Source organism: Carcharhinus amblyrhynchos, chromosome 12 (genome assembly GCF_965287045.1).
Source record: "Carcharhinus amblyrhynchos chromosome 12, sCarAmb.v2.hapA, whole genome shotgun sequence".
Taxonomy (NCBI): domain Eukaryota; kingdom Metazoa; phylum Chordata; class Chondrichthyes; order Carcharhiniformes; family Carcharhinidae; genus Carcharhinus; species Carcharhinus amblyrhynchos.
Genome location: NC_137335.1, coordinates 82,859,910 through 82,920,857, shown reverse-complemented (window position 1 = coordinate 82,920,857; position 60,948 = coordinate 82,859,910). Strand labels below are relative to the sequence as shown.

Genomic DNA, 60,948 nt, shown 5'->3' with positions numbered 1-60,948 from the left:
TTGCCACTTGGGACAAGCGATTCCCCTAAAATTGGGATCTGAGTTTTAGACACTTTAGTCGCACATATCTCGCAGTCAAATCAGAGCCTCCTTCCCTTCCAACCCTCGGTACACAACAGGGATTGAACGGTTGGAGGTATTGAAGAGTTAAACCTCCTTTGGAAGAAAAGAGAAACAAAAGGTTGGATCTCAGCAGATTGGAGGGGAGATGGGGGCTGTGTTGAATGCTGTGTGATAGCGCGCTGCCTATTGTTGTAGAGGTACAGGCTTTACCTTCAGGTTATTCTTATTGGCAATGACTTTCGTCATTACACATGAGCCCAGTGACTAAAACGGCCCGTTGATAAAATAATCACTTCGTCACGGCAGAAGTGTCACCCTTTAAGATCTCATCAACAGGACCGAGAGAGACAGACAGCAAAATCTCGGGAAGGATCTTTAATAGAGGAATCAAAAGTGGGCGAGGGAGCATAAAAGGAGCATCGGAGAGACCGAAAGAAAGGTAAAGAAGAGAAAGAGAGAGAGTGAAGGAAGAACATGTGTGAGTGAAAGAGTAAAGATAGAGAACCCCCGACGTAGAGAGAGAGTCTAAATAAAAGACAAGGGACAGAAAGAAGCGGTGAATAAGAGCTGGGGAAAGGGAGGGTCAGAATTTTAAAAAATGAATAAGGAGGTGAGAAGAAACGAAGAGGAAAACCCATAAAGATTGTGAAACCCGTCAGATCGACAAAGTCAAATGAAATCGCAGTGCCGATTGAGAGAGAGGTTTCAGCACCGTGGCTCGGGGACAGCTCCCTGTACAGTGCGGCTGGACAGAGGGAACCTTCCAGCTCGGTCTCTCCCCAACACCAAGACTCCTTGGGATTTAAACCCCAGGTATTCCCAGAACCACGTGACACCTACTCCTAACTTCAGTGAAAATGCTATTGAGAACATTTCGGATATTGAAAACTAATGAATACTCATGAAGGAGTATTCTTGCGAACATGTTGCCGAGATATTGACCGGTTTGTGTCTTGTGTTCTCTTTCTTTCAGTTAATCCTGTTGTGAATTGACTGAGGGGACAGGGGGCGAATTTGGCGAACCACCCACCACCTTGAGTGAGTGCTGGAGAGCGGAACGCCCCTTGGTCGGCGGTCAGGTTTGCCTTGGAAAGTTGAGGGGTGCTTTCCCAAGATGGAGAATGGACTTTTCTACAACGGCACCTTCCCCTCGCCGGAGCAGGCAACTTTGAATAACTTCACTGAGGAGATCGTCTACCTTGACACTGTGTTCTTCGCCATCAGATGCATCGTTCCACCCATTTACCTCCTCATCATCACCGTCGGTTTGTTGGGGAACATTACTCTGGTCAAGATCTTTGTGGCCAACAGTGCCATGAGGAGTGTACCTAACATTTTCATCTCCAGCTTAGCCGCCGGGGACTTGCTGCTTCTGGTGACCTGCGTCCCCGTGGATGCTGCCAGGTATTTCTTTGAGGAATGGATCTTTGGAACAGTGGCTTGTAAACTCATCCCCCTGATTCAACTCACCTCTGTAGGAGTGTCAGTGTTCACATTAACAGCCCTCAGCGCAGACAGGTAAGAGGGAGTTTCAGAAACTCCCAATGGCATCTATCTATCCATTTATTAAATCTTCATTCTACCTCCATCTCGATTATATCTCCAGTTGTAGTTAAAATAATGAAAGTAATTGCACAAAATGCATCATTATCAGCTCCGAACAATGACAACACTGAGTACGTAAAATGGAATGAAAGGGGACTTGCAAAAGGTGCACAAAAGTCAGACAAATAACTAGCCTATTCGGAGGGATTGGGAATTTCGGTCTCTGTACTGGGGTGAAGGGATACTGCTGCTAGATGGTGCTCAAACAAATACAACAACCTCCACATTCATCACAGTGGGAGTCTCGGAGATGAAAGTGCACTCTCCCCATCTCGCTGTTTTCATATTCCCCGTTAGAAATACAAAGCTCTCGAGCCATTTGTGTGATGAAATCAGAACAAACTTGACAGACATCAAAAGACTTCAAATTCCTGCGCCATGTCGCAGCAGATTTGCCACAATTAACCTTTTTCAGGAGTGCATATGTTCAATGTCTTCCAATATATGTCCCTGAGCTTCAGCTGTCAATAAATACAATAGTAGGCAAAAGCATCCACTTCACTCATTTGGTGTAATCTGGAAACGAACTCAAGAAAAATCCAATTATAACACCTACTGACTGCATTGACTATCTGTGCAGCGCCTATTGGACCTGAATGTTTCTTTCTATAGCTGCCGGCTAAAGTGTTTTCACTCTTTTCTGTTTTTATTGTCAACCTTCAGATCTGTTCCAGAATCTCTTTAAAACTTACTCCTGTAGCAATGTTTTGGCTCCTAACTTCAATTTAAAAAAAATCTATACACATTTGCGCAATTCTAATCCCTGGTGCCCATTTTGGGACATTTTTATGACAATCATTGCAACATATACACGCACTTGTGTATATGTATGAGCAATATTCAGCAGTTATCAGTAGTGCGGCATCAGGTGTACTTAGTGCTAAAGTGTTACTGTGTCATTCCTCCAGCTGCTCTTCGTTACATTCAATATACATGAGGGGAAATTCCACCTTTCTCTCCTCCCATCCCTTGAGGTGTTTGCCCACCTTTCAGGGCCTCTTGTCCCATTGTCCAAAAGGAATATCTCCTCACAAGGCCTCAGGTTATTTGAATCTGAGGAGGCTTAAATCAAACTAGGCATCCAAAGGCACAGGAAGGACAATTGCCACCGAACCCAGCCTGGCCTGTAAGTGACCCCGGAGCGACACCAGTGTGGTTGACTCTTAACTGCCTTCTGAGATTGCCTAGAGGTTATCCAGATGTACTGGAGAAGGTGTCTCACCATTATCTTCAGATGGGCACTTGGGGGTGGCATAATACACGCTGCCTGATCTGCGATGCCCACCTCAAATGAATGAATTTAAAAAGTGCATTCGCTCTGTTGAACCAGAGGAGGCGCTGACGCTCTAGTTCATTGGACCATTGTTACCATTCAAAGATTAGCATCTTCATTGACCGGAACAATACTCTATTTCCACCTTAGGCTCCTAGCTTTATGGGCTCGATGTCCCTGCTGTCAATAACAGTGGACAAATCTTTAGTGCGTTTGATGCAATCTTCTTTTTATGCATCCCATGGGGAAGATAGATAAACATATGAGGGACAGGTGAAATATGGACACTGACAGGGTTAGATGGAGAAGGGCAGGAGGAGACTCGAGTGGAGCATAAACACTAGTATAGGCCAGTTGATGGCCTGTTTTTGTGCAGCAAATTCTGTGATTTAATATGATTTCAAAAGCAGCCTTAACCTGTTGTACAAGCGGACAGAAACATCACATTCGGCAGCTGTTTTGTAGTATTATTAGCAACAGCTTCCAACCACATACTCTACTTTCATTACATTCCTGATATGAGGTGTGAATGATAGATGCACATGATAACTTATCTGCTAACAGCCTGCTTTGGTCTTGCACTTGCTTTGACTTTAATAGCACAAATTATAACGCACTCACTCTTTCATTTCTCTTTTGTTGCAAGTAAATTTTTGATTCAGTTTCCAATAGATTTATCCTTAGTACGTGCCTTCACTATGCTAACACACTCCTGGGCCATCTTCCATCTTCTGTAAACTTGGCATTATCCAAAATTCTGCTGTTCACATCCTAACTTGGGGTGGTACAGTGGTTAGCACTGCTGCCTCACAGTGCCAGGGACTTGGGCTCAATTCCTGGCTTGGGTCACTGTTTGTGTGGAGTTTGCATGTTCTCCCTGTATCTCTGTGAGATTCCTCCACCAGTCCAAAGATGCGCAGGTTAGGTGGATTGGCCATGCTAATTGCCCCTTAGTATCAGGGGGACTAGCTAGGGTAAATGCACAGGGTTATGGGGATAGGGCCTGGATGGGATTATGATCGGTGCAGACTCAATAGGCTGAATGAGCCTCCTTCTGCACTGTAGGACTCTATGATTCCAATTCTCATTCATGGATAACCCAGTGCTCACCGACTTATGTTGATTGCTAGTTCATTAGTATCTCACTGTTCACATTCTCATCAGCCCCTGTCTCGTCCCTCCAGCCCCACAAACTTTGACAATATCGACGTTCCTCCAATTCTGACATCTTGAACATCCCCAACATTAATCCGTTTGTTACCATTCAAGAAAGTGTCTTTGCAGCCCAGCTAAGCTCTCCCCCTGCATCTCAACCTGTCCAAACCCCGCCACCATCCTTACCCTGTTCTATACTATTAAGACACCCCCTAGCATGGTGGCACAGTGCTTAGCACTGCTACCTCTCAGCACCAGGGACAAAGTTTCGATTCCTGGCTTGGATCACTGTCTGTGCAGAGTCTGCACGTTGCCCCTGTATCTGTATGGGTTTCCTCTGGGTGCTCCGTTTTCCTCCCACAGTCCAACAGAGGTGCTGGTTAAGTGCATTGGCCGTGCTAAATTCTCTCTCAGTGTATCCAAACAGGCGCCGGAGTCTGGTGATGAGGGGGTTTTCACAGTAACTTCATTACATGTTAATGTAAGCCTACTTGTGACACCAATAAATAAATAAACTTTAAACTAGCTCTAAAATCTACCTCTATGACCAATCTTTCAGTCACCTGTCCTGACATCTTATTCTGTGGCTTGGTGTTAAATATTATTTTGGAACTCACCTGTGAAGCACCTTGAGATGGTTTACTATATTAAGTGTATTTAATACAGGCTGTTGTTGCACTAACTGCGATAATTCATGTTTACACATTCACACTGTTGGTTGGATACATATGGTAACTTGTTGCCATCAGCTGTTGTGACAGGGATATAAATGTGATCTGTCGTTTGTGCTTTAACCCAAGTGTTTCACGTTTTGCAATGATCCCTGGGGTTGTAAAGCATTGTGAATGAACTGTTAGTTGATTGAATTTGTAGCAAGTTTATTTCAGTTTCATCCTCATCCTTAACCAACATGTGTAGAGACACAGGGTTACCTTCCTCACACACTCACATCTCAGGATGATAAAACTACCTCCACCATCGCTGGCTTATCAACTGCTTCCCATCAAGGTGTGGCAGGCATCTAAATAATAAAAGGTGTGTAGCTGATGAGGAATCAAAATTTACACATGAAGGCAGGGGGGATAACCGAGCTGGTAAATGAATACTTTTCACAGATAATTAATACATAGAAGGGTTTAGAATTGATAAGGAAGAATAGATTGTCTGAACAATAAACTTGATAAGGTACCAGGACAGGATGAGATGCATTCAAGGATACTAAGGGAAGTAGAGAGGACATCAGGGAGGCACTGTAATTTTCCAGTCTTCCTTAGACTCATGGGTAACTGTGGAGAATTAGAAATATTATACCTTTGTTCAAAAGGATAAGCCCAGCAACTACACATCAGTCAATTTAACGTTGCTGGTGGGGATATTTCCAGAAACAATAATTCTGGACAAAATGAATAGTCACATGGACAAATGTAGGCTAATTAAGGAAAGCCAGCATGGATTTGTCAAGGGAAAATCATTACTAAGCAGCTGGCTGGAGTATTTTAAAGAGATAACTGAGAGGGTTAATGAGGGCAATGCTGTTGATGCAGTGTACAGACACCACCCCTAAAGTACACAAGAAAGCCATTCAGCCCATTGAGTCTGCACTGTTTCTCTGAAACAGTATCTTATCCAGGCCCGGATTCCCACCCTATCCATGTAATACTGCGCATTTACCATGGCCAATCCACCTAACCTGCATATCTTTGGACTGTGGGGAGAAACCAGTGCACCCACTCAGACGTGGGGAGAATATGCAAATTCTACACAGACCATGACCTGTCTGTGTGATCGAATCAGTGGTCGAACCTGGATCCCTGGTACTGAGAGGCAGCAGCGCTAACCATTGTGCCGTGTGCCACTCCAAGATACTTCCAAAAGATATTTGATAGTACTGCACAACGTATACAGCTATAATTCATGGAATAAAAGAGACAGTCTCAACAGAGATGTAAAATGAGTTGAATGATAGGAAACAGTGTAGTAATTACTGAATGTTTTTCAGACTGGAGGAAGGTTTATATTGGAGTTGCCCTACTGTCAATGCTGGGAACCTTACTCTTCCTAATGCACATTAATGATCTAGACCTTGGTGTACACAGCATGATTTCAAAATTTGTGGATGATAAGAAACTTGGAAGCATTGTGAACTGTGAAGATGATTGGATAGAACTTCAAAAGGACGTGGACAATTTGGTGGAATGGGCAGACAAGTGGCAGATATAGTTCAATTCATTGTAATGTCAAATGATTCATTTTAGTAGGAAGAACATGGAGAGACAATATAAAATAAAAGATGCATCTCTGAAGCGGGTTCAAGAACTGCGGGACGTGGGTCTCTCAGTGTATAAGACATTGAAGGTGGTGGGACAGATTAATAGAGTGGTTAATAAAGCCTACACTGTCCCAGGCATTATTAATGGTAGCATCAAGTACAAGAGTAAAGATGTTACGTTGAACTTGTAAATGTTTGGCCTCAGCTGGAATATTCCATCCAGTTGTGGGTGTTGCACTTCAGGAAGGTTACCTATTTGATTACCTATTACTTACGTGGCGAAAAACTGCAGCAGGCCCCAGTGCAGAGGGACCTCGGGGTCCTTGTGCATGAGTCGCAAAAACCCAGCCTGCAGGTGCAGCAGGTGGTCAGGAAGGCGAATGGGGTGCTGGCCTTCATAGCAAGGGGGATTGAATATAAAAGTAGGGAGGTCTTGCTGCAGCTGTATAGGGCACTGGTGAGGCCGCAGCTGGAGTACTGTGTGCAGTTTTGGTCGCTGCACTTACGCAAGGATATTTTGGCCTTGGAGGGAGTGCAGAGGAGGTTTACTAGGCTGATGCCGGAGTTGAGGGGGTTGAACTATGAGGAGAGGCTGAATAAACTAGGCTTGTACTCGTTAGAGTTTAGAAGAATGAGGGGAGATCTCATTGAGACGTATAAGATGATGAATGGGATGGATAGGATAGAGGTGGAGAGACTCTTTCCACTCAGAAAGGACAGTAGGACTAGGGGGCACAGCCTCAAGATAAAGGGGGGGCGGTTTAGAACAGAGTTGAGGAGGAACTTCTTCACTCAAAGGGTGGTGAATCTCTGGAATTCTCTGCCCTTTGAAGTGGTGGAGGCTGCCTCGCTAAATATTTTTAAGACGCGGGTTGATGGGTTTTTGATAAGAGAGGGGATTAAGGGTTATGGGGAGAGGGCGGGAATGTGGAACTGAGCCACGACAGATCAGCCATGTTCTTATTGAATGGCGGGGCAGGCTCGAAGGGCTGGATGGCCTACTCCTGCTCCTATTTCTTATGTTCTTATGTTCTTATTACCTGGTATGCCTGGGAGAGCTCTGGTGGGTGGCTGCTTAGGCAGACCTGTGCCAGGAAAGTTCTGTCAGATAAAGGCTCATTGACTTTTGGGTCTCAGGATTTCTTTTTTCTTTTATTTTCTCTCTCTCTGGATATTTCACTTCCTTTGAAGGCAGTGGCACCATTTTTTATTTGGTTACGTTGGATACAGTAATCCTGAATAAACATCTCCCAGAGGGATAAGGGCCAAATGCGGACAATTGGGATCAGTTGGATTGGTTGGACTGAAGGGCCTGTTTCCAAGCTGTATTGCTCTATGCTCTATGACGTAAACTCACTATCAAAGTGAAGCCTTCTGTAACGGTTCAGCCCTTGTCATGTTTCTTCTGAGTGCCATCGGAACACACCCCACAATTACAGTTCTGCACAGAAGATCCACTTTCACAAATGAGTGTCAGGTGCATGGACACATGACCAGCCCACTTCAGTTGTGATTGTCTCAGTGACAATGTGAATACTTGACATGCCAGCTTTTTAAAAATTTATTTGTGGGACATGCTCGTCGCTGGCTGGCCAACATTTATTGCCCGTCCCTAGCCTTGAGAAGATGGTGATGAGCTGCCTTCTTGAATCGCGGTAGTCCATGTTCTGAGGGTTGACCCACAACACCATTAGGGAGAGAATTCCAGGATTTGGACCCAGCGACTGTGATGGAATGTCGATATATTTCCAAACCAGGATGGTGAGTGACTTGGTGGGGAACTTGCAGATGCTGGGTGGTGTTCCCATGTATCCATTGCTCTTGTCCTTCTAGATGGAAGTGGTCGTGGGTTTGGAAGGAGCTGTCTCAGGATCTTTGGTGAATCGCTGTAGCACATCTTGTAGATAGTACACACTGCTACTACTGAGCATCGGTGGTGGAGGGAGTTGTTTGTGGATGTGGTGCCAATCAAGCAGGCAGCTTTGTCCTGGATGGTGTCAAGCTTCTTGAGTGTTGTTGGAGCTGCACCCATCCAGACAAGTGGGGAGACTTTCTTTACACAGTACTGATTTGTGCCTTGTAGATGGTGGAAAAGCCTTGGAGTTAGGAGGTTACTTACTCGCTTTGACCTCTGACCTAGATCCTTTCAGCCCATCAAGTCTACACCGACCACAATCCCACCCAGGCCCTACCCCCATATCCCTACATATTTTTAACCCGCTAATCCCTCTAACCCGCACACCTTAGGACACTACGGGACAATTTAGCAGGGCCAATCAACCTAACCCGCACATCTTTGGACTGTGGGAGGAAACTAGAGCAGCCGGAGGAAACCCACACAGACACGAGGAGAATGTGCAAACTCCACATAGACAGTGACCTGAGCCGGGAATCGAACCCAAGTCCCTGGAGCTGTGAAGCAGCAGTGCTAACCACTGTGCTACCATGGCCTGTTCTTGTAGCCACTGTATTTATGTGGTGAGTTCAGTTGAGTTTCTAGTTGATGTCAACCCCAAGGATGTTGACAGTGGTGCTGGCGCCATTGAATCTCAAGAGGTGATAGTTAGAGTGACTCTTATTGGTAATGGTTATTGCCTGGCATTTGTAAGGCACGATTGTTACTTGCCACTTGTCAGCCCAAGCCTGGATATTGTCCAGATGCTTCAGTATCTGAGGAGTCGCAAATGATGCTGAACATTGTGCAATCATCGGTGAACATCCCCACTTCTGACCTTATGATGGAGGGAAGGTTGTTGATGAAGCAGCTGAAGATTGTTGGACTGAGGACACTACTCTGATGGACTCCTGCAGAGATGTCCCGGAGCTGAGATGACTGATCCTCCACAACCACAACCATCTGCCTATGTACCAGGTATGGCTCTTACCATCAGAGTGTCTGCCCCCGGTATCCATTGATTCCAGTTTTGCTAGGATTCCTTGATGCCACACTTGGTCGAATGGAGCCTTTATGTCAAGGACTGTCACTCTTACCTCGTCTCTGAAATTCAGCTCTTTTGTCCATGTTTGAGCCAAGGCTGTAATGAGGATATAAGCTGAGTGACCTTGGCAAAACCCAAATTGGGTGTCACTGAGCAGGTTATTACTGAGCAGGTGCTGCTTGATAGCGCTGTCGATGATCCCTTCCATCACTTTACTGATGACCGAGAATAGGCTGATTGGGCAGTAATTGGCTGGGTTGGATTTGTCCTGTTTTTTGTGTCCAGGACACACCTGGGCAATATTCCACAGTGTTGGGTAGATGCCAGTGAGCACTTCAGTAACTGGAAGCTCATCCAGCAGGAGAAGCCAGCAAGAGAGATTTTAATACCATGTTAATTTCCCCCGAGCTCATTCTCTCTTGCTTTCAAACCAGTGAATTTTTACTTTAGTCAGGTCAAGGCTTTGGAGCATTCTGCCTGTGCCAATGAATAGACTGGAGCTTGTTCCTTCTCCCTGCCTACACCCCACCCCCCATCCACCGTGACACACACACGCCCCCATGTAATTTTTGTAAAAAGTAAATCCAATGTCGAGAAAGTCATTAGCTGCCGGTTCACAAATCTTTCTGGATAACTGATGAAGCTTTGATTCCCCGTGGAGTATGGAATGTGGACTGCAGCTGTGAGTACCTGCTGGTCTCCTAGAGACTGCTAAAGTAATGTTATTCTGCCAGATGTCAGGGCTTGTCATTCTTTCATGTTTGTATTTTGATAATTTGCTGGAGCAAATGACTGAACTCTTTATTTTATAATCAATATGCAAGTGTGTGTGTGTGTGTGTGTGTGTGTGTGTGTGTGTGTGTGTGTGTGTGTGTGTGTGTGTGTGTGTGTGTGTGTGTGTGTGTGTGTGTGTGTGTGTGTGATGTGGGTTGGTGGAATGGGGAGAGGGGATATTGTCATTGAGTCATAGAAATTTGGAAACAAGCCCTTTGGCCCAACTTGTCCATGCCACCCCTTTTTTTTAAACCCTAAGTTAGTCCCAATTGCCCATGTGTGGCCCATAACCCTCCATCCCAATCTTAGTCCTGTAACTGTTCAAGTGCTTTTTGAAAGACAAAATTGTAACCACCTCTACTACTACCTCTGTGCGTGCGCAGTGTGTGCATACGTGCGTGTGTGTGTGTGTGCGCAGTATGTGCGTGCGCAGTATAAGAACATAAGAAATAGGAGCAGGAGTAGGCCATCTAGCCCTTCGAGCCTGCCCCGCCATTCAATAAGATCATGGCTGATCTGTCGTGGCTCAGTTCCACTTTCCTGCCCTCTCCCCATAACCCTTAATCCCCTCTCTTATCAAGAACCCATCAACCCGCTTCTTAAAAATATTTAGCGAGGCAGCCTCCACCACTTCAACGGGCAGAGAATTCCAGAGATTCACCACCCTTTGAGTGAAGAAGTTCCTCCTCAACTCTGTTCTAAACCGCCTCCCCTTTATCTTGAGGCTGTGCCCCCTAGTCCTACTGTCTTTTTTGAGTGGGAAGAGTCTCTCCACCTCTATCCTATCCATCCCATTCATCATCTTATACGTCTCAATGAGATCTCCCCTCATTCTTCTAAACTCTAACGAGTACAAGCCTAGTTTATTCAGCCTCTCCTCATAGCTCAATCCCCTCAACTCCGGTATCAGCCTAGTAAACCTCCTCTGCACTCCCTCCAGGGCCAAAATATCCTTGCGCAGGTGTGGCGCCCAAAACTGCACACAGTACTCCAGCTGCGGCCTCACCAATGCCCTATACAGCTGCAGCAAGACCTCCCTACTTTTATATTCAGTCCCCCTCGCTATGAAGGCCAGCATCCCATTCGCCTTCCTGACCACCTGCTGCACCTGCAAGCTGGGTTTTTGCGACTCATGCACAAGGACCCCGAGGTCCCTCTGCACCGTCGCATGCTGCAGTTGCACGTGTGTGCGTGCAGTATGCATGCGTGCAGTGTCAGTGCATACATTTTCCCACCGATCCTGAAGTTCAGTCCCAAAATACGGGATGGACATATTTGCTCACAGAAAACAAGCACAGAACATCCTAGATAAAAGCTAAATACTGCGGATGCTGGAATCTAACAAATACAGAAAATGCTGGAAAATCTCAGCGGGTCTGACAGCATCTGTGGGGAGAGAATCGAGCCAGCGTTTGGAGTCTGGATGACCCTTCGTCAGAACTTGAAAAATCGAGAATCAGAAAATCAAAACCATTCTTCCATCTCCCTCTTGGATCACAAGGAAATCTGAGAATCTACTCTCCAAAAGGGAAATATGGATGCAACCTTCCCCCCAGTGGATCGTCACATAATATGAACTGTCTCACTCTCTCTGGTCCCCTAACCTAACCTCATGAAAGCCCCGACACGCAGGTCCAACGGGTGAACTAACTACCCGTTAAATTTAATCCATTGTGCGCCCCTGGTGCTGTGACAACACTTTCAGGTTTACATGGCTATATGAGTTATGAGAAACTGGGCCACTTGGATCCTCTGATTTATTGACTGTTCATTTTAATTACCATCTAGCAGAAAATATAAACTGCTTGTAAAGCCAGAGGGCACTGGGGATGCACAGTAAGTCTGTCAGTGGGCCGGGTGCAGAGCCAATTCTGATGAAAGGCTCAGGCTAGAGATAATAATTTAGCCATTCCGATGCTCACTGACTGGCTGCATAACTCTAACATTTTCTCTGGGCATTTCGGATGCCCCAGCACCCAGCTTTTTATTTTAAGATGCTCATTGATCCGAATATCAATAATTCCCACCTCTCTTAATTGTTACCTTTATTTTTGAGATAAATCGAATCTTATCTCATAGTTTCTGCAGCATCTATTGCATAGTAACAGTTGATTTATTGTTGTCACATGTATTAGTATACAGTGAAAAGTGTTTTTTTTTTGCACGCTATACTGACAAAGCATACCGTTCATATAGAAGGAAAAGGAGAGGGTGCAGAATGTAGTGTTACAGTCATAGCTACAATCATAGAACCATAGAACATTACCGCACAGAAACAGGCCTTTTGGCCCTTCTTGTCTGTGCCAAAGCATTTTTCTGCCTTGTCCCACTGACCTGCACCTGGACCATATCCCTCCACACCCCTCTCATCCATGTACCTGTCCAAGTTTTTCTTAAATGTTAAAAGTGAGCCCGCATTCACCACTTCATCTGGCAGTTCATTCCATACTCCCACCACTTTCTGTGTGAAGAAGCCCCCCCAATATTCCTATATAATTGGACATAAAAGATAAGTTCATTCAAAAGTCTGATGGCAGCAGGGAAGAAGCTGTTCTTGAGTCAGTTGGTACATGACCTCAGACTTTTGTAACAGGGCAATTGGTTCAACTTGTTCAAGTCAGTAATATGTTTCACGCAGAATGTGTGTGTTATTATACGCCCATGCTCGATGTGTGTTTTATGGAAACAGGCATGCCTTTTCTTATCCTCTCTGAGTGGGTATCCCAATTAAATAATTCAGCAGCAAGCTTTTGTAAGTTTAAAAATAAGAAAAGATAATTTATCTTCAGACACTTACCTCAAATGAAACACCAACCCACATTCTCACACATGCTTTCACATGCATGAAGATTAGATACATTTAAAGGGCATTCACTTTTCCCAGTTACAGTTATCGCAGGCCTTGCAAGCCTGTCATTTATTGGATGGTTTTGATGCTATAAAGATGAAGGGAGGGTCTTGTAAAGCAAAGAGTTCACGGCAGATCATGAGGTTTCTAGGTTGATTCTCAGGTGAACGTTAACTGGAACAGATAGCCTGGCTGCCTAATGTGTCTCAGATCTTTTCGTTAATCTGGTTATAGACTGGCTGAACTGATGCTTCCGGTGGCTTTGGTGGAACTGCCTACATACAGCTCTTGGCTGACAAAAGACAAAAGCTGACAAAACATGGCTGCCCCACCATGTCACTTTCCACAAGTTTAAGTCCTTTTCCAAATAAGGACTGGAATTTATGTTGGTTATCCATGCTGGTTGCGAGTTAACAGCTCTAAGGGTTGGAGAAGGTTAGTGCCTTTGTTTTAGAGCAACCTATTCAAAACAGATAATGCTCTTTTGATTGGTTTGAGGGAAAGGAATTGACTCACATTCCCAGACTGATTTTTAGGATTCCTTTATAGAGTGTGTGCTGGTTCACTTCAGAGGCTCATTTTCAGCACCCCTTACTGGTCAGCTCCATTGCAGGGAGCTGTCCTGCTTCTACGCAACTTTGATGGAGTTAGTCCTGGCTCTTAAAGACTTACGGTCCAGCTCCTTAAGGGAGTTGTGAATCCCCACACCTATGAGGGGACCCTTTGAAAAGATGCCCATCGTATCCCCAGCGCCAAGCTCTACACTCTTACATCCACTCCCTCAGGTGCCTCATGCCTCTGTGCTAAGCTCCACCCATTAAGTATGCATGGCTGTGAGCCCAAAAAGCTATTAGCATACTAGAACAACAGCTCCCTGGAGGAAACATAATTTGATTGACAGCTCAGGCTCTCTGATCTCGATGGCCAATTTCACAATATTTATTGACATGAGTTAAGTGGTTTCAAGGGTTTGTAGTTGGTGGGTTTTGAAACTTCAACAAGCCTGTATGATATTTTTATGAGCTTGGTCCAGACTTTTCAATCATAGGAGAAAGTTATCTATGAATGACATTTGTTCAAAGCTTTTTTTACATACGCCACAATACATGGTGGTGTTCATTGGTTTGAGAATGGAGATAGAAGTGCCAGAGCTTGGCATAAATGCATTAGGGGTTGGGGGGAATGGTAAAGTTTGGCATGGGGCCAGTAGGGGACATGGGTGGGTAAGATGACAGTACTTGGCATAGAGACATGAGGGGTCTGAGGTGGAAGGACAGATCTTGGCAATTGGCATGAATAGACGTAGGGAGTGTATGCGTCATGACATGGCTTGGATGGGGCATGGAGAGTATGTGAAGGGGGTGTAAGGGATGGAAGTCTATGTGTTTTATTTCAACTGGGACAAAGACCCACAGCACCAAGACTTTTAAACAGTCCGCTTCTGCACTCGCTGATATCTGTAGTTGCCTCTGCATTTATTCCCAGGCTGGCTGGCCTGACTCCAGCCTGTACCAGACTCTGACAGTGAAGATCCTGCCTTGGTAGGCACTTTCTCCTTAGGCCAAGCCCAGAATTTTCCTGATTTCCTCTGACCTGCCTCAAGGGGAAAAAAATCCAGGCCAATGTTGCAGGCCAGTGAACTGTCATCGGAACTGGTAAAAGTTGTTTTGGAAGCTCTTCCAGCCATCATGCAAGGTTTAATTCTAACCTTTTCGTCATCCAAGTTTCCAATTTTAACTCTGACCGACAATCAAGAAATCTGCCAGCTTCACTGGGGCAAGGATTTGGTGGATTAAGTGGGTAGAATCATAGAGTCTCTACAGTGCAGAAGGAGGCCATTCAGTCCATCAAGTCTGCACTGATTCTCCAACAGAGCATCTTCTCCACGCCCTCTCCCTATCCCCATAGCCCCACACATTTAGCACGGCCAATTCACCTAACCTGCATGTCTTTGGAGAGTGGGAGGAAACCGGGGCACCAGGAGGAAACCCACACAGACAGCGGGACAACGTGCAAACTCCACACAGACAATGATCCGAGGCCGGAATTGAGCCCGGGACGCTGGTTGTAAGGCACCAGTGCCAACCAATATGCCACCCAGTATCCACACATCCTGAAGTCTGCCTGAGAAGTGTTCATGATAGGGCACTCTATGCCGACTTTACCTCTGACTGCCCCCCCCCCTCAGTTTACTCCTCCAAAACACGAGGTCTCCAATCAGTTACTCCGCCTAACTCATCCCTCCTCTAGATGTTTCGTCAATTTTCAATTTTCCCCACCACTCTCCCCTGGAATTTCACCCCACCCGGAATTCTTGGCCCACCCAATTGAACCCCCAATGCCCCCAGCTTCAGCTCTGCTGATGCAGCCCCCCGACTTCACCGAATGTTCTGACCACTGATAAGGAGCGGGGAACCGACTAGAGACTTCAGTAACTTGGCGTGGAATTAAATCTACAAAACCTGATGAGGGAATCACAAATTGTGAACTCTCCATGACTTTCCCACTCACCCCATGGGTTGTTAAGTACTAACGTCACTCTCCCCCCTGGCCATGGCCAATCCCTGTGAACTCTGTTTCTCTTTTCACAGATACTACCTCACCTCCTCACTATTTCCACCAGCTACTGTTTTGAATTCAGATTTCCAGCACCTGCAATATTTTGCTCCTGGCCATGCTGGTGTCATGAAACTCCTCCCATTTATCTTTATCTCACCCTATCGGCATTCACTTCTATTTCCTGCTCCTTCACACTTGTTAAGACCTTTTGGATAATGACAGTAATTTTAATAGATTTCTAACTGCGGGGAAATACCTTGTCAACTGCCTGGAATATTTCCTCCAAGTTAAATCAGTGCTTTATCTGACACCCAGCCGATTAAAACTAATTTGAGCTTTCAAATCTCACGTATAGAAACACGAGATTCTCCATTGATGATGGCAGATGCAGATCTGCAGGTAGGATTCTGTTTAAATAGGTCATACAACATTTGGATCCATGTAATACCCTCGATTAGAGAAATATTGGGGAGTTTTGGAATTAGGACACGCCTTTCTATCCATCCCTTTAAACAATTGAAGGTTACCAGTTGGGCTCACAATGTGGCTTACACATGTGTGCTCGAAGCTACATACATCCATACTCAGAGACCCACCCTCTGCAGGTAGAAGGAACATGTTCAAGGAAGGCATCTTTCCTTGAATTGAAGCAAAAGTGCGAGGAACATTACTTGTACTTGTTATGTAGCATCTTGCTCAATCAGAGTTGGCTCGCCAACCAGTCAGCACACTTTTCTCACACAGTGTAAATTGTTGCTCCCTTTGAAATTGAACATTCTTGAGTCTGTCCTGATGAGTGCAAGGGAAAAAGCTTCAACAGCATGTCTCTTTTTTGGGCAACACTCAAATTCTTGACTATCAAGCGGCTATAGCTTAGAGGTCATCACAGGCTTTGCGAGGCTGTGAGATGTGATTGTCACTGGGAAGGTTAACTTCCAGTAACCTTTACCTAGCCTGATTGGGAGTGTGCTTTGAAGGATGATCAAACTGTAGCAAGGTAGGGAGGAAGACGTTATGAAAGGCAGATTGCACAAGCCAGAGAGTGATGCATTGCCTCAATATACAACTGGCTGGCGTTGAGGAAAGTGGAATTCAAGCAGCTGCTTCAGATATGGTCACAGAGGATGGGAGGCACACATGTAGGGAGGTCCATCACTCAATGTCTCACATCACCATTGTCAATAGGAAGCTAAGGCATCAACTCAACCACAAGGACAAGGTCATATCGACTCTAAGAACATTGCTAAGTAGCTGCACATTGATTCTAATCCATTAAACCAGTCTCCAATCTGAAATTAATCTCACAATTATAATAGCCTCAGTCACTGACCTCAATTATAATTTAATAACCAATTAACATAGAATTACGGTGATACACCAAACTATCCTTGTAAACTTTGCTATGCAAATTACTGGGTGACACTGACTATATTTCTGTCCACTAATTATTTATGCATCTGATGTGTTCAAAAACTGACGCTTGAGTGGCTATGTGACATCTTTGATGGTTTGCTGAGGAAGGACTGATCCATTCGCTCAGCGTCTTGTGGGTATCCCCTAGCAAGGTGATGAAGATGGTCCTAAATTGAATTTAAACTGGGTGGCATCAGACTGTGTGATGAGTCAGTTAGGCAACAATGGCTCTTGGGTTTAAACGGGGTGAATAAGCACCATGTGGAGATGCCGGCGTTGGACTGGGGTGAACACAGTAAGAAGTCTCACAACACCAGGTTAAAGTCCAACCAGTTTATTTGATAGTGAACCCACAAGCTTTCGGGGTTTGCCCCTTTGTCAGACTGTGAGAAGAAACCAGAGCACCAGGAGGAAACCCATGCAGGCACGGGGAGAATGTACAAACTCCACACACCTGAGGCCGGAATTGAACCCGAGGCCTCGGCGCTGTGAGGCAGCAGTGCTAACCACTGTGCCAACCCTTGTCCCTTTTGACAATTATTCAAATCCCTTTTCAAAGCCACAATTGAATCAACCTTTCAGGCAGTGCATTCCAGATCCTATAAGGAAAGAATGGTTATAAATAAGTATTCTCTGCTAATGAGGCACAGGTTGTTTGGGTCATATCAGTAATGAGAAGAGAAGGTGATAATGTCACTGGGTATGATCCAGAGGCCCCTGGCTAATGCTCTGAAGACATGGGTTCAAACCCCACCCCAACATTTAAATCAGATTAATAACAAATCTGGAATCGAAGGATTAAAGAACAAAGAAAATTATAGCGCAGGAACAGGCCCTCTGGCCCTCCAAGCCCGTGTCGATCATGATGCCGTAACTAAAAAACAAACCTTCTGCCCTTACTCTGTCCACATCCCTCTATTCCCTCCTTATTCATGTATACATCCAGATGTTTCTTAAATGTTGCTAATGCACCTACTTCCACCACCTCCTGTGGCAGCACGTTCCAGGCACCCACCACTCTCTGTGTGAAAACCTTCTCCCACACATCTCCCTTAGACTTTCCCCCTCTGACCTTGAACCTGTGCCCCCCTTGTAACTGACACTTCCACTCTGGGAAAAAGCCTTTGACTATCCATCCTGTCTATGCATCTCATAATCTTGTAGACCTCTATCAGGTCTCCCCTCAGCCTCCATCTTTCCAGTGAAAAGAATCCTAGTTCATTCAACCTCTCCTCAGAGCCAATATCCTTGAAACCAGGCAACGTCCTGGTGAACCTTCATTTCACTCTCGCCAAAGCTTCCACGTCCTTCTGATAATATGGTGACCAGAACTGTACGCAATACTCCAAATGTGGCCTGACCAAGGTTTTATATTGTTTCAATCATGGGAATTACATGGGGACTGTTTTAAAGTTTAAAGCTTATTTATAAGTGTCACAAATCGGCTTTCATTAACACTGCAATGAAGTTACTGTGAAAATCCTCTAGTCGCCACGCTCCGGCGCCTTTACGGGTACACTGAGGGAGAATTTACCATGGCCAGTGCTTCTAACCGGCACATCTTTGGAGTGAGAGAAGAAACCGGAGCACCCGGAGGAAACCCATGCACCACAGGGAGAATGTGCAAACTCTACACTAGCAGTGACTCAAGCCAGGAATCGAACACTCGTCCCTGGCACTGCGAGGCAGAAGTGATAATCACTGTGTCACCGTGCTGCCCTTGGCATAGTCAAATCACTGCCTCTGAACAGAAGCTTCAAGTTCAAGTCCCACTCCTGGATTCGCTGGTTATTTTTGCTGTGTTTGTAATGTGACTAAACATGTTCATTACCTTGCAAATCCTTCCAACACATCTATTCTTAGGCAGATATTAATGCTTCAATGAAGTTACTGTGATGTTACATGTTTGTAATTCCCCTAGTCGCCACACTCTGGCGCCTGTTCAGGTCAATGCACCTAACCAGCATGTCTTTCGGAGGAAACCGGAGCACCCAGAGGAAACTCATGCAGACATGGGAAGAACATGCAAACTTCACACAGACAGTGACCCAAGCCAGGAATTGAACCAGGGTCCCTGGCGCCGTGAGGCAGCAGTGCTAACCACTGTGCCACCGTGCCGCTTCTGTCCTACATATGATGCAACAACTGTGTCACATGACCTTCTATTTAAGCATTCCAAATCATAACAACTTGCTCTGTTGTAAAATCCCTCTTCATTCCTCTGATCCTATCGTCAGTTGGTTTCGATCTGTGTCCTCTGGTAACCGTCCTTTCTGCCTTTGGAAATCCTCCATCATTAGTTACTCCATTAAATCCCATTCTCAATTTAACTCTCCTCTGGGCCCAGTGGGCTCTGAGGAGAACAAATCCCACACAATCTCCACATCTTCAGCAGTACTTGAGTAAATCGCCTCCACATCTTCCACAAAGTGCTTCTTAACATAGAATCATAGAATCCCTTCAATGCCCATTCGGCCCATCGAGTTTGCACCAACTTTCTAACAGAGGGTCTTCCCCAGGCCCTATCCCTGGATATTTAACCCATTAATTCCCCTAATCTTTACATGTGTTGCCCAGAATTGGTCATGGGTCCTCCAACGGGAGCCAAAATGGTGAATATTTATTTTAAAGATTTATTCTTAGCATAATGGACAAGGGGTGAGTAATAGAATAATTGAAGAAGGAGGCCACTTAGCCCATTGAGTCTGCACCGACCACAATCCCACCCAGACCCTATCCCCCTAACTCTGCATATTTACCCGAATACTCTCCCTGACACCAACAGGCAACTTATCATGGCCAGTCAACATAACCCACACATCTTTCGACTGTGGGAGGAAACCGGAGCACCCAGAGGAAATCCGCACAGACATAGGGAGAACGTGCAAACTCCACATAGATAGTGACCTGAGGCCGGAATCGAACCCAGGTCCCTGGCACTGTCAGGCAGCAGTACTAATCACTGTGCCACCAATAGGCAGAATCGTGACATTGAATTTGATGACCAGCCATGACCAAAATAAATGGCAGAGCAGTCTCGAAGGGCCAAATAACCTGCTCCTATTTTCTGTTGATTGTGACTGTCTCAGTAACAATGTAAAATTCACGCTAGCTAATAAGCAGTGAACGCTTGAGTGGAGCTTTACCCACCATTTGATGGAAGGTGGCTGTGGGCTTATTGCAAAAGTCATGCAATTTGTTTTGTGTTGATCTTTTCATTTGCCTGATTACATGTCCCGACGACCGACGTAACTAACTGCAGGTGGTAAATTGAAATATAAATTAGTGGTAAATCAGGCCGTCATGTTTGGGCAGAATTTAATTTTAATTATCTTGCATCAACTACCTATGTGGTGCGGTTGGCTGCAACACATTTACTTTGCCCCAGGAACCACACAGAGAAAGCTCCGCTTCCTGAATATGTGCTTATTAACTGCCTCCGCACCTGGCTGTTTGACCTTTCTTTGCAATGGGAAAATTGTCAACAAAGTGAGAATCAGAGAGGAAATCTCAATAGCTCCAGAGGCTCCCATGGTCAGGAAGAGCAGGGGAGCTGATGTAAGTTAAAGGATGGGTCAGTAATTCCAATCCTGGGATCTTGAAGGATAGCGCTTGTCCAAAAAGAGGCAGAACCTTGGAATAGTTTTAAGGCAGAGGTAGATTGATCCTTGGTAAGCAAGGGGGTGATGGGTTACTGGGAGAGACAAAGTGCTGATTTGCGGTTAATATCGGATCAGCCATGGTATTTTTGAAAAATTCATTCATGGGACATGGGCGTCGTTGGCTGGCCAGCATTTATTGCCCATCCCTAGTTTGGGAGGACAATGGAGAGTCAACCATGTTGCTGTGGCTCTGGAGACACACATAGACCAGACCAGGTGAGGATGGCAGGTTTCCTTCCCTAAAGGACATTAGTAAATCAGATCGGTTTTTCCCGACAATCAGCAATGGTTTCATGGTCATCAGTAGATTACGATTCCAGACTTTTTTTTATTGAATTCAAATTCTATCATTTGCCGAGGCGGGGTTCGAACTCGTGTCCCCAGAACATTATCTGAATTTCTGAATTAATAGTCTTAGCAATAATACTATGAGGCCAACCACCTCCCCTCATGAATGGCGGAGCAGTTCGAAGGGCTGAATGGCCCACTTATTTGTATGTTCCACCATCTCGAAAAGCAACTACGGTGGGCAATAAATGGCCAATATCATTTGTCTCCCAAGAACATATAAAAGCTCATAAGGAAAGAAGAGGGTGCTCCAAGTATTTCATAGGACCATAGGATCACGCAATGGTTGTAGCACAGAAGAGGCCATACAGCCAGCTAAGCTCCTGCTAGTTTCGTGAGATCCACTCCCCTGTGTGTTCCCTATAACCCTGCAACTTTGTCATCGAATCATAGAATCCCTACAGTGCAGAAGGAGGCCATTTGGCCTATCGTGTCTATGCCAACCACTATCCCATCCAGGCCCTATTCCCACAACCCCATGTATTTACCCTGCTAACCCCCCTGACACTAAGGGTCAATTTAGTATGGCCAATCCACCTAACCCGCACATCTTTGTACTGTGAGAAGAAACCAGAGCACCAGGAGGAAACCCATGCAGACATGGGGAGAATGTACAAACTCCACACACCTGAGGCCGGAATGGAACCCAAGGCCTCGGCGCTGTGAGGCAGCAGTGCTAACCACTGTGCCAACCCTTGTCCCTTTTGACAATTATTCAAATCCTTTTTCAAAGCCACAATTGAATCAACCTTTCAGGCAGTGCATCCTAACACTCACGTTTAAAAAAAGGTCTTTCCTCCTTTGGCTCTGTAGCCAGTCACGGATGGCCTCTGGTTCAATGGGTTGCTAACTAGGCCTTTGCACTGAGAGGGAAGGGAGAGGTTAGGGACCAGCGATGCTGCGGGATATGCCAGAGGAGAGCAACCAGAGTGGTTTTCCCAATCTGTTTGGAGGAAGCGAGGCACCGGTGTGTCCAAACTGAGCGGGAATTTATTATTACCCTGCTCCTGATGACATGGAGACTCTCATCAGAATTATACTGCTAGGCTTGTTTAATCAGGTACTTTGATGCTGCATTTCTCACAGTGCCTACCCGACCAAATATTTCACAGAGCCATAGAATAGAAGATGGCCATTCAGCCTGCCAATCCTCTGTTGGCCATGTGTAAAAGCAGCATAGTTAGTCCCACTCCCCTCTGCTATCCCTGTACCCCTGCAATTCTCACTTCCTTTCAGCTAATTGTTCAAGTCTCCTTTGAAAGCCTTCAACACTCTCGGGCGGGGCATTTATATTCATTTGTGGGAGTGGATGTCACTGGTAATACTAGCATTTATTGCCCATCCCTAATTGCCCTTGAAATGATCGTTTTGCTCGGCCATTTCAGAGGCATTTAAGAGTCAACCACATTGCTGTGGTTCTGGAGTCACATGTAGGCCAGACCAGGTAAGGACAGAAAGCCCCAGCATTCATCTGACCATTTAATTCAGTTTGATCTGATTTATTATTGTCACGTGTATTGGTATACAGTGAAAAGTATTGTTTCTCGCGCGCTATATAGACAAAGCATACTGTTCATAGAGAAGAAAAGGAGAATGTAGTGTTACAGTCATCGCTAGAATGTAGAGAAAAATCAACTGAATGCGAGGTAGGTCCATTCAAAAGTCTGATGGCAGCAGGGAAGAAGCTATTCTTGAGTCGGTTGGTAAGTGACCTCAGACTTCTGTATCTTTTCCCGACAGAGGAAGGTGGAAGAGAGAACATCCAAAGTTCTCTCTTCCTTGATTATGCCAGCTGCTTTGCTGAGGCAGCGGGAAGTGTCGACAGAGTCAATGGGTAGGAGGCTGGTTTGCGTGATGGATTGGGCTATATTCATACGTTTTGTAGTTTCTTGTGGTTTTGGGCACAGCAGGAGCCATACCAAGCTGTGATACAACCAGAAAGAATACTTCCTATGGTGCGTCTATAAAAGTTGGTGAGAGTTGTAGTGATACATTATAAGTATTTGAAAAGATTAATCAAAAACTGTTGGATGTTCTTGATATCTGGACCGACAATCCTACTTGCAGTCATGGGGAAACTCCATAAGTAAAGGTTGCCAACTCTGAACGTATTTCTGGAGTTTTTCTCACGTGACCTCTTACTTCCCAGCTGCCTTGTCCAATCAAACTGCGGTTTTAACCCATAGCTAATATTTTTAGAAGTAACAAGTGGAAGAGTTTAGAGAAAATGAGAAATCACTCTTTATTTGAATGTCCCAAGTTGCTTCCGGCAATGCTAAGGAGAGGTACCTTTCATCCCTGGTAGCTCCAGGCTGCTCCAAAAGGGTTAACACTCCAGTGACACAGGGGTAAAAGTACTGAAGGGTATGCAGATTGGGTGGCATGTGGTAATTTTGGAAGAGCTTTGTGTAGAGCAATAAGTAGCAGCATGGGTCAGGTGAGTGCAGCCAATAATTTCTGTGACATAAATTCATTGGACAAGGGGTAGTGCAGCTCAGGAACAGGCCCTTCGGCCCTCCAAGCCTGCACCGATCATGATGCTTTCCTAAACTATAACCGCATGCACCTACAGAGTCCGTATCCTTCCATTCCCATCCTAGCCATGTATTCATCTAGATGCCCCCTAAATGCTGTTATCATACCAGCTCCCACTGCCTCCCCTGGCAACGGGTTCCAGACATTCACCGCCCTCTGTGCAAAAAAACTTGCCTCGCGCATCTACTCTAAACTTTTCCCCGTGCATCTTAAACCTATATCTCCTAGTAGTTGACTTTTCTACCCCAGGAAATAGTATCTGACTATCCACTCTGTCCATGCCGCTCATAATCTTGTAAACCTCAATCAGGTCACCCCTCAACCTCCGTCATTCCAGAACAAGCTGAGTTTATCCAACCTCTCCTCATAACTAATACCCTCCAGACCAGGCAACATCCTGGTAGATCTCTTCTGTACCCTCTCCAAAGCCTCGACATCCTTCTGGTAGTGTGGCAACCAGAATTGTACACAATGTTCCAAATGAGGCCTAACTAGATTCTCTACAGCCACAGCATGACCTGCAAATTTTTGTACTCAATGCCCCGACCAAAGAGTTTGAGGCATTTGTGTTCAAATTCCAGAAGGGTCTGATAGGATAGGTGAAGAAAAAATATTTCCACTTGGGGGGAGCGTGGCAACCAGAAGTGGGGGTCTTAAGTATAAGACAGTCTTAAATATAATCCAATAAGGGGGGGGGTGGGGAGAGAATTTTGTTACCCAGGGAATGGTGAGAAGGTGGCACTTGCCAGTACCATGAGTTGTTGAGTCCAAGGGTATGCAGGTTGGGTGGATTGGCCATGCTAAATTGCCCATTAATATCCCACAATATGCGGGTTAGGTGGATTGGCCATATTAAATTGCCCCTTAGTATCCCAAGATGTGCAAGTTTGCTAAATTGTCCCTTAGTATCTCAAGATGTGCAGGTTAGGTGGATTGGCCATGCTGAATTGCCCATTAATATCCCACGATATGCGGGTTAGGTGGATTGGCCATGCTAAATTGCCCCTTAGTATCCCAAGATGTGCAGGTTTGATGGATTGGCCATGCTAAATTGCCCTTTAGGATCTCATGATGTGCATGTTAGGTAGATTGGCCGTGCTATATTGCCCATTAGTATCCCAAGATGTATAGGTTAGGAGGATTAGCGGGGTAAATGTGTGGGGTTACAGGGATAGGTTTTGGATGGTCTTTTGGAGTGTTGGTGCAGGCTCAATGGGCCAAATAGCCTCCTTCTGCACTGTAGGGATCCTACGGATTCCTATGAAAATGTATTTAAGGGGAAGCGAGATGCATGAGGGAAAAAGAAACGGAAGGATATGTTGATGGAGTTAGATAAAGGATGGTGGGAGGAGATTCATGTGGAGTAATAACACTGGCAGGAGCCTAAGGGGCCGAATGGCCTGTTTCTGTTCTATAACTAATTTAAATGGAATTAAAGTTTGTGCATTTGTTGCTATTGCAGATACAAAGCGATCGTAAACCCCATGGACATCCAGGCATCCAGTGCAGTCCTTCACACGTGTCTTAAGGCGGTCACCATTTGGATGGTCTCCATGGTTCTGGCCATTCCTGAGGCCGTGTACTCACAGGTGGTGCAGCACCACAATGGGGAGAATGAAAGCTTCAGTGCCTGTGTCCCGTATCCGCTCTCGGACAAGCTGCACCCGAAAATCCACTCAGTGATGATATTCCTGGTGTATTACCTCATTCCCCTTGGCATCATAAGTGTTTACTACTTCCACATCGCCCAGAGCTTAGTCAAGAGCGCACACAACATGCCTGGAGAAAGCAGCGAGCATGTGAGGAGGCAGGTAAGTTCCCAGAGACTACGGTTATCCCTGCAGCGAGAGAGGTCTCTCCACCTGTCACTGATCTTAAACAAGCATTTCGGGAGAATGAGTTGGGAGGTGGCAGGGATAGTGGGGATTTTGGTTCAAATTTCAGCATTGTAGCTGGGGGAATTTCAATTCAATTCATCAATCTGGAATCTAAAGCTAGCCATAACCATGAAAACAATAATTGTTAGAAAAACCCATCTGTTTCGCTAATGTCCCTTTAGGGAAGGAAATCTGTTGTCCTTACCCGGTCTGGCCTACATGTGACTCCTTGTTTAAGAAGCTCTGCAGGGAAAAGCCTGGGAACTACAGGCCTGTGAGCCTAACGCCTGTAGTGGGTAAGTTGTTAGACCATAATCTGAGAGACAGGATCTACAGGCGTTTAGAGAATGCATCAGAGGGCGGTCCGGTGGCACAGTTGTTAGCACTGCTGCCTGACAGTTCCAGGAACCCGGGTTCAATCCTCGATTGGGTCACTGTCTGTGTGGGGTTTGCAAGTTCTCCTCGTGTCTGCGTGAGTTTCCTCCAGGTGCTCTGGTTTCCTCCCACAGTTGAAAGATGTATGGGTTAGGTGGATTGGCCATGCTAAATTACCCCTTAGTGTCAGAGGGACTAGCTAGGGTAAGTGCATTGGGTTATGGGAATAGGGCCTGGATGGGACTGTGGTTGATGCAGACTCAATGGGCCAAATGGCCTCCTTCTGCAGTGTAGGATTCTATGATCCACAACAATGTGGTTGACTCTTAACAGCCATCTGAAATACATAGAAACATACGTAGAAACATACATAGAAACATACATTGAAACATACATAGAAACATAAATAGAAGCTAGAAACAGGAGTAGGCCATTTGACTCTTTGAGCCTGCTCCGCCATTCATCATGATCATGGCTGATGTCAAATTTAATACCCTGACCTAGCAAGCCATTCAGTTCAAGGGCAATTAGGGATGGGCAATAAATGCGAGAATGAAGTTAACCGATATATTGCATCTAATGTAGTAAAATCTTCCAAGGCACTTTGCAGGAACGTTGGTGATAAGATTTGACAGATCACCACCTAAGGAGATATTAGGATGAATGGTCAAAATCTTAGTCAAAGGTAGGTCTTAAGGAGCATCTCAATTGTGGAGAGAGGTGAAAATATGGAGGGTTTTTTTGGAAAGAGTGACAGAGTTAAAGCTGTAGAAGCTGAGGGAATGTCTTCCGAAGGTGGAGCAATGAAACTTGAGGATATACAAGAGTAGTCATGATGTGGATGTGCCGGCGTTGGACTGGGGTAAACACAGTAAAAAGTCTGACAACACCAGGTTTTAGTCCAACCGATTTATTTGATAGTAAACGCACAAGCTTTCGAGGTTTCCCTCTTCGTCACCTGACGAAGAGGGAAACCTCGAAAGCTTCATCACCTGACGAAGAGGGAAACCTCGAAAGCTTGTGCGTTTACTAACAAATAAATCGGTTGGACTAAAACCTGGTGTTGTCAGACTTTTTACTGGATATACAAGAGGCCAGAAATGGACAAGCACAAGTACGATACACATTGTAGGATGGATGTGATTGCACTGGGGGGGATGCAGAGGAGATTCACCAGGATGCTGCCCGGGATGGAATATTTAAGTTATAAAGAGAGGTTTGGATTGTTTTCATTGGAGCAGGGAAGACTAAGGGGCAACCTGATTGGGGTGTACAAGATTATGAGGGACATGGGCAGTGTGGATGAGGAACAGTTGTTCCCCTTGTTGAAGGGTCAGTCATGAGGGGACATAGGTTCAAGGTGAGGGGCAGAAGGTCTGTGGGGGGAGATGAGGCAAAGCTATTTTACCCAGAGTGTGGTGATAGTCTGGAATGTACTGCCTGGGAGGGTGGTAGAGGTGGGTTGCCTCACATCCTTTAAAAAGTACCTGGATGAGCACTTGGCATGTTATAATATTCAGGACTATGGGCCGAGTGCTGGCAGATGGGATTAGATGGGGGTTCCGGTGTTTCCTCTGTGTTAGTGCAGACTAGATGGGCCGAAGGGCCTCTTCTACACCATATGACTCTAGGATTTTCTATATTGGAGGAGTTCCATTCCAATTCTCTTTCTGCACCTAGTAGTGCACCAAGGCTGACATTCATCTGTTTCCATAGCTAGTAACTCCCAGAGCAGATTGCTAGTCTGTCATCTGGGGGCCTATAGCTTGAGGGGTGCCACTCCACAACAAGCGCTGCTGACCAGGAGTCTCTCCTGCTCTTAACGACAACCATTGGCGTGTTTGGAAAGATTTGCAGGTTGACACTCAACCTGTTTGTCCGCGTTGCGAATGCATCTTCCTCTGCCATGAAGACCTGGGGTGGGGCTCGAACCCAGAGCTTCTGACACAGAGACAGGGATACTACCCACTGCGCCACAAGAATTGGAGGAGGTCACAGAGATAGGGAGGAGCAAGGCTGTGGGGTAGCAGCACGAAATGGAGGGAGGATTTGAAGGATAGGCTGACAGAGGTGAGGTGGAGTGAGACTTGTGTGGAACATAAAGGCTAACACACACCAGTTGGGCCGAATGGCCTGTCTTTGTGCTGTAAACTCGACCTGAGTTCAAATCAAGCCCAGGCCAAACAAAGTGAAAAAAAAAATCAAAAGCTAATACAACTCTGAGAAATGGATCTCTCGTTTGTGGTGTGAAGTTTGTGCCTTCAGTAATGTTGAGGTAGGGTGTAATGGGTCAGAGTCACCATCGAGATTAACTGGAAGCGGAGATAATTTTGGAAAAGCTCCAGCATGAAAAAGCAGCTCCGCACTGTGTAAATGTGATATAAATGGGCTTTAAAGAACAATGAACTCAGGTGTAAAAAGTCCAGATGGAATCAGAAGGCGTTTGACAAGGTACCTCACAAGAGGTTATTGCAGAAGGTCAGGGGACATGGAGTTGGGGGTAGGGTGTTAGCGTGGATAGAGGATTGGTTGTCAAATAGGAGGCAGAGAGTGGGGGTCAATGGGTGCTATTCGGATTGGCGGATGGTGACTAGTGGGGTGCCCCAGGGGTCGGTGCTGGGGCCTCAGCTATTTACCATTTATATAGATGATCTGGAGGAGGGAACCGAGTGCAGGGTGTCGAAATTTGCTGATGACACCAAGATTGGGGGAACGGCAAATTGTGCGGAGGGTGTGGAGAGTCTGCAGAAGGATCTAGATAGGCTGGGCGAATGGGCCAGGAAATGGCAAATGGAATTTAATGTTGGCAAGTGTGAGGTGGTCCACTTTGGTAGGAAGAATGGTAGGAAGGACTATTACTTACGTGGCGAAAAACTGCAGCAGGCGACGGTGCAGAGGGACCTCGGGGTCCTTGTGCATGAGTCGCAAAAACCCAGCTTGCAGGTGCAGCAGGTGGTCAGGAAGGCGAATGGGATGCTGGCCTTCATAGCGAGGGGGATTGAATATAAAAGTAGGGAGGTCTTGCTGCAGCTGTATAGGGCATTGGTGAGGCCGCAGCTGGAGTACTGTGTGCAGTTTTGGGCGCCGCACCTGCGCAAGGATATTTTGGCCCTGGAGGGAGTGCAGAGGAGGTTTACTAGGCTGATGCCGGAGTTGAGGGGATTGAGCTATGAGGAGAGGCTGAATAAACTAGGCTTGTACTCGTTAGAGTTTAGAAGAATGAGGGGAGATCTCATTGAGACGTATAAGATGATGAATGGGATGGATAGGATAGAGGTGGAGAGACTCTTCCCGCTCAAAAAAGACAGTAGGACTAGGGGGCACAGCCTCAAGATAAAGGGGAGGCGGTTTAGAACGGAGTTGAGGAGGAACTTCTTCACTCAAAGGGTGGTGAATCTCTGGAATTCTCTGCCCGTTGAAGTGGTGGAGGCTGCCTCGCTAAATATTTTTAAGAAGCGGGTTGATGGGTTTTTGATAAGAAAGGGGATTAAGGGTTATGGGGAGAGGGCGGGAAAGTGGAACTGAGCCACAACAGATCAGCCATGATCTTATTGAATGGCGGGGCAGGCTCGAAGGGCTAGATGGCCTACTCCTGCTCCTATTTCTTATGTTCTTATGTTCTTATGTTCTCATCAAGATCACTGATACTTGGTATTAGGACATTTCAAACTTGTTAGGATTATCTCACAAGGTAGAGTGAAAACCTTTGTCGCACCTTGTTTACATTTAATTTATTGCTTGTAAGCTTATGTCAAAGTTTCTAATAAACAGTGGGATTGTAATTCAGGCAGAACAGGCTGCAGATTTATTCCACTGACATGCAGAGTAGCGACGTTGAATGTTGATTCTATACCTGGCTTGGATCATTGTGTTCATTTAGTAAACTGGGAGCTCACTGCAAAATGTATGTAAATGTAATCAAAGTTTTACCGTTTTGATTCTAAATGCTGGGCAAATTTGGATCTGGGACTGTTTCAGATCTGACTTTTAGACCCGTTCTCGGGCACCCCGCAGTGGCGGGTGTGGATTACGCTACTCACACCCAACTTAACCAAGTTTTTCGACCTGAAAACAGGGGCAACCTGATGGTAAGATCAGGCCCAATTTCTCTCTGTGAGTGTCATTCCCTCCTTGAGTCAAAACGGTTTAAACCTCCCTCCAGAGGCTTGTGTACATAATCCAGGCTGTCCCTCCCATTGTAATACCAAGGGAACATTGCACCGCTGAAGGTGCCATTCTTCTGCCAAGTTGCAAAACTGTAGCTCCTGCCTGATACATGGTGGACATGATATATCCCTTGACACTATTTGTCAAAGAGCACAGGAGTCCTAATTTGCTTATATGATGCGGGTGTCACTGTCCAGCCAACATTTATTGCCTTTCCCTATTTCCCTTGAACTAATGGCTTCCTAGGTCATTTCAGAGGACATGTAAGAGTCAACCACATTGCTGTGGATTCACATGTAGGCCAGACCGGATAAGGACAGCAGATTTCCTTCCCTAAAAGGGTATTAATGAACCAAATGGGTTTTTCTTTTAACAACAACCAATGATGGTTTTATGGTCATCACTTGATTTTTAATTTCAGACGTCTGTTGAATTCAAATTTCATCATCTGCTGTGGTGGGATTCAAATCCAGGTGTCCAGAGCATCACTCTGGATCTCAGCATAACTGGCCCAGTGACAATACAATACATCACCACCTTCTTAAAAGCACATCCTAAAAGGACAGCCTAAGATTGAAAAATGTGGTATATATGGGCAGCCCGGTAGCACAGTGGTTAGCACTGCTGCTTCACAGCTCCAGGGTCCTGGGTTCGATTCTCGGCTCGGGTCACTGTCTGTGTGGACTTTGCACATTCTCCCTGTGTCTGTGCGGGTTTCCTCCGGGTGCTCTGGTTTCCTCCCACAGTCCAAAGATGTGCAGGTTAGGTTGATTGACCATGCCAAGAAATTGCCCCTTAGTGTCCAGGGTAGTGGAGGTTAGAGGGATTAGTGGGTATAGTATATGGGGATATGGGCGTAGGGCCTGGGTGGGATTGTGTTCGATGCAGACTCGATGGGCTGAAGGGCCTCGTTCTGCACTGTAGGGTTCTATAAATGCAGGTTTTTGCAAGATCTTTGTAAAATTGTCCACTCTCACCCCAACAAGAAGAGTTGGGCCGAATTCTCCAACCTAACTCGCTATGGGATTCTCCATCCCCGCTGCAATGAATGGAGATTTGGCTGGGTGCCAAACTCTCCCTCCTCACTGGCAGTAACAGTGGGGTGGGAACGGCCAGAGAATTCCATCCCTTATGCTTCTTAACCTTGGTCATAGTGTGTACACGTCTAATTCTATGGCAGTATAAACTAGTAAGATTCGGTCACTACTCCATCCACGTGGAAATAAAATACTCCAATGCTCTTAATGCTAACTTGTTAATAAGAGATGATTTTATTTGCCGTTATCAAATACGTGGGTTTATACAATAAAAGAACAAAACTAAAGCACCTGCTGCTTTTTGATTGTAAAATGCAAAATGGAAGCAATGTAGAAAATAATTCAATCACTAAACTACAGAGTATATCACTTTTCAAAAATATCTTTTCTCCTTGAATCCAATATTGTTCCCTAAAAAAAATTGAAAGTGCAAAATTAAAAGCAATTTCTCTTCAAGCATCAGAGGAGATGTTACGGAGCTAGCTATCCATCCTGGCTGCCTGTCCCTCACTAGGGACTCCTTGACATTATGGCTGATTCCTCATCTGTACGGATCATTGGTGAATCACATCTCATAATAATGTCTGTCTGTGAAAGCGCCACAGAATAGGAGCGTTTTATACCGAGAGAGGATTCAATAGGCAGCAAATCCCTATTGGGAAGTGGGGGAAATGTGTCAGCCAGTGGGTAGGGTTTGTGTGGTCAAACTAACCTAAGGTTTTCAGTGGGGTCCATACACTAATCGATCAGTAATAACCTGGCTTCACCATATCACTGATTCTGATAACAGTGGATTACAATTTTGTGGTATAGAGCCATAGGGGGGGATTTTCCACTTCTGCCCACCATAGGCACCGCAGCTACCAGGATGGGGGTGGGAAGCAAAGGTCCATTGACCGTTTCCGCTTTGGACCAAGCGCAGCCAGAAGATCCCACCCATAGAATCCCGACAGTGCAGAAGGAGACGGTTTGGCACATCGAGTCTGCACCGACAACAATCCCACCCAGGCCCTATCTTTGTAACTGCACATATTTACCCTGCTAATCCCCCTGACACTAGGGCTAATTTAGCGTGGCCAATAAATTTAACCCGCACATCTTTGGAGTGTGGGAGGAAACAGGAGCTGTTGGAGAAAACCCGCACAGGCATGAGGAGAACGTGCCAACTCCCCACTGACAGTGACCCGAGACTGGAATTGAACCTGGGTCCCTGGTGCTCTGAAGCAGCAGTGCTAACCATTGTGCCACCCTACCTTTAACATAGAAGAGCAAAGTATGGGTGGGATTTTACAGCCTCGCTGAGCGAAACTGGAAACTCCGACCCGAGGCCAACGGATATTTCCATTGTCCGTCCCTTGTCCATTCTGATCCCATGGTAGGCTGGGTGTTAGAATTCCAGAGTGTATATCAAACATTGAATCCCAAAGAAAGATATTAGAATGGATTGTTAATAGGATCAAAGCTGATTGGTAAAACCAAAACCAAGACGCAGAACTTTTCTTTGTTGAGTTTATTGCTCTATTCGTTCTCACAGCTCGCCTTTCACTCAACTCAGTGTCCCAGCTCTCTCCGATTTACAATATTTCAGTAAACTAAATGAATTGAGTATAAGAGTTGGACTGTTATAGTGACGCTGTATAAGACATTGGTGAGGCCGAATTTAGAGTATTGTGTTGCAGTTTTGGTCACCTAATTACAGGAAGGATATTAATAAGGTTGAAAGAGTGCAGAGAAGGTTTACAAGGATGTTGCCGGGATTTGAGAAACTGACTTACAGAGAAAGGTCAAATAGGTTAGGACTTTATTCCCTGGAGTGTAGAAGAATGAGGGGAGGTTTGATTGAGGTGTATAAAATTGTGATGGGTGTAGATAGAGTGAATGCAAGCAGGCTTGTTCCACTGAGGCTAGGGGAGAAAAAGAAACTAGAGGACATGGGTTAAGGGTGAAGGGGGAAAAGTTTAAAGGGAATATTAGGAGTGGGGTGTTCTTCACACAGAGAGTGGTGGAAAAGCGGAATGAGTGCCAGATGAAGTGGTGAATGTAGGCTCACTTTTAACATTTAAGAAAATCTTGGACAGGTTCATGGATGAGAGGGGTGTGGAGGGATATGGTCCAGGTGCAGGTCAGTGGGACTAGACAGAAAAATGGTTCAGCACAGCAAAGAAGGGCCAAAAGGCCTGTTTCTGTGCTGTAGTGTTCCATGGTTCTACGGAAACAGAAACCAATAATTGAGAGAGGATGACGGGAGCACTGGAACAAAAAAGGAAACTTGAGAACTCAAATTAAAGTGTCATTCTCTGAGATGATGATGTACCCTCATCCCCATCCCCCCACCCGCCTCCACAGCACCCACAGCCCCGTGAGGCCTGAAGCGCGCTGGCAAACACTGCGAGCTCTCTCGCCAAGGACTCTCAGCTGCCAACGCAGCCGCAGTAGAGGGGCAGACAGCCAGGTCAGACGACCCCCTCAACTGCCTGGACCTTGTAAAGGGGCCAACTCAGCCGGGTCCTGGGGCAGGCTTGAAAGGAGGTCCTCCTGCCCCCTCACTCCATCCCCCACCCCACACCCCCTGCCCTGCATTGGGTGACCAAAGATTAGCCGCGTGGAGCTGAAGCGTAACCAAAGGTTGAGGGGCAGACCCTTCTAGTAACTAAAAGGGGGTGCAACCTCGGGCAATCTACATAGATGTTAAAAGCAGCTCTCCCCTTACACCTCTACCCGCACACCCCCCCCCCCCCCCCCCCACCCCCCCCAGGTCGCAGGGAGTGTGAAGGGTTGTAGGGTTGCAGGAGGTTACAGAGGTGGAGAAGAGAGAGGCCATGGGAGGATTTGAAAACTAGGGTGAGAATTCTAAAATTGGGGCCTTGCTAGACTGGAGGCCAGTGTAGGTCACTGAAGACAGGGAGTGATATTTGAATGGATCTTGATGTGTACAATGATACTGGTAGCAGAAATTTGGATGACTTTAAATTGAGGCTAGGTGGAAGATGGAAGTTTGGGTGGAAGACAGTTGGAAAAGTCAAATTTATAGATCAGAATGTGTTTGCCTTGAAAGTCCTGAGATGGTTGTGCAATGTAATGACTCTTGACGTGCAGTCATTTCTTAATTTACTTGAACATTTCTACTTCCCTCTATCTTTCCATCCATTATTCCCCCCTTTTATTGTAACTGACCCTGTGAATTTTTCCTTCTCTCTTTTCATTTGACCTGCTGTATCTCAGCTATCCGTTATTTGTTACCTAGAGGGCCTGTAAAGAGAATTTTGAAAGGTGTGTTCCATGGATAAATGCAAGAATGGTTGAATATATATCTAAAGAAATGGCTAGTCTGTGTACCTACACACTCTATTCCACTCCTAGACTGCTTCAGGGACAAAGTCAGAATCCAAAGTGCCAGTGGACTTCATCCTCCCATATTTCTGTGAAAGTGAGGCTCCCTGATAGGGCAGGCGATTCTCATCTCAATCAGGGAGCTCATACTCCGAGAGCCCAACCTCACGGGTCTCAGTGAAGTCAATATAGAGACCAAAATTGCACATAGTCTAGTTAGCATGTGGGAAGGCAAATGGCATGTTGGCCTTCTTTGCAAGAGGATTGGAGGGCTAGGATAATTAAGTCTTGTGGCAGTTGCACTTGGCCTTGATGAGACTGTGTGCAGTTTAGGTTTCCATATTTATGAAAGGTCATACTTGTATTTGAGACAGTACATTGATAGTTCACTGAATTGGTCCCAGGGATGGAGGGATCATCCTGGAATGAGAGGCTGAGTAAATTGGGTCTATATTCTCTGGGTGTTTAGAGGTTTGAACATAAGAACATAAGAAATAGGAGCAGGAGTAGGCCATCTAGCCCTTCGAGCCTGCCCCGCCATTCAATAAGATCATGGCTGATCTGTTGTGGCTCAGTTCCACTTTCCCGCCCTCTCCCCATAACCCTTAATCCCCTCTCTTATCAAGAACCCATCAACCCGCTTCTTAAAAATATTTAGTGAGGCAGCCTCCACCACTTCAACGGGCAGAGAATTCCAGAGATTCACCACCCTTTGAGTGAAGAAGTTCCTCCTCAACTCCGTTCTAAACCGCCTCCCCTTTATCTTGAGGCTGTGCCCCCTAGTCCTACTGTCTTTTTTGAGCGGGAAGAGTCTCTCCACCTCTATCCTATCCATCCCATTCATCATCTTATACGTCTCAATGAGATCTCCCCTCATTCTCCTAAACTCTAGCGAGTACAAGCCTAGTTTATTCAGCCTCTCCTCATAGCTCAATCCCCTCAACTCCGGTATCAGCCTAGTAAACCTCCTCTGCACTCCCTCCAGGGCCAAAATATCCTTGCGCAGGTGCGGCACCCAAAACTGCACACAGTACTCCAGCTGCGGCCTCACCAATGCCCTATACAGCTGCAGCAAGACCTCCCTACTTTTATATTCAATCCCCCTCGCTATGAAGGCCAGCATCCCATTCGCCTTCCTGACCACCTGCTGCACCTGCAAGCTGGGTTTTTGCGACTCATGCACAAGGACCCCGAGGTCCCTCTGCACCGTCGCCTGCTGCAGTTTTTTGCCACGTAAGTAATAGTCCTTCCTACCATTCTTCCTACCAAAGTAAACCACCTCACACTTGCCAACATTAAATTCCATTTGCCATTTCCTGGCCCATTCGCCCAGCCTATCTAGATCCTTCTGCAGACTCTCCACACCCTCCGCACAATTTGCCTTTCCCCCAATCTTGGTGTCATCAGCAAATTTCGACACCCTGCACTCGGTTCCCTCCTCCAGATCATCTATATAAATGGTAAATAGCTGAGGCCCCAGCACCGACCCCTGGGGCACCCCACTAGTCACCAACCGCCAATCCGAATAGCACCCATTGACCCCCACTCTCTGCCTCCTATTTGACAACCAATCCTCTATCCACGCTAACACCCTACCCCCAACTCCATGTCCCCTGACCTTCTGCAATAACCTCTTGTGAGGTACCTTGTCAAACGCCTTCTGAAAATCCAGAAAGACCACATCCACCGGCTCTCCTCTATCCACTGCCCTAGACACATCCTCATAGAACTCCAGTAAATTTGTCAGACCCGACTTCCCTTTAATGAAACCGTGTTGCGTCCGCCCTATCAAGCAATTCCCTTCAAGATCCCTTCAATTCCCTTCCCTTTGAGAGGTGATCACATTGAAAGATACACAATTCTGAAGGAGTTTAAGAGGGTGGCTACTGAGGATTGTCTCTGCTGGTTGGGCAATCTGAAACACGGGGACACAGACTCTAAGTGAAGGGCTAATCAGGCAGGACTGAGATGAGGAGAAATTGCTTTACTCAAAGGCCTATGAATCTTTGGAATTCTCTACCCCAGGGGGTTGTGGATACTCCATCGTTGAATATATTTAAGACTGGGAGAGAGAGATTTTGGTCTCTCAGGGAATCAAGGGATATGATTTGATTTGATTTGAGTTGATTTATTATTGTCATGTGTGTTAATATGCAGCGAAAAGTATTGTTTCTTGCATTGCTCTACTGTTCATAGAGAAGGAAATGAAAGGGTACAGAACGTAATGTCATATCTAGGGTATAGAGAAAGATCAACTTAATGCAAGGTAAGTGCATTCAAAAGTCTGACAGCAGCAGGGAAGAAGCTGTTCTTGAGTCGGTTGGTACGTGACCTCAGACTTTTGTATCTTTTTCCCGATGGAAGAAGGTGGAAGAGAGAATGTCCGGGTTGGGTGGGGTCCTTAATTATGCTGACTGTTTTGCCGAGGCAGCGGGAAGTGTAGACAGAGTCAATGGATGGGAAGCTGGTTTGCGTGATGGACTGGGCTACATTCACGACCTTTTGTAGTTTTTTGTGGTCTTGGGCAGAGCGGGAGTCATACCCAAGTTGCGATACAAACGGAAAGAATGCTTTCTATGGTGCATCTGTAAAAGTTGGTGAGAGCCGTAGCTGACATGCCAAATTTCCTTAGTCTCTGAGAAAGTAGAAGCGTTGGTGGGATTTCTTAACTATAATGTCAGCATGGGGGACACCAGGACGGGACAGGAAACCGGGACTGGGTGGGGAAGTGGAGTGGAAAACCAACATCAGCCATGATCATAATGAATAATAGAGCAGACTTGATGAGCTGTATGGTCTACTCCTGCTCCTATTTCTTACGCTCTTATATTCTAGTCTATAAGCTGCACCTTTGGAATTTGCTATCAAAGGGATAGTTGAGACAAATAGCATAGAGGCATGTGAGAGGGAGTTAGACAAACCCATGAGGGGGAGAAGAATAGAAATATATATACAGATAGAGTGAGATGAAGAGAGGTGGAGATACACTCTGGCATGGATTTATTGAAGCTATTTCATTCTCATACATGCTATGTAATACTATACAAGCGAGGTTTGGACTGTAAATCCATGTTCAGGTTAAGGCAGGTTTACCCTGTTAGCATTAATATGAAATGGGAAGTACTTTGCAGCATTGATGTGCCCCGATCTTTGCAATGCAAAAGGAACTTCAGTTTATCTGCCTTTAATACATGGTTTTTATAATCCATAATTTTACTTTTTTATGTGTTAGCCAGGCAGATGCATCCAATTCCACAGCTTACAATTAAGCTGAATAATAACACATGGTGAATCCACGGTTGTATTTTTCAATGCTTAGGGGCAGAGGAAGTTTTCACAGGGGAGCTATTCATTAAAAATATTGATCTGGAACATGTATGAAAGCTTGATAGGATTACTTAAAGCCAGGTGTGTCTCAGGGGAGTGTTGTAGTGTATAAAACATAATGCAGCGTGTACAGAACAGTTCCGTGCATTTAAACATCACGGGCGGAACTCCCCCGCAAAAATTCTAAGAATTACAAAAGTCTGAAAATTGGATCTTTTCACTCTGGTTTTTTCAGTGAGCTACTGCATGCTCCCACAGTTTCCATACCAGTTGCCCAAGATCTGTCTCTAATGGAGGCGCCATATAATGAAAGATCACACCAGTGACAATGATTGAGGCAATCCCCTCTCCCTTTGATTGTACCAACTTGATTTGCTCATCTGTCCATCCTGGTCAGTGAATAGGCCATTTACCCTCAAGGAAAATTCTATTCAACTTTCAATCATTATCACACAAAGGTGTTCGTCTAGGCTTGTCCACATTCTTGAATGGGTTTTATTCCAGGAACAATGAGGTATCCTTTATCCTTGGGGTCGAATGCATTTTCGTATTCAGCTACTTTTGATTTTGGCATCTAGAGTGCCACGGTAGCACAATGGTTAGCACTGCTGCCTCACAGTGCCAGAGAACCAGTTTTGATTCCCGGCTTGGGTCACTGTCTGTGTGGAGCCTGTACGCTCTCCCCGTGTCTGCATGGGTTTCCTTTGGGTGTGCCGGTTTCCTCCCACAGTCTGAAAGACATGCTGGTTAAGTGCATTGACCACGCTAAATTCTCCCTCAGTGTACCTGAACAGATGCCGGAGTGGGGGATTCTCACAGTAACTTCATTGCAGTGTTATTGTAAGCCCACTTGTGACACTAATAAATAAAGTTTACAAACTTTAAATTGATGCGTAAGCCCTGGTTTATGTACATGATGATAGACTAAGCATAGGCTAGCTTAGTCTACAAATACTAGGGACGTGATCTTACCGACTGTTCTTCCCCCTTGCTGTTTGATGCTGCAAGCGAGGACAGGGAGTTTGGTGCCCAGCCAAGTCTCTGTTCATTGTAGCAACACCAAAAATCACGCTGGCATGAGCAGCCATAAAATTCCACCCTAGGTTGTTTCTCCATTTGCCAACTCTCACACACTCGACTTCCTCCCTGTTAACACTAATTATATCTGTGATATAATATATTGTTTTATTAACATACAAATTAATTACATAACCATTCAAAAGAGCATCAGGAGTTTGGATGTGTCCTGTTCTTGGATGTATGGATAAAGGATGTTATTATTCATTCGTGGGATATGTGTGTCGCTGGCTGTCCAGCATTTATTGCCCATCCCGAATTGCCTGAGGACAGTTGAGAGTCAACCACATTGCTGTGGCTCTGGAATCACATGTAGGCCAGACCAGGTAAGGACGGCAGATTTCCTTCCCTAAAGGACATTAGTGAACCAGATGGGTGCTTTTTCAACAATTGACAATGGTTTCATGGTTATCAGTAGATCCTTAATTCCAGACTTTTGTTCATCGGATTCAAATTCCACCATCTGCCAAGGTGGGATTTGAACCCAGGTTGTCAGAACATCAACTGAATGTCTAGATTAATAGTCTAGCAATAATGACGCTAGGCCATCACCTCCCCTGTATATTTGATCTGTATTAACGTTTTTGTAGGATGTGGGAGCTGGTGATATCATTGTCGGCCTTTTAACTTGGCCACAGGAATTCAATGGTCAGAAACCTTTTCTGTTTAGTTACCATGTCCCACTGAAATGTTGGTGACCACAGACCTCTATTAGACTGGACCATCATTACCCTTGGCAGTGGTTCGCCATTGAGTGATCAGGATGGTTCAGTTTACACAGAGGCCTCTCAGTTTGAAGTTTGTTCATTCCAACCACCTCCTTGGTTAGTATATTCATGAAGTTAATTCATCTGTTTGTGCCTCAAAATAAATAATTTCCTTTTAGCCCACAGCTTGATGTTAAAAGTCATGGTGATTTCCTGAGGCAGTCTGGGAGACCAAGATTTGTCAACTTCTGATGATTGATCAATTTAAAGTTTATGTATTCTTCACAAGTAGGCTTGATTTGATTTGATTTATTATTGTCGCACGTATTAACATACAGTGAGAAGTATTGTTTCTTGTGCACTATACAGATAAAGCATACCGTTCATAGAGAAGGAAATGAGAGGGTGCAGAATGTAATGTTATAGTCATAGCTAGGATGTAGAGAAAGATCAACTTAATGCTAAGTAAGTCCATTCAAAAGTCTGATGGCAGCAGAGAAAAAGATGTTCTTGAGCTGGTTAGTACGTGACTTCAGACTTTTGTATCTTTTCCCGATGGATGAAGGTGGAGGAGAGAATGCGTGGGGTCCTTAATTATGCTGGCTGGTTTGCCGAGACAGTGGGAAGTGTAGACAAAGTCAATGGATGGGAGGCTAGTTTACACAGTGGATTGGGCTGTAATCATGACCTTTTGTAATTCCTTGCAGTTTTGGGCAGAGCTGGAACCATACCAAGCTGTGATACAACCAGAAAGAATGCTTTCTATGGTACATCTGTAAAAGTTGGTGAGAGTCATAGCGGGCATGCCAAATTTCCTTCATCTTTTGAGAAAGTAGAGGTGTTCATTAACACTGCAATGAACTTACTGTGAAAAACCCCTTATGAAACAACCTGTACAGTGCAGCCATTTAATCTTTCAATATCTGTTTAATATGCAGTCCTTCTGCAGCATTGGTTAGAACTTGTGGATACATTTGGAAAATAGATAAGTACTCATAACACAAAACAAGGTTTTGTACATAAGGGAGAACATACAAACTAGCACAGACAAGTGACCCAAGCCTGGAACTGAACCCGGGTCCCTGGCACTATGAGGCAGCAGTGCTAATCATGGTGCCACAGTATCACCCTGAAATAGGACAGGAAATGCTGGAAGAACCCACCAGATCTGCCAGCATCTGTGGAGAGAGAAGCAGAGTTAATGTTTTCATTAACATAGGAGCCCTTCGAGCCTGCCCCCACATGATCATGGCTGATCCAGGAGGGACTGGGAAAGGTCGAAATATGATGGGTTTCAAGAAAGTGCAAGGGAGGAGGGTGGGAAAGGAAAAAAAACACCGGAGGTAACTTGTGATCTTGTGGAAGACAGGACAGGTTAAATGATAGAGGAGTTGGTGCTGCAAGGTCAAAGGGGATGGGTCAAGAAACGAAAGACATGTTCAGAAGTGGTGCGAATGGCAAAATGATGACTCCTGTCTCCTGAAAGCCAAAACCTGAGGAGTTAAATGCTAAACCGCCGAAGAGAAAGGAAATAAAACGGGGCAGGGGTAACAGTGTGAAATTGCTAAACTCAATCAGGAGGTTGGCTGGAGGGTTGAATAGCTTTATCTTGTCCTGGTTTACATCAGTTTGTGTGATATCAGTGAGGCTGGGTGAAAGATCCTGATTTCAGATGGGTAGCTGCAGCGTAACTGGCTGTGCGCGTGATTGATGAAGGTTAAACTGGGGTTAATTGGCCCCTGATGGGTCGTGTTTGCAGCCTGATTGAGGAGCTGCAGGTGTGCTTGTAGCTGGGGAACCAATAGAATTGACACAGCACATATAGGGAATGGGGAAACAATTCATTCAAGTAAATATCTACACTGCAACCTATCACCTTCTTCCAGCGGCTGTTAGGAATCAATCCACACAAAACATCTCACTTGGGTTCCCGATATTTAATTGGGTAACAGCCCACTGAGAGAACAGGATTTGGGACATCTTGTTAAAGCTGTACAAGACATTGATAAGGCCACACTTGGAATACTGTGTACAGTTCTGGTCACCCTATTATAGAAAGGATATTGTTAAACTAGAAAGAGTACCAAAAAGATTTACAAGGGTGCTGCTGGGACTTAGTGGTTTGTGTTATAAAGAGAGGCTGGATAGACTGGGACTTTTTTCCCTGGAATGTAGGATGCTTAGGGGTCATCTTATAGAGGTCTTTAAAATAATGAGGGCGTAGATCAGCTAGATAGTCAATATCTTTTCCCTTGGACAGGAGAGTCTAAAACTAGAGGGCCTAGGTTTAAGGGAGAGGGGAGGGATACGAAAGTGTCCAGATGGGCAATTTTTATAGGGTGGTGAGTGTCTAGAACATAAGAACTAGGAGCAGGAGTAGGCCAACTGGCCCCTTGAGCCTGCTCTGCCATTTAATAAGATGGCAGCAGGGAAGAAGCTGACTCGATTGGTACGTGACCTCAGACTTTTGTATCTTTTTCTTTTTGTGGACTGAGCTCCACTTACCTGCCCACTCACCATAATCCTTAATTCCTTTACTGTTCAAAAATTTATCTATCCTTGCCTTAAAAAACATTCAATGAGGTAGCCTCAACTGCTTCACTGGGCAGGGAATTCCACAGATTCACAACCCTTTGTATGAAGAAGTTCCTCCTTAACTCAGTCCTAAATCTGCTTCCCTTTATTTTGAAGCTATGCCACTAGTTTCACCCACCAATGGAAACAACTTCCCTGCTTCTATCTTATCCATTCCCTTCATAGTCTTATGTTTCTATAAGATCTCCCCTCATTCTTCTGAATTCCAGTGAGTATAGCCCCAGTCTACTCAGTCTCTCCTCATAAGCCAACCCTCTCAACTCCGAAATCAGCCTAGTGAATCTCCTCTGCACTCCTTCCAGTACCACTTCTCAAGTAAGGAGACCAAAACTACACACAGTATTCCAGGTGTGGCCTCACCAACACCTTATACAGCTGCAACGTAATCTTGCTGTTTTTAAACTCCATCCCTCTAGCAATGAAGGACAAAATTCCATTTGCCTTCATCATTACCTGCTGCACCTACAAACCAACCCCTTGAGATTCCTGCACAAGGACACCCAGGTCCCTCTGCACAGCAGCATAATGGAAAATTTTACCAATTAAATAATAGTCCATTTTGCTGTTATTCCTACCAAAATGGATGACCTCACATTTACCAACATTGTACTCCATCTGCCAGACCCTCGCCCACTCACTTCGATTGTCTATATCCCTTTGTAGACTTTCAGCATCCTCTGCACACTTTGCTCTGAAGGAGCTGCCAGAGAAAATAGTAGAGGCGGGTACAATTTTGTCTTTTAAAAAGCATTTAGACAGTTACATGGGAATCAAGTAGATAAGGTTGTTAAGAAGGCATACGGTGTCTTGGTGTTTATTGGTAGGGGGATTAAATTTAGGAGTCGCAGCGTCATGTTGCAACTGTACACAACTCTGGTGCGGCCGCACTTGGAGTACTGTGTGCAGTTCTGGTCCCCACATTATAGGAAGGATGTGGAGGCATTGGAGAGGGTGCAGAGGAGGTTTACCAGGATGTTGCCTGGTATGGAGGGGAGGTCCTATGAGGAGAGACTGAGGGATTTGGAGTTGTTTTCGTTAGAAAGAAGGCGGCTAAGAGGGGATCTTATTGAAACATATAAGATGATTAGAGGTTTAGATAGGGTGGACAGTGATAGCCTTTTTCCTCGGATGGAGAAAGCTAGCACGAGGGGGCATGGCTTTAAATTAAGGCGGGGTAGTTATAGGACGGATGTCAGGGGTAGGTTCTTTACCCAGAGGGTGGTGAGGGATTGGAATGCCCTGCCTGCTGCAGTTGTAAATGCGCCTAGTTTGGGGGCGTTTAAGAGATCCGTGGATAGGTTTATGAATGGAAAGGGATTGGTTTAGGTTAGAGGGTCATTGTTTTTTAACTGGTCGGCGCAACATCGTGGGCCGAAGGGCCTGTTCTGCACTGTAATGTTCTATGTTCTATGTTCTATGAGTAAGATGGGTATAGACAAAAGGGCAGCATGGATAAGTTGGGCTGAAGGCCTCGTTTCCATGTTGTAAACCTCTATGACTCCGTGACTCATTGAATTAAATCTATGGAGAGAGAACAGAGCCAACATTTCCAGTTGGGATGACCCTTTGTCCCAGCTTTGAAGGATCATCCAGACTCCAAACGGTAGCTCTGATCTCTCTCCATAGATGCTGTCAGACCTGTTGAGGTTTTCCAGCATTTTCTGTTTTTGTTTCAGATTCCAGCATCCACCTTTGACTACAACACAATTGGCCACTTTGCAGAAACAGAAACTGGGAGCAGGACGAGGCCTTTCGAGCCTGCTCCGCCATTCATTCTGATCATGGCTGATCATCACATTCATTATCCTGATTCTCTCTTCCCCCCCCACCCCCATCTCCCCCTATATCCCTTGATCCCTTTAGCCTCAAGAGCTATATCTAATTTCTTCTTGAAATCAGGCAACATTTTGGTCTCAACTACATTCTGTTGTCTATATTCTGTGACCATCCAAGTCATGAATATAAATCGTAAATGGTTGAATAAATAGTTCAAAGGGGCCTCGCTTTAAGTGTACTTATGTATAATGTGTACTAATTAAAAATATTTTTTGGTATCTAATTCTGTGAACAAAAACAATTTATCACATACAATTATGCAAAGCCTGAGCAGTGATCTTCCTTCATGTAAATGCAGGTTCTGATATGTTCGCCTCCCTAGTAATCAGAACTTTAAAATTGTATTGATACTCCTGATCTTTGATACCTTGACAAGAAGTCAATTCACTCCCCTGTACTCAATCAACAACCATATTTATTGGCATTTTTAATGTGGTAAAACATCTCAAGGAATTTCACAGGAGTGTTATCCACTCCTTGGTTACTGCCCATCTCTAATTACTCTTGGAAAAGTGGCGGTGAGCCGTCATCTTGAACTGCTGCAGCCCATTTGATGTAGGTACACCCACAGTGCTATTAGGGAGGGAGTTCCATGATTTTGATCCAGCAACAGTGCCATAATTGCGATGCATTTCCACGTCAGGATGGTGAGCAGCTTGGGGGGCACTTACAGGCGGTGTTGTTCCCAATTATCTGCTGCCCTTGTCTTTCTAGGTGGTAGAGGTTGTGGGTTTGGAAGTTGTTGTTTAAGGAGTCTTTGTAAGTTTCTGTAGTGTATTTTGTAGATGGTAAGCACTGTTGCCACATACAGTGGGGGTGGAGTGAGTGAATGTTTATGCTGATGGATATATGGGATGACAATCAGGTGGGGCTTCTTTGTCTTGGATGGTGTTGAGCTTCTTGAGTGTTGTTGGAGTTGCACTTATCCAGGCAAATGGGGAACATTCCATCACACTCCTGACTTACGCCTTATAGATGGTGCACAGGCTTTGGGGAGTCGGGGGGAGAGCTATTTTCCACAGATTACCTAGCCTTTGGCTTGTTCCTTTAGCCACAGTATTTCTATGGCTGGTGAAGTCCAGTTTCTGATCAATGGTGGGGATTTGGTGATGATGATGTAATTGAACAGAGATTGTCAGTTTTTGGAGATGGTCTGACACTAACTTGCCACTTATGAGCCTACGTTTGAATTTTGATCAGATCATGCAGCAAGCAAGCACAGACATCCTGAAAGCCCAGCATTCAAAGATGTAATGATAATAAGACCATAGGAAATAGGAACAGGAGTAGGCCATTCGGTCCCTCGTGCCTGCTCCACCATTCAATAGGATCATGGTTGATCCAACATTCCTCACATCCACGTTCCTTCCCTTTTCCCACTACCCTTGATTCCCTTATTAATAAAAAAACTTTCAATCTCAGCCTTAATATACACAAGGACTCTGCCCTACAGCTCTCTGCGGCAAGGAGTTCCAAAGACTCTCAATCTCTGAGAGAAGAAATTCCTCTTAAATTTACTCTTAAATTGGCGCATATTTGTTCTAAGACTATAAGACCAGAAGATATAAGAACAGAATTAGGTCATTTGGTTTATTGAGTCTGCTCCGCCATTCAATCATGGTTGATATTATTTTCACTCCCATTCTTCTGCCTTCTCCTCATAACCCTTGATCCCCTTATTGATCAAGAACTTATCTAAGTCTGTCTTAAAGACACTCAATGACGTGGCCTCCACAGCCCTCTGTGGCACAGATTCACCACCCTCTGGCTGAAGAAATTCCTCCTCATCTTAGTTTTAAAGGAATGTCCCCTCACTCTGAGTTTGTGCCCTCGAGTTCTAGTCTCTTCCACTAGTGGAAGCATCCTCTCCACATCCACTTTATCTAGGCTTGTCAGTGTCCCGTAAATTTCGATTAGATCTCCCCTCATCCTTCTAAACCGAGTACAGGCCCAGACTCCTGAATCGCTCCTCATATGACAAACCCTGGAATCATTCTTGTGAATCTTCTCTGGACCCCCTCCAAGGTCAGCACATCCTTCCTTAGGTATGAGCCCCAAAATTGCCCATAATATTCCAAATGGGGTCTGCCCAGAGCTTTATACAGCTTCAGAAGACCCTTGCTCTTGTATTCTCGCCCTCTAGAAATGAATGCTAGCATTGAATTTGCCTTCGTAAGTGTCAAGTGAACCCTGCACGTTAACCTAAAGAGAGTCCTGAATCAGGACTCCCAAGTCCCTCGACTATGACCTCTGGTTCTAGACCTCCCCAGCATTTATGCTGTCAAGCCCCTTAAGAACCCAATATGTTTCAATGAGATCACCTCTCATTAAATTCCAATGTGTAGAGTCCCAACCTGTTTAACCTTTCCTCATAAGACAATCCCTCCATACCCAGATCATCCTGGTGAACCTTTTCTAAGATGCCTCCAATGAAATAATATTTTTTCTCAGTACTCCAGATATGGTCTCACCAGTAATTTGTACATTTGCTGCAAGACTTCCTTACTCTTTTACTCGAACCCCCTTTTGGAATAAAGATGAACATTCCATTAGCCTTCCTGACGGATCCCTTGGATAGCAAGGTGCTGCGATGGTGTAGAGGATGGGGGGACAGGGATCTCTGGCTCAGTGGGTGAGATAACCTTCCTCAGACCTGCACTGCAATCGGACCACATGGAATTAAAGCTTCAGAAAGGGGGAAGGAAGGGGACGGGTTGTAGAAATTGGCCAGATTTAACACAAGGGTAGCAGCAGATTCGGAACATGAAGGGTGCAGTTGGCTAGCTGATCAAGGAAATGACCTTGATGGGAGTGAATAGCCTACTTCTGCGTTCGACATCTGAAAAAAAGCTAGACGTGAAGCAAAAAAAGCAATAGATAAAGGCACACACTCACTGTGCCATGAACCATGAAACCCACTTTCTTTCATTGTTTGACTAATTGATGTTCGATGTCTGTAATAATTGAAATGTGATTCACATTCCTTTTGTAGAACTGTTCATATGACAGTGCCTCCTTTGGTTTAAAACTTGTTCATTTGTTCACTTGCTCACTTAAACTTTGACTGTTGATAGCGTGGAATCATAGTATGTACCGTGCAGATGGAGGCCATTTGGCCCATCAAGTCTGCACCGACAACAATCCCACCCTGTCCTATTCCCGTAACCCCACATATTTATCCTCCTAATCCCCCTGGTCTTAAGGGACAATTTATCCTGGCCAATAAACCTTCAGATGCATTTTTGGATGCATTCTGAGGGCAAATATTAATTGCAGCTGGAGTTGAAGAAACTTTGGGTTAAGTTATGCAGTGATGATAATTAAGCTTTCCCCACATGAATGGAATAGGTCAGCATTGTTATCCATTGTCTTTGGTGGTCAAAAGGGAACAGGAAATGCTTTAAATGCACCAAATGAGGGCCAATTGCCTGGAAAAGACAACTCATTTCCTGAATGGGGAAGATTTTCATCTTACTATGTTTCACTGGAAAGGAATATGATTCTGTACAGAAATGGACTTATCCTTCAGTCACTTTGGCAGGGGAACTGGTGGTGTACTGGTTATGCTACTGGTCTGGTCATCCAGAAGCCTAGGCTTGTTCTGTGGGTCATGGGTTCAAATCCCACCATGGTAGCTGATGGAATTTTAAACTCAATTAGTGAATGTGGAATTGAAAACTAGGCAATCAGGGAACTATCCTCAATTGTCATAAAAACCTATCTAATTCACGAGTACCTTTTTGGGAAGGAAACCCTCCATCCTTACCAAGTCTGGCCTACATGTGACCTGAGACCAACAGCAATGTGGCTTTCTGAGGAAGGATGTTCTTGCTCTCGAGGGAGTGAAGTGAAGGTTTATCGGGCTGATCCGGGGATGGTGGGACTGATGTACAAGGAGGGATTGACTAAGTTAGGATGGTTTTCACGGGAGTTCAAACAAATGAGGGGGGAATCTCAAGAGACTTATACAATTCTAACAGGACCAGACAGGGTGGACGCAGGAAGGATGTTCCCAATGGTGGGGGTGTTCAGAACCAGGGGGTCACAGTCTAGGATTTGGGGTAGACCATTTAGGATGGAGATGAGGAGACATTTCTTCACCCAAAGAGTGGTGAACCTGTGGAATTCCTTACCACAGGAAGTAGTTGATGCCAAAACATTGAATATATTCAAGAGGCGGCTGGATATAGCACTTGGGGTGAATGAGATCAAAGATTACGGAGCGAAAGCAAAATTAGGCTTTTGAGTTGTATGATCAGCTATGATCGAGATGAATGGCAGAGCAGGATCAAAGGGCTGAATGGCCTCCCCTATTCCTTTCTTCTGTGTTTCTATCTGACTCCTAAATGGCCTAGCAAGTGACACAGCTTAAGGGCAATTAGGGATGGGCAAGAAATGCTGGCCTTGCTAACAATGCCCACATCCCATGGAAAACTTTGGGAAGTTTATTATGCCCACTCCCTGCGAGAGTTGAAGCTACTTGAGTTAATAGTGAGGGCATTGTTGGTATCTCTTGGCATTTAGCTCTGCCCGCTGATTTCACCATTCCCAGTGTTACTCTTTCTCTTCCCCTGTTTCTCTTTCCAGATGGAAACTCGGAAACGTCTGGCGAAGATTGTGCTGGTGTTTGTCGGCCTGTTTGCCTTGTGCTGGTTCCCCAACCACGTCCTGTACATGTACCGCTCCTTCCACTATGGTGAGATCGACCCTTCCCTGGGGCACCTGATGGTCACAGTGCTGGGCCGTGTGCTGAGCTTCTCCAACTCCTGCGTGAACCCATTCGCCCTCTACCTTCTGAGCGAGAGTTTCCGAAGGCATTTCAACAGCCACCTGAGGTGCCAGAGGCGGCGGCAGCCCTCGATATCCAACAGCTATTTCCAGAGCACGTCTGCCATGCGCATGACATCCGTGAGAAGCAGCAACAGAAACACCATCAGCAATGGCCACAGCCTCAAACAGGAGTCGGTGGCGTGAAGCTTAATTCAGCGGAACATTATTTTTTATTTCACTTCATCTTGACGTGACCTCAGTTTCGAGGCTACTTCATCCCCCATCAGCTCTACACCCACTCCAAATCCAACTCCATCTACACAATCCAAATGTTTGCTGACTTTTCTGCAACGAGAATGGATGAGATGATGAGTAAGCATCCTGTACTGTCCCAGTCTATGAAACCTAAAGGACTTACTCAGTTAATGATTGGGTGTTGGGCACAGTTAAAGAACAAAGAGATCTAGGAGTACAGGTTCATAGCTCCTTGAAAGTGGAGTCACAGGTGGGCAGAGTGGTGAGGAAGGCATTTGGCATGCTTGGTTTCATTGGTCAGAACATTGAATACAGGAGTTGGGTCATCTTGTTAAAGTTGTACAAGACATTGGTAAGGCCACACTTGCAATACTGTGTACAATTCTGGTCACCCTATTATAGAAAGGATATTATTAAACTAGCATGAGTGCACAAAACTTAGATGCTACTGGGACTTGATGGTTTGAGTTATAAGGAGAGGTTAGATAGACTGGGACTTTTTTTCTCTGAAGCGTAGGAGATTTAGGGGTGATCTTATAGAGGTCTATAAAATAATGAGGGACACAGATCAGCTAGATAGTCAATATCTTTTCCCAAAGGTAAAGGAATCTAAAACTAGAGGGCAGAGGTTTAAGGTGAGAGGGGAGAGATACGAAAGGGTGCAGAGGGGCAAGTTTTTCACAGAGAGGGTGCTGGGTGTCTGGAATGAGCTACTAGAGGTAGTAGTAGAGGCAGGTACAATTTTGTCTTTAAGACGCGGGTTGATGGGTTTTTGATAAGAGAGGGGATTAAGGGTTATGGGGAGAGGGCGGGAATGTGGAACTGAGCCACGACAGATCAGCCATGATCTTATTGAATGGCGGGGCAGGCTCGAAGGGCTAGATGGCCTACTCCTGCTCCTATTTCTTATGTTCTTATGTTCTTATTTAGATAGTTACATGGGTACAATGGGTATAGAGGGATATGGGCCAAATGCGGGCAACTGGGACTAGCTTAATGGTTTAAAAAAAAGGACGGCCTGGACAAATTGGGCCGAAGGGCCTGTTTCCATTCTGTAAACCTCTGTGATTCTGTGACTTTAGGCCTCTCCTCTCTCTTGTGAAATGCGTTTGCGTGTCCCACTCCGTCCCTGTGTTCATGTCACAGGGATACCCAGAATTCAACTTTCGCTGCCATAAGAACAATCCGCTTTGCTTCACCCTGTGAGTTATTGGAGAAGAATTTCACGGCCTTCGCCCTAAATTTCCCTTGCAGTCTTTTGAACTTGTCCTCGATTGTCCTGTTGTCACAATTTGGTTGCGATCAATGGTCCAGCTTTATCTCTTCTCCATTACCTGCTCATTAATGTTTGTGGACCAGTTGGATTCCCTTTAGACTGCTGTGTTGAAAGGTGGAATAATCTGTGCTTCTCGAATCTTCATACTTTCAAACTATTGGGAACCGTCTCACAACCTTTCCCTGCACCACCTTTCAGAGGTGACTGTGATTTGGTGACTAAAGACTTGTACAACACCTTTCACAACCTCATTATATCGTTTCCCCACTAATTAAGCATTTTTGAAGTGTAGTCACTGCTGTAATGTAGGAAATGCAGCAGCCAATTTGTACACAGCAAGATTCCACAAACAGCAATGTGACGATGGTGAGATAAGCTGGTATAATGATGTTAATTGAGGGATTGTCCAAGGCATCCCACTCTTACATTAACAGTGCGGTGGGTTTTTTTAGTGTCCACCTGAGAGGGCAGAATTCATCCATCATTTTCTGTTTTTCAGGCAAATGATTGTTTGCCTTCATTGGCAGGGGGCTTGAGTGCAGAAGCAATGATGTCTTACTGCATCTATAGGGGGCTTTGGTGAGAGCACACCTGGAGTACTCCAAAGAGAAATGGTTTCCTTACCCATGGAAGGACAAAATGGCAGATCACAGTCTCACACTTAATGTAAGGGCATCTAAGACTGAGACTTCTGATAGGGGTCTTTGCGGTTGGAGAGTGGGGAGCGGATGCACCTCAGCAACGCACAGTGAGTGAATTACAAATTTACTTCAAAACGCATTGGCATGGTGAAGATGTCAATGGATATGGGTCCAATTGACAATCAGAGGAAGGAACATGAACTTTCCTCATTCATCTGCATGGAGGAGTGATTTCAATGGGTCAAATGTTGTTCTTAATGAGCCCAATTTTACCATTGCATTCCGCCTATTTTCTGGTGCGAAAACTTGGTAAAGTCGGACGTGAGGCGAATAGCGTGATCCGCGCCCGCCTCCGTACCCGTTACCCCTTTACCGAGACCCGAAAATGGACATGATAAGGACCACACCCAAAACAAGGGTGATGGCCATTTAAATGCATTTGAAAGTATTTAAATGAAATTAATGGGCTGCACCCCCAACTTTACTACATTTGCCCATCCAGAATCAATGCGAAATAGACATGCTCCATAAAAGTCCAATTTGGGTGCTCCATCAGTGAGGGTTAGTGAGGAAATAAGTATATAGTGTCTGATGTCTCACTACTGCTCATGGGTGTCCTTCAGATGTGGCCATTTTCTTTCTGGGGTGAGTGTGTGGGGGGGTTGGAGGGCTCTGTGTGTGCTTGGGAGAGCGTGGGTCTCTGCGGGTGTGTGGGGGGCTATTGCTCAGCAGGGTCTCCGATGTCTGACTTCCAGCACGAACCCGGGTCTCAGCACTGACCTCAGTTCCTGCGGTACTGCTGGGTCCTAGTGCACTCGGCACTCTGTCAGGATGTGTACAAAGCCCTTGCAAATAGCACTGCTGCAGCCTCTCAACTTTACAAAGAGATGTGACTGTGGGGAGCATGCGGCTGGGGGAATTGGGGGGACTGTGATTGTGGGAAGTATTTGGCTGGGGAATGGGGGGGTAGTGATTGTGGGGAGCATGTAGCGGGGGGAATTGGGGGGGCTGTGATTGTGGGGAGCATGCGGCTGGGGGAATTGGGGGGGGGGCTGTGATTGTGGGGAGCATGTGGCTGGAGAAATTGGGGGTTCTGCGATTGTGGGGAGCATGTGGCTGGGGAACTGGGGGGGGTTGTGACTGTTGATGTGCAGGAGCAAACAGCATTCCATAATTGATACATGCGTTCCTCTCCATCTGCCCCCCCACCACCCCTTCAGAGCGATCAGATGGCTTTTGCGATGCAACCAATTGATCTTGTTGTTCTTTTAGTTGCTGCTGGAACTGAGGAGGAAGAACTGCGGGCACAGGAGGCCTCTGGACCTTATCGCTTGCAGGAGTAGAGGGGGATGACCACTAGAGGCAGGAGGTGGTTGCCATTCACCCAGAGGGGGGCAAGTAGGGAGCAGAGGCCCGAGCAGTTCTGTGATGAGTGTCATCCGAACAGATGTCGGACACCGTGTGCCACTGAGATCTCCGCCTCCAAAAGGAGACAGTGCAGCACCTGTGCCCTTGTTCCAGGACCTGGCACCTTGAGGCAGGAGGGGCATCTGCTCTCGCTGGCTGTCAAATTGATGGTCGTTCTAAACTTTTATGTGACTGGCTCCTTCCAGACCCCCCGCGGAGATGTCTGTGGCATCTCCCAATCAGCCATGCATACCTGTGTGAGGCAGATCAGTGAAGCCTTGTATGCTTGGGCTGGGCAGTACATCAAATTTAACCAAACAATGGGTTTGCAGCCATTGAGGGAATGCTTAATGGATAGGGGGCCATCGACTGCACACACGATGTCCTCAATACCGCCCCCCCCACAGAATCCGTGGAGATTCATCAACAGAAAGGGATTCCACTCCCTGAAAGTTCAACTCATGTGTGACCATAACATGGACATTATACACATCTGCACAAGACACCCAGGCAGCGAGCATGATAGCTTCATTCTCAGGAGCTCGAACACCCCGGAGGCATTCGAGGAAGAGCCCTGGCTGCAGGGGGTGGCTCGTGGGTGATATGGGTTACCTGCTTTGGACATGGCTGATGACGCCTGTGCGGAGGCCTGTATCTGAGGCTGAGACCCGCTATAATGAGGCCCATGTAGCCGCCCACGCGATAGTGGAGAGGTGCACTGGGCTTCTCAAAATGCGATTCCGGTGCTTGGACCGATCTGGCAGGGCCCTCCTATAGAAGGCAGTGATCTCTTCCTGCGTAGTTGTCATGGCTCGACAGAGAGGTGACCTGTTGGAGGAGAAGGAGGAGGATGTGGAGACTGACCAGCTGGCCGTCACTGGGGAGGATGACCACTGGGGAGGAGGAGGAGGAAGAGGAGGAGTGATGCGGCAGGGGAGTCGCAATGTATCATTTTTCTTTTCTGCGCATGCGCAGTTGGAAGCTCCGATCGGAGCTGCAGGATTTCGGGTGCATTAGGTCCCACCCTCAGGCTTGTGCAGCGAGATTCAGACTCGCTGATATTTTTGCGGGCACAGTACGTGTGGGGGTGCCCGAGAACGGGTCTAACAGTCGGATCTGAGACACTCCCAGTTTCAAGTCCACCCAGAACTTAGAACCAAAATAGTAAAATAGGGATCAACACATCTTCTGAAAGATAGCACCTCAGTACCGCACTTGTGAATAATGAGCTCAAGTCATGAGCGTGAACTCTTTTTGAACTGGAGGTAAATTAGGAACCCAGGAGAAAAAGAAAGGCTCCTTTCCAACCCTACTCAGTGCATGAAGGAAACTGGTTAACAGATGGGTCCCAGATTTTGGTCTTTAACGTAATGTCATTATGCTACACATGGAGGGTCATCGACCTGAGGTGTTTAACTCTAATTTCTCTCCCCAGTTTGACCTGCAGACCATTTCCAGCACTGTCTATTTCTATTCTATAAACCACTGTTTTGTTACACACGGGAGCTCGCTGACTGCAAATTGGTGGCTGCGATTCCCACATCGCAACAGCAATTACGCTTCATAAAGGACTTAAGTGGCTGCAAATTGCTTTGGGACTCACTGATGATGTGAAAGGCTTCTTTCTTCTCCCTTTTCACAATGACACCAGTAGCTCTTTTAAAACGATAGAATGCATCTCTGAAGGGCGGCGGAGTTATTAAGGCTGATTAGCTGCCATCTATGTGCTAATGAGACCGCAGTGCAAGCAACAGGAGGGAATGAGCAGGGTTTACACAGTTCCCGAGTGTAGAAACCTTTGGAATCGAGCAGCAGCAGCAGCACAATGGGAGAGAGCTGTGTCAACGTCAGTACTTACGAATTTCATTCCACGCTCTGTCAGGTCGTGTCGATAAAGTAATTACTGACACAAAAACAGAACGTGCTGGAAAATCTCAGCAGGTCTGACAACGTCTGTGGGGAGAGAATAGAACTGCTGTTGCGAGTCTAGATGATCCTTTTTTCAAAGCTCTGTTCTCTCTCCACAGGTGCTGTCAGACCTGCTGAGATTTTCCAGCATGTCCTGTTTTTGTATCAGATCCCAGCGTCTGATTCAAAAACTTTCAGGCAAAAGACTGCTGCTGTCAAAGTTCTTCGTAAACTTCCATAAAGAACATAAAGAGCTGGGAACAGGAGTAGGCTATCTGGCTCCTCAAGCCTGCTCCGCCAATCAATTAAACCATGGCTGATCTTTTCATGGACTCAGCTCCACTTACCTGCCCACTCACCATAACTCTTAATTCCTTTGCTATTCAAAAATTTATCTATCCTTGCCTTAAAAACATTCATTGAGGTAGTCTCAACTGGACAGGGAATTCCACAGATTCACAACCCTTTGTGTGAAGAAGTTCCTCCTCAACTCAATCCTAAATCTGCTTCCCCTCATTTTGAGGCTATGCCCCCTAGTTCTAGTTTCACCCTCCAGTGGAAACAACTTCCCTTCATAATTTTACATGTTTCTATAAGATCTCCCTTCCTTCTTATGAATTCCAATGAGTATAGCCCCTGTCTACTCAGTCTCTCATAAAGGTCTATGTTTCTATTAAATCTCTGGGACCCTCCTCCCTCATTCCCACAAGGTGATGTGGATAAGGGAGGTCATTACATCAAGTCAAAATATTACCAGCCGATCAGAAATTTACTTCTCCATTCAAATGAAACCAAATTGAACATCGTAAGGGGCTGAAAATTCTTCTTGTGCCTCCCTCAAAGTATGTTATTCTTACATTAGCTCCATACTCGATGGAGGTTAGAAGGATGGGAGGGAATCTGATTGAGGAACAGAAAATACGAAAAGGGATTGATAAAGTAAATGTGGACCACGTGTTTCCCCTTACGGGGCAATCTAAAACAAGAGGTCACAGATATAGGTTGCGAGGCGGTGGATTTAAAGCCGTGATGAGGAGGAACTACTTCTTGCAGAGGGTGATGCATTTGTGGAACTCGCTGCCCCATAGCGATGTGAAGTCTGAACCATTAAATAGCTCCAAGAAGGAGTTGGATATACTTATTGGATTATAAAAATGGGTTGAAAGGATATTGGTAACGGATGGGGAGGTGGATTTGAGACTAGGGAGAGATCAATCATAGTCTGATTGAATGGTGGAGCAGGCTCGAAAGGCTGAATTTACCTTCTTCTGCTCCTCATTTCCATGTTCCTATCTTCCTATGTTCCATACTAATTTATAACTGAGAAACTTGCAAAAATCCACACTTAGGAAGTAAAGCCCGTAGTCCGCAAATCAGCAACTCTGATCAATCATTTGATATTTTGTTAAGAGCTGTTCCCCAGTAGGTATGCCTCAAAAATGAGAGACTTTGATTTGATTTGATTTATTATTGTCACATGTATTAGCATGCAGTGTAAAGTATTGTTTCTTGCGAGCTTTGCAGACAAAGCATACCGTTCATAGAAAAGGAAAGGAGAAAGTGCAGAATGTAGTGTTACAGTCATGGCTCGGGTGTAGAGAAAGATCAACTTAATGTGAGGTAGGTCCAGTCAGAGGTCCGATGGCAGCAGGGAAGAAGCAGTTCTTGAGTTGGTTGGTACGTGCTCTCAGACTTTTGTATCTTTTTCCCAAAGGAAGAAGGTGGAAATGAGAATGCCCAGCCTACATGGGGTCCTCAATTATGCTGGCGGCTTTGCTGAGGTAGCAGGAGGTGTAGAACATAAGAACATAAGAACATAAGAAATAGGAGCAGGAGTAGGCCATCTAGCCCTTCGAGCCTGCCCCGCCATTCAACAAGATCATGGCTGATCTGTCGTGGCTCAGTTCCACATTCCCGCCCTCTCCACATAACCCTTAATCCCCTCTCTTATCAAAAACCCATCAACCCGCGTCTTAAAAATATTTAGCGAGGTAGCCTCCACCACTTCAACGAGCAGAGAATTCCAGAGATTCACCACCCTTTGAGTGAAGAAGTTCTTCCTCAACTCCGTTCTAAACCGCCCCCCCTTTATCTTGAGACTGTGCCCCCGAGTCCTACTGTCCTTTCTGAGCGGGAAGAGTCTCTCCACCTCTATCCTATCCATCCCATTCATCATCTTATACGTCTCAATGACAGAGTCAGAGTCAGTGGATGGGAGGCTGGTTTGCGTGATGGATTGGGCAACATTTGCGACCTTTTGTAGTTCCTTGCAGTGTTGGGCTGAGCAGGAGCCATATCAAGCTGTGATACAACCAGAAAGAATGCTTTCTATAGTGCATCTGTAAAAGTTGGTGAGAGTCGGAGCTGACATGCCAAATTTCCTTGGTCTTCTGAGAAAGTAGAAGTATTGGTGGACTTTCTCAACTATAGTGTCAACATTGGGGGACCTTTCTACTTCGTCCCCTTTGACATAGACAGGGGCATATTCTCCTTTATGCTTCCTGACCTCAATGACAATCTCCTTTATTTTGTTGACATTGAGGGAGAGATTATTGTTGCTGCACCAGTTCACCAGATTCTCTATCTCATTCCTGTACCCTGTCTCGTCATTGTTTGAGATCCGACCCACTACGGTGGTGTCGTCAGCAAACTTGAAAATGGAGTTGGAGGGCAATTTGGCCACACACTCATTCGGTGGAAAAGGAGTATAGTAGGGGGCTGAGAACACAGCCTTGTGGGGCACCGGTGTTGAGGATGATCGTGGAGGAGGTGTTGTTGCCTATCCTTACTGATTGTGGTCTGTGGGTTAGGACGGTCAGGATCCGGTCACTGAGGATCCAGTCGCAGAGAGTGGTGAATTTGTGGAACTTGCTGTCCCATAGCGCGGTGGAGTCTGAATCGGTGAAAGGTTTCAAGAAGGAGATAGATATACTTGTGATAAAACAAATGGGTTGAAATGATAAGGGCAATAGGTGGGGAGGTGGATTTGAGACTAGCCATGATCTGATTGAATGGCGGAGCAGGCTGGAAACTGAGAAACTCACAAAAATACACACTTAGGAAGTAAAGCCCATAGTTGGCAACTCTGATCAATCGCTTGATATTTTGCTAAGCGCTGTTCCCAAGTAAGTATTCCTCAAACAGGAGAGGCTTGCATTCATATCGCAGAACCTCGGGATGTGCCAGATGTCTCATCGTCATTGTAATGCAGTCACCGCTGTATATTAGGAAACGTGGCAGCCCATTTTCAAACAGCGGCATGGTGGCAGAGTGGTTAGCACTGCTGCCTCACAGCACCAGGGATCTGGGTTCGATTCCCAGCTCGGGTCACTGTCTGTGTGGAGTTTGCACATTCTCCCCGTGTCTGTATGGGTTTCCTCCAGGTGCTCCGGTTTCCTCCCACAGTCCAAAGATGAGTGGGTTAGGTTGATTGGCCGTGCTAAATTGTCCCTTAGTGTCCTGGGATGTGTATGTTAGAGGGATTAGTGAGGTAACCATGTGGGGTCCTGAGGATAGGGTCTGGGTGGGATCGTTGTCAGTGCATACTTAATGGGCTGAATGGCCTCCTTCTGCACTGTATGATTTCTACAAAACGGCAAGATCCCACAGACAGCAATTAAGTAAGTGATTATTATCCGTGTTTTCCAGTGATGTTGGTTGAGGTATAAATATTTCCCAGGGGATTGGAAAAACATCCCTAGCCTTCTTCAAGAAGTGCCAAGGAAGGTGTAAGATTATAGTCTAAAAATTGAAGTGGCAAATAATAGTTATTTAACAGGACAAATAAATAAATGGACATGAATAACACATTTGCACCATAACAGTTTAAAAGAGAGGTTGACACATCTTTTGTTTCAGTGGTAATTAATCTCACTTAACAGTTACTCATTAAAATTCTGGAGAAGGTATTTCGAAAACGCAGGTGCCTCATTTTAATTCCAGACGGGAGTAAGTATTTACAGTTCCAATTTGATTTCAAAAGATTAATGGGAGGCTGTATCTGTTTCACAAAAGCAAGAACTTTAACAGATTGGAATCATCCACTGAAACTTTTTGCTCCATATTTCCCTGCTCTTGCAAAATTACAGTTCAGATTAATTTTGAGTCGTATGAAAATTGCATCATGTGGAAAAATGGAGTTGATATTTAGATCAACCGTGATCCAATGGAATTGTAAATGGCAGAACAGATCCCAGGGGCTAGAATGCTGTTGCAGGACACCCATTACAGGTGATTGAGTGGAAGGTGACAGCCTCATTTCCCATTGAAGAGTTACTTGTTTGTAAAGAACCATGTTCATCACACAGCAAAGGGCAACTCTATCTCCCTGTTGTACAAGCGATGCTTGCGGACTAGACCATATGTTTAAGTCTGTTCACCAGTGTCACAAGTAGGCTTACCTTTAACACTGCAAAGAAGTTACTGTGAAAAATCCCCTGGTCACCACGCTCCAGCCACTGTTCAGGGACACCGAGGGGGAATTTAGCATGGCCAATGCGCCAAATCAGCAAGTCTTTCGGATTGTGGGGGGAAACCCACGCAGACACAGGGAAAATGTACAAACTCCACCTAGACAGTGACACAGGGCAGGAATCAAACTCATATTTTTTGGTGTCCAGATCACCAACAACCTGCCCTGAACCCTCCATGCTGATACTATAGTTAAGAAAGCCCGCCAATATCCTCTACCTTCTCAGAAGACTAAGGAAATTTGGCATGTCAGCCAACTTTTACAGATGGACCATTGAAAGCATTCTTTCTGGTTGTATCACAGCTTGGTATGGGCCCAGCTCTGTCCAAGATCACAAGAAACTACAAAGGGCCGTGAATGTAACCCAATCCATCACGCAAACCTGCCTCCCATCCATTGACACTGTCTACACTTCCCACTGCCTTGGCAAAGCAGCCAGCGTAATTAAGGATTACACACACCCCAGACATTCGCTCTTCTGTTGGGAAAAAGATATAAAGCTCTGAGGTCAGGTACCAACCTGCTCAAGAACAACTTCTTCCCTGCTATCATCAGATTTTTGAATGGATCTACCTCGCACTAAGTTGATCTTTCTCTACACCATAACGTTACATTCTGCAATCTCTCCTTTCCTTCTCTATGTACGGTATGCTTTGCCTGCATGGCGCACAAGAAACAACACTTTTCACTGTATACCAATACATGTGATAATAATAAACCAAATCAAATCAAAAGTCCCTGGAGCCATGAGGCAGCAGTGCTAATCACTGTGCTGCCTTTCAATGCGACCCACGATGCTGACACTATGGGCTGGATTCTCTGGCCAAACCCATTGGTGGGATCTTCCGATTCCTACCGGAAGCGAAACCCGTGTCTGCACCCCACCTGCACCCCCCCCCCCCAACAACTCCAACCCCACCCCCCCATACCCTCCATCCCAGATGTAATAACAGGAAACCCCACTGAAACTGACAGGACCAAAAAAATCCCATTGACGGCCAATGACAAACTGCATCCTCCGACGTGGAAACACACTGCCAGGGGATGGAAAATTCCATCCTAAATTTAGAACGGTCCCCCCACACCCCACCCCTCGACTTTTCAACAATATAAAACCCACCACATTTCTATCTCTCTGCTGTTCTGAAGAAGAGCCAAATGGACTTGAAACATTGGCTGGAATTTTCTGGCCATCCTCACTGGCGTGGTCTCCCAGACCCGCTGACGGTGAACCCCCGCCGTAGGTTTCCTGGCCACAGGAGGTGCACAGAATGGGAAACCCCATTGGCGGCAGCAGGACTGTAAGATCTTTGCCACCGCAAAGCGCACCGTGGAGGGTGGAAAATCCCGCCCATTAGCCCCGATTCTCTCTCCACAGACCTGCTGAGTTTCCCCAGCACTTTATTTGTCATTGTTTCTCTTGGGTTTGGATAGATGTTTCCACACGAGCTGGTCAGATAGAGCAACGCTACTGTCAGCTGTGTCTCACCTGCGAAACACCTACCCTGTTATTTTCCTGCAGTTTCTCGGGTCTCTGAGTCGGAGAACTGACAAGTCCCACTCTAGAGACTTATGCATAATATCCAGGCTGCCATTCCAGTGCAGTACTGAGGGAGTGCTGCACTGTCAAGGTGCTGCCTTCTGGATGAATCATAAACCAAGCCCCAGTGGCACTGTGGTTAGCACTGTTGCCTCACAGCACCAGGGACCCAGGTTCGATTCCCGGCTTTGGTCATTTCTATGTGGAGTCTGCATGTTCCCCCTGTGTCTGCATGGGTTTCCTCCAGGTGGTCTGGTTTCCTCCCACACTCCAAAAATATGTGTCAGCTGGATTGGCCATGTTAAATTGTGTCAGGGGTCTAGCTGGGTTAAATGCATAGGATTATGGGGATAGCGCTTGGGTGGGATTGTGGTTGGTGCAGACTCGATGGGCTGAATGGCCTCCTTCTGCACTGTAGGCTTCTATTTGAACCTGTTTATCATTCGAGCAACATTATTAAAATCTCGTTAACCTGTCATCTAACACATGACTGTGGAATCTTGCTGTGCGCATATTGGCTTCTGTGATTCTTAAATTCTGACAGCACCACCAGGGACCTGGGTTCGATTCCCAGCTTGGGGTCACTGTCTGTGCAGAGTCTGTACGTTCTCCCTGTGTCTGCATGGGTTTCCTCGGAGTGCCCCTGTTTCCTGCCACAGTTTGAAAGACATGCTGGTTAGGTGCATTGACCATGCTAAATTCTCCCTCAGTGTACCCAAACAGGCACCAGAATGTGGTGACTAGGGGATTTTCACAGCAACTTCATTGCAGTGTTAATGTAAGCCTACTTGTGACACTAATAAATAAATTCTAAACTTTAACAGTGATGACACAGTAAAATGTACTTTGTCGTCTTATAAAACCATGCTGGAACATCCTGAGGTTGAATGCTATTACGGAAATGCAACA

General features: G+C 45.7%; 1 protein-coding gene across 1 annotated transcript; it reads left to right on the top strand.

Moving 5' to 3' along the window:
- Window positions 1-1,177: 1,177 nt before the first annotated feature.
- nmbr (neuromedin B receptor) lies at window positions 1,178-48,745 on the top strand. The gene is made up of 3 exons (XM_080199862.1): window positions 1,178-1,581; window positions 24,906-25,254; window positions 48,359-48,745. Exons 1-3 carry the CDS (start codon window positions 1,178-1,180, stop codon window positions 48,743-48,745), a joined length of 1,140 nt encoding a protein of 379 aa, XP_080055988.1.
- Window positions 48,746-60,948: the final 12,203 nt, after the last annotated feature.

What these genes read in the sequence shown, in the direction of transcription:
- nmbr (XM_080199862.1), top strand. Translation starts at nt 1,178, where the DNA reads ATGGAGAATGGACTTTTCTACAACGGCACCTTCCCCTCGCCGGAGCAG. An exon ending in ACAGCCCTCAGCGCAGACAG is followed by an intron (nt 1,582 to 24,905) that starts GTAAGAGGGAGT and finishes TTGCTATTGCAG; the next exon opens with ATACAAAGCGATCGTAAACC. An exon ending in GCGAGCATGTGAGGAGGCAG is followed by an intron (nt 25,255 to 48,358) that starts GTAAGTTCCCAG and finishes TTCTCTTTCCAG; the next exon opens with ATGGAAACTCGGAAACGTCT.